The 72,089-nt window shown below is 36.5% G+C and overlaps 2 protein-coding genes, 1 non-coding gene and 1 pseudogene across 3 annotated transcripts; 1 reads left to right on the forward strand and 3 right to left on the reverse strand.

The window, feature by feature from the left end:
• Positions 1 to 12,459: 12,459 nt before the first annotated feature.
• Positions 12,460 to 15,363, reverse strand: LOC136226728 (protein SMAX1-LIKE 3-like). The gene is made up of 3 exons (XM_066015369.1): positions 14,137 to 15,363; positions 13,813 to 14,044; positions 12,460 to 13,741 (listed from the first exon to the last, which is right to left on the reverse strand). Exons 1-3 carry the CDS (start codon positions 15,294 to 15,296, stop codon positions 12,644 to 12,646), a joined length of 2,490 nt encoding a protein of 829 aa, XP_065871441.1. The 5' UTR covers positions 15,297 to 15,363; the 3' UTR covers positions 12,460 to 12,643.
• Positions 15,364 to 22,054: 6,691 nt separating this feature from the next.
• LOC136227182 (glucose and ribitol dehydrogenase-like) lies at positions 22,055 to 22,589 on the forward strand (annotated as a pseudogene).
• A 4,294-nt stretch (positions 22,590 to 26,883) lies between these two features.
• On the reverse strand, positions 26,884 to 35,774 carry LOC136226235 (exocyst complex component EXO70A1-like). The gene is made up of 12 exons (XM_066014596.1): positions 35,376 to 35,774; positions 34,994 to 35,089; positions 33,631 to 33,836; positions 32,534 to 32,773; positions 31,151 to 31,289; positions 30,868 to 31,080; positions 29,839 to 30,044; positions 28,671 to 28,868; positions 28,471 to 28,570; positions 27,545 to 27,654; positions 27,294 to 27,440; positions 26,884 to 27,214 (listed from the first exon to the last, which is right to left on the reverse strand). Exons 1-12 carry the CDS (start codon positions 35,535 to 35,537, stop codon positions 27,097 to 27,099), a joined length of 1,935 nt encoding a protein of 644 aa, XP_065870668.1. The 5' UTR covers positions 35,538 to 35,774; the 3' UTR covers positions 26,884 to 27,096.
• An 11,316-nt stretch (positions 35,775 to 47,090) lies between these two features.
• LOC136228160 (small nucleolar RNA R71) lies at positions 47,091 to 47,197 on the reverse strand. Its single transcript, XR_010688494.1, has one exon. It is a non-coding gene; the product is annotated as a small nucleolar RNA R71 (small nucleolar RNA).
• Positions 47,198 to 72,089: the final 24,892 nt, after the last annotated feature.

A 72,089-nucleotide genomic window follows, 5' to 3' on the forward strand; every position in this document is an offset into this window, starting at 1 on the left:
CTGAGTATGAGTTTTAAAATTGGAGGAGTGGATCATAAGCTGCTAGGTTTGACTAGTGCTTCTGTTAAGGTTATCAGTGAGAGTAACTTGTTAAGGATGCTAGACCATGGATGTATAGCATTTTCTGCCCATATTCAACAAACTAATTCCACCAACTCAAACCAAAATACCATTCCCCAAGAACTCTAACCACTACTCTCTGAATTTGATTTTCTATTCAACAAAATAACCTCCCTTCCACCAACCAGAACCCATGACCATAAGATTCCACTGATTGAGGGAGCTGGCCCTATTAATGTTAGACCTTATAAGCATTCTTCCATGCAAAAGGATGTAATTAAGAAGATGGTACATGAGCTTTTAGAAAATGGTACTATCCAACACAGTGTGAGTCCTTATTCTTCTCATATAGTGCTGGTTAAAAAGAAGGATAACTCATGGAGGATGTGTATTGACTACAGGGAAACTTAACAGCAAAACAGTCAAGGACAGATTTCCAATGCTTGTCATCGAGGAGCTTTTAGATGAATTACATTCAGCTTCAATATTCATAAAAATAGACTTGACCACTAGATATTATCAAATAAAAATGCACCCAAGAGATGTTCACAAAACAGCTTTCAAGACTCGTGAGGTCCAGTACGAGTTCATTGGCATGCTCTTTGGGCTTACAAATGCTCCTTCTACCTTCCAGAGCTTGATGAATGAGGTGTTCAAGCCTTTTTTGAGAAAATACATATTTTTGTTTTATGATATTCTTGTTTACGGCAGGGACATGGAACTCATGTGCAACATTTGAGGAATGTGTTCCTTAAACTACAAGAGCACCAGATGTTTGCAAAGAAAAGAAAATGTGTTTTTGGCACTCCTTCAGTTGAATACTTGGGCCATATCATCTCTAAGGATGGAGTTTTTAACATATCCTAAAAATATTGTAGCTATATCTAGTTGGCTTGTTCATGTCAATCTTAAACAGCTTAGGGGTTTCCTGGGATTAGCAAGCTATTATAGGCGATTTATCAGGCGTTATGGCATGTTGAGAAAACCTCTCACAGACTTATTGAAGAAGGACAATTTTGTATGGTCTGAGGTAGCTAATGCAGCTTTCAATACACTAAAGAATCTCTTACTACTGCCCCTGTTTAGGCTCTACCATCATATGACAAGTTATTTGTCATAGAAACAGACACATGTGATGTGGGAATTGGAGTAGTATTAATTCAAGAACAATATCACATTGCTTATCTAGCAAGGCTCTGGCTCCTAGGCATCAAGGTCTATATGTGTATGAGAAGGAATTGTTGGCTGTGGTTTTTGCTGTGAAAAATGGGAGCATTATGTGGGGCACAAGAAATTCCTCATTAAAACTGATCATAGAAGTCTAAAATTCCTTTTGGAGCAAAGGATCACCACCTCACATCAACAGAAGTACATTGCAAACTTATTTGGGTGTGCTTTTGAAATATCATACAAACAAGGTAAAGAAAATGCTGCAGCTGATGCACTCTCTAGACTTTCTGCTGCTACCCTTGCTGCCATCATAATTTCCACACCAGTAGGGAGCCTCATGCCAGAGATTGAAAGTAGTTGGGCTGAGGATCCAAGATTGCAAGTGATTATCAAAGGATTGGAGGGTAACAAGCTTCTGGACAGCCCTTATACATGGAGAAATTCTATATTGAGAAGGAAGGGAAGATTGGTTGTTGGAGATAAGTCAAAACTAAAGCTTAAATTAATTCAGTTGATGCATGACACGGCCACATGATGGAATTCAGGGGTCTAGGCTACCATCAAGAGGTTACAACTGCTATTTTACTGGAAGGGGCTTGAGAGAGATATCAGGAACTATATAAGGAGTTATGCTATCTGTCAGACTTCTAAGTAAGAAACTAGTGGATCCCCTAGGTTATTACAGCCTCTATCGATTCCTAGGGGAATTTGGTTAGATTTGAGCTTGGATTTCATCGAAGGACTTCCCAAAGTTGCAGGCAAAGAAGTTATAATGGTGGTGGTAGACCGACTGAGCAAGTATACTCATTTCACAAGCTTAGGGCATCCTTAGCCGAATGGTGGTACAATAAAAATTACCACACTTCAACTCACTTGTCTCATTATGAAATTGTTTTTGGAATGCCTCCTCCTCTTCTCATTCCATATGTGCCTAGAGATTCCTTGATTGAGTCAGTGGATCAATTCTTGAAAGATATGGAACTAGGCTTGCAGGACATAAAATACCAATTGCAGATAGCACAACACTGAATGAAACAGGAGGCAGTTTCCCATCACACGGACTGAGAGTTTCAGATTGGTGAATGGGTTTATGTCAAGTTGCAAGTGTAGCTCAACATGCAAATCAGAAGCTGCCCCCATTATTTTATGGTCCCTATGCTGTTGAAGATAAGATCGAGCATGCAGCTTATAGAATCAAATTACCTGTGGGATCTTCTGTACATCCACTCTTTCATGTTTCTCAGTTGAAGAAAAAGATTTCAAATCAGGCATTGGCTTCTACAACCTTGCCAGGAAATGAGATACAAGAGTTAGTCCCCATTGTTGTGCTAGATAGTAAAATTGTTTAGCAGGGTAATCAAGCTACAACCAAGGTTTTAATCCATTGGTCTAGTCAATCCGCTGAAGATGCCACATGGGAGTTTGCTGACAACATTCGCCAGCATTTCCTGAGATAGATTTGGAGCTGCGTCGATCCTGAACCTTGTGGTCAAGGTTTCTAAGGGGAATGGCATGTTATGTGGAACAATTAGCACCTGTCGTTTTATCATTTTGTCTTGCGTTTTGTATTTACATTTTCCCTAAAGAGTAGTTACAGCTTGTATGACACGTGGTCTGTCATGCTGTCCTCATTTCTCCTTTTGGTGTAGCGGTTATATACTCTGTACGTTGTCCTTTGGATGCTTATCAATGAAAATACCTAGAAATCTTTCTATCTTAGCTCTTCTCTTCTTTCTCTAGAATTTCTCTCATATCAGAAGAATATAAACACGAAGGATATGTGATATCAGACGAATAAACACGCCCACATGACATTTATGAAGCCCAAGCCACCGCTTGGAATCAAAGTCACGTGGAATCATCACAGAGAATCAGTCCCATGTACGACCCAGTCTCACAGTGTTGATCTAGGAGATCACCATTGACCCCGTCTAAAGTATATAATTCATTCGTATTCATTAAGCTTGTACTATAACTTTGATTTACTGATGTGTTAGTTCTCAAATCGTGCCTAAAAATTAATTTAGGTATCGAAGCGGGCTAGTGGGACTCTGACCCTTCTTTAATCATGTTCCTATCTTATTTCAGGTTTACGTGAGGACTTGCAGAATTTAACTCGTCACTAAGTGATTGATTAATTTATGATTATGTTATAATATGGTAGATGCATAGTAGTTGTTGTTGTTTATGGTTTAGGAGTTCTAATCATTGATTCCCTAATAATGTAATGGGTACAAAGCTCGATGTCCTGTATTAACATAATGTACATATATAGTGGATTACTTCTTAGCATTATAAGAAAATCATGAATATTTAGTAGTATTACTTTCTTTTACTTACTTTTTCTTTCTATATTTTTCCTTTATGCTCTCTTCTTGACTCCTTTTCTTCTTCTTTTGTCATGCTAATCACACAACATTGACTGTTACCATTTATATTTCCAGGACTAAGCCATTAATTGTTTTTTTTTTTCGAAGGTGAGCTTTACTAAAGTAGGTCTAATCACTCCTAAATAAAATTAAACTACATATCTCAATAAGAAATTACAGTAAATTGTAAGATTGCATATCAAAGTGGACTGGATTTGACCGAGTAGAGAACTAAACCCGAAATATATGTAGATATAAAAAGGAATGTATGTGGAAAGACTATATATATAACCAAAAGAATGGTAACAAAAAAAAAAAAAAAAAAAAGAAAGAATGAAAAACGGGGTGTTTTAAGCTTTGAGTTGAGTGAAGGTCCTTTTGAATGTTTTAAGAAATATACATAAGGAAGGTATATCGGTTTCTTATGCGTAGAGGAAGGTATTAATTGCACTGCACTTTGTGAAAGTGTTCCTCTTAGTTTTTGTGAAGGATTTCTCAACTTTAAAGTGTATATTGAATTACAAGCAACTCAACAACTAAGCAAAAACAAATCAAATATGCCTTATAATGTCTTAAATAAATTATGCTAAATAATCTATCCCGAGCCTATACTAATTACATGTTGGTATTTTTTAATATTAATTTTTACATACTTACATTTTAACTCCGTCTTCTATAGTGGACTAAGTATAATGAACCCGATCAATGAAAAAGGAAAATACACTACTTCATTGAAAAATGATTACCATAAAGAAAAAAAATATTCAATTATTTATCATATTTCCATTAATAATGTCTATGGACTAGAACCATAGTAAAATTTCACATCACTAAGCTCATTTGTTTCATTTGAAAGATTTTTTTTATTAGGTTCCAATAATACCGCCAACTTGTCTTTGGCCTTGTTTGGAAATTAGCTGTTAACTCTTAGCTGATTACATTAGCTGTAATTTGTTAGCTGATTTGACTAGCTGTTTGTGTAGACCTGTTTGGTAAAAATTAACTGATTGATAATAGCGGGTTGTGCAAAAAGACAAATAAGTACATTTCTTTTTTTAATACATAAAAATATATTTAAAATAATTAAAAGTATTTTCATGTATTTTTTTTAATACATATGTGTTTTACTTTGATTAGTAGATACAAGTGTTCTACAGGATAATTTTAGATTTCTACTAAACAAAAATTATGACCTATAGTGTTCTATGTATTGAAATTTAAAATTTCTATCATTACACCATATGATTAATAAGAAGAGAATCTTATGCAAGCAAACAAAAATTAATCAACTAACCTCCTTGATGAAGAGCTTCTTCAAAAAAAAAAAATTCTTCTGCAACAAACAGATTCCCAGATTTCTTCCTAAGGTCGCAAGAAGCAAAACAAAATTGAAAAAAAGCGCAGGAGAAGATGAGAGGATCGAATAAAACGTTTATTTGGCTGGAGGAGGAGTCTATCTCTTAGGGTTAAAGAAGTCCATTAATTTTAATATTGCAAAACGCTAATTGAAAAGGCTCCTAAAATGAGCTTTTTCTAAATTAGCGTTTTCATCCCAAAACTCTCTCCACCAAACACTCCAATCTGCGATTTCAGTGGTCAAACCGCTAAAGTTGGTCAAAACCGCTCTTTTTTATCCTAAAACGCTCTTTACCAAACAGGGCCTTTATCAATTAGTTTTAAATTAATCGATTTCGTTTTTCATCTTTCCTCAATTTAGGGCCCGTTTGGTTGCTACTTTTCACGCTCCTGTTTGCCTTTTCATTTTAAAAGGGAGAGTTTTAGGTGTTTGGTTAGTTATTTCCTGTTTGCCTTTTAAATCTGAAAAGCAGCATTAGGTGTTTGGTTAGTGACCTCCTGTTTGTCTTTCACACCTGAAAAGCAGCTTTTTACAAAAGCAGAGAATCTCTGCTTTTTGGAAAAGCAGCTTTTTCAAAAAGCAAACAGCAAACAGCAAACCGTAACAGCAAATGGCAACAGCAAACAGCAAACAGTAGATAAAACAAACGGGCCCTTATTCTTCCTTGTCATAATGCAATGTAATTTTTTTCTATCTTTTTCAACTTCTTTTTCTCGGATGTAAACATGTTTTTTCTTCCTTCCCTTAGCTTCCTTTTAATTATTCTCTTATTCTTTCTTCTTTTTATCAATGAAAATGCTAAGGAAAGAAATAGAAAAAAGTACGTTTCGAATGCAAACATCACCTTTGTCATTTAAATTCTGTGGTAAAATGCGTATGTTTCAACAATAATTAATTATGATGAAATTTACAATTAAAATTTTCTCTAACCTAATTAATTAACTAATTGGCTATGTGAGCAAATTTATAAATAAGTCTTCATGTGTTGATTAAAGTTCTTTCAATACCTAAAATAAGATAGAAAAGGAGATCAGAGGAGTGCTCGAGGACAAACGACCCTACTTCAATGCTAAAGTTAGCAGAGTTTGAAATTAAGTCTATATTATAGAGAATGTTTTTGTGTACATTAGTTGCACAATATCGTGTTCTATGTATAAGGTGGTAGGGGTAAATCTGGTAGTTATAGTAAGAATATATGTCCTAACTTAGCCTACGGACACATGTCAACTTCTGAGTGGTGAGCGCCTCTTGTAAAAGGACAATTTGCACTTCGCCAAAATTGTATCACATTATTCCAGACGTGGAATCAGGGACATGTATTGGTGTAATTTCAAAACTCTTCTTACATTGGTCCATATGGTTTAGCGGTTGTATATCTTTACTCAGTTTGATCCAAATGATCTCTTCATGAAATTTGTCCTTACTTCCTCTGTTGGGGACACGCGTTTAACTCTTTAGATATATTTGATATCAGATGTCCCCTCTCTCATTTTCAAAGTTATTTATCGCTTCATTCGGATGTGAGGCTAAATAATCAAAGTTGATAGGAGGTATGGTGATAACCAGAAGAGAAGTTAGTAAACAAAGTTGAGTCATGTTGATGATCGGATATGATATCATGTGCTCACGTAGCATCTGCTTTTTTTCTCTATAATCGTGAATGCATACGGAGAATTCAAAAGGGTGAAGTCAAAATGACATTAAATAAGATGAGACTGAAGAAAGCAGTAAGACCTGATGGCATCCCTATTGAGATTTGGAGATGTTTGGGAGAGAGAGGAATCGAATGGTTGACGACGTTCTTCAACAAAATTTGGAGAAATAATAAGATGTCATCCGAATGGAGGAAAAGTATCATAATCTCGTTGTATAAGAACAAAGACGATGTCCAAGATTGTGCCAACTATCGAGGAATCAAATTAATGAGTCACACTATGAAACTGTGGGAGCGAGTGATCGAACAAAGGCTAAGGAGGACGATGAAGATATTAGAAAACCAGTTTGGCTTTATACCGGGAAGATCAACTATGGAAATCATCCACCTAATGAGACAATTAATGGAGCACTGTCGAAATAAGAAGAAAGACTTGCATATGGTTTTCATTGACTTGGAGAAGGCGTATGATAAGGTACCAAGGGAAGTACTTTAGTGGGACCTAATAAGGAAAGGCATTTCGCGGAAATATGTTGACATCATAAAGGACATGTATGAGGGAGCATGCACGAGTGTACGCACTAGTGTTGGGAAGACTGAAGAGTTCCCTATTATGATTGGAGTGCATCAAGATTCTGCACTAAGCCCATTTCTTTTTGCCATCGTTATGGATGAACTAATGAGTTCACTTCAAGATGGTATATCATGGTGCATGTTGTTTGCAGATGATATTGTGTTGGTTGATGAGACGAAAGAAGGCGTGGAGAGGAAGTTGGAACTATGGAGACAAACTTTAGAATCTAGAGGCTTTAAGTTGATCCGAAGTAAGACAGAATATTTGGAGTGTAAGTTTAGCAGCGATAGGAGTAGGGAGACAGGGACAATCACACTAGATGGGAGAGTTGTTCAGGCATCGGATTGCTTTCGGTATTTAGGATCTATTATCCAAACGGATGGAGAAGTAGATGGAGATATTGCTCGTAGGATTAAATCTGGTTGGGCGAAGTGGAAGAGTGCTACGGGTTCCCTTTGTGACCCCGGCATGCCAAATAGACTGAAGGGAAAATTCTACCGTACGGCAATCAGACCAGCACTGTTATATGGTACGGAGTGTTGGGCAGCGAAACAATGTCACACTCATAAGATGTCGGCGGTGGAGATGCGTATGTTGAGTTGGATGTGTGGTCATACGAGAAAGGATTGGGTGAGTAATGAAATAATTAAGACAAAAGTATGGGTTACATCTATTGAGAATAAAATGAGGGAAAACTGACTAAGGTGGTTTGGCCATGTAAGACGAAGAGCACTTGATGCGCCGGTTAGGAGGACTAAAGAGTGGCAAAGGGATGTAGTGGTGAGGGGTAGGGGAAGACCTAAGCAAACTTGGAGGAGAGTGATCGAGAGTGATATGAGTTTATTAGGGATTGAGGAAAATATGGTAGTGGATAGGAAAAGTGGAGGGAGAGAATTTGTTTCGCTGACACGACTTGATTTCACGGTTTTATATGATGGTTCATGTTAGCCGACCCCGAATCATTTCGGGACTAAGGCTTTGTTGTTGTTGTTGTTGTATTAGGTGAGGCGTCTAAGTGCACTACCCAAAAATGGACATCACTTCACGGATCGTGTAACCTTCGCAAACGTTATTTCCAACTTCTATTTCTCATCCATATGGGTGATGTCATATGCTTGAAAATGTCCCACTTAGGAGTAGATAGGTGAAAAAAAAAATTGGGATTTTCAAGAGCGTCAATTCTAGTGGTAGCCATTGAATGTGTCGTTTCATCGCCCTAGCGTACAAACTCCATAAAAGGGACACAAGGTGAACCACTATCATTTTCCTAAGTTTTTTACTTCTTTAAATCATTCTGCAATTTCAGATTTTCTTCCATACTTCATTTCTCAATAAGTTCATTTCTCCTTCCTATTTTCTTTTTGCTATATTAAGTTTTGAGAATGAAGAATTCTCATTATTGATAAAACATAGTCATTGTTGATCAAAATTTCTCCATCGACTTTGAAATCATAGCTCCAAGAAACATCCTCAAAAGAAATAAAATCCTCCTCAGAATCCCAAATCTTTTAAAAAGGTGGCTCCTCCGATCAAAACTCCAAACCCCTAAGGAAATACCTCCCCGATCAGGCCAAAGAACCTAAGAAATAAAATCTCAAAGCCTGGGAGTTAGATTCATCACTAATTGTAGAGCAGTTGGTGGAACTAACAAATGATTTTTCCAAACTCCAAAGGATAAAAGTGCATTTTTTTAAAAGGATAAAAGTGCATCTTCCTTCTCATGGTCAGTGCATTGATTCTAGTTTTGAAGGTTTAGTAAGGGGTCTTCGTCCTACTAACGCAATAGAAGCGTGATGTTCCCGCTTCCAGGCACCATTGTCGATGTCTTATAAAAGGAGATACATCCAAAGGATCCACCTCTCAACTCGTATGAGGTAGGATCCGTCACCGTATCCTTGGACCATTATGAGAATGCCAAAGGACAAACTGAACAGACGTCATTGACACAGAGAATGGTTACATGGCAATCAATAGCTATTAATAAGCATTGAAGATATAAGTGTTCAGCTATTCTCCCATTAATGCTAAAAGATTATAAAAACCTATATAAATACCCTAACTCAAGAGGACTTAAGGTACATTAACTAAATCCTAGACACTATAGTGATCATTCTTATTATTTATGAATATTCTACTGACTTTGGCATCAGAGTGTCCCCGCCGATCCAATGGCACCTCACAGGGATAATATTCCGATCAAGGGAAATTCTACAGTAATCATATACTTTAATAATAACATTATTGTCTAATAATTATTGAGTAAAAAATCATTATAAAACTAAAAATAATTATTTTCTTTGTGGTCTTCGATTCCTAAATTTTGTACCCAGTAATAGAATTGATGAGGAAATATTATATTGGTATTTGTAGGAATAATTTCTTCATCTGATTGTCTTTCTTCAAAAATGGTTTCTAACACATGATCAGCTTGGTAAAAGGAACTAGAGACATGAAATGACGGAAATAAACACATTGTGTTTGAGATTCCAGAACTAATCCTATAGAAAATTCAGGGACCACCATATTTGCTGGTGTATTAAGCTGCCAAGGGAACCTATCAATTGTGATATGGATCTTTAGTGTATCTCGTTCCGTTGCACATTTACACTTATGCCCTATAGATTATATTCGGATGTTATCTGTATAATTTAAGAGAAAAATATGAAATTATATACAACAACAACAAAGCCTTAGTCCCGAAATGATTCGGGGTCGGCTAACAGCGACACAGATTCGCTCCCTCCACTCCGTCCTATCCACTACCATATTTTCCTCAATTCCCAGTAAACTCATATCACTCTCGATCACCCTCCTCCAAGTTTGCTTAGGTCTTCCCCTACCCCTCACCACTACATCCATTTGCCACTCTTCGGTTCTCCTAACCCGCGCATCAAGCGCTCTACGTCTCACATGGCGAAACCCAGGGCCGGCTCCAGGGGGAGGCCACCTAGGCGGCCGCCTAGGGCCTCCGATCCGAATTTTTTTAAAATTTGATAATTATTAAAAACGTTATGGTTAAAAGTTATATAGAATTAAATATATAACAAGAAATAGTGCTAGCGACATAGTGGAGATATTTACAAGGGTGAGAGTTCAATCTCCTAAATTAGCATTTTATTTGTTCACATTTTCTCTTATTTTTTCTTATTTTTTCTTATTTTTTCTTTGACAACACAAATGTATAAATTATTACTTTGTTATTATAGTTATTTTTAAATTTTTTATTTTTTTATTTTTTTATAAATTACAAGAAGAAATTCACATGAATTACAATTTGTAATTTGGTATAAAATGTTATTTAGACTCTGATTTATTTAAAATTTTAATATTTGACAACTAATTTATTATTTGGTCACATTTGGACCATAAACTATTCAAATTGATGAAATTCTACTTAATTATGATGAAGTCTGGATAAAATTGTTTCCTCATAATATGTGGTGATATTTTGACATATGAGCTTGACATGTTGTACGTTTTAAAGTTGATTTACCCAAATAATTAATGAGATTAAAACAAGAAAACAAATCTCTAAACTAAAATTTATCAAGTCTAATTATCAAAATATCATCATATGTCAATAATTCTATTAAGTTTCCATCCAAATTGGATTGAAATTTCACCAATTGGGATAGTTCAGTGGCCAAATGATAAAATTTTGGATAGATCAAACGCCAAATGACAAGATTCCTTGGATCAATTGATGTCCAAATAGTGATTTAAGTAGGGCCGTCTCCAGTATTTTGGATTTAAGCATCTAATTCATAATAGATACGCGACTCAACCAATTTTTAATCTCGAAGATAAATTCTTCTCTTTCTTTCCATAGAATCTTGCGATTAGGTTCGAGTTCAGCCATCCAAGATTAATTTCCAAAAATTAATACTTTGTCGTCTGCTTGCTTCTCGCATTACTGGTGAGAAGAAACTTGATTTTAAATATATAAAAGAAAACTCGATTTTACATATACAAAAGCAAGAAGAAGAATAATTTCTTAGCTTTATGTTATTATTATAGGACTTGAATTGTAGTTAATAATATACTGGTTTTACTATTTAATATTTATTATTTTTAAAATAGTATTAGATTTAGATATGAAAAAAAATACACAATGAGCCTAGGGCCTCCAAAATACTGGAGACGGCCCTGGCCAAACCACCTTAGTCGGTTTTCTCTCATTTTATTCTCAATAGATGTGACCCTTACTTTTGTCCTAATTAAAAATATGAAATTATATATTTTAAATATAATAAAAGAAAGACAATATACTTTGTAGATTTCAAATAAAATTTATTATATATGTTGTTTATATCGCTGACACGATTTGATTTCACGGTTTCATATTAGCCGATCCTGAATCATTTCGAGACTAAAATTTTATTGTTGTTGTTGTTTTCTTAGGAAATTGTTGTTGTTGTTTATATATATTTTTTTTGTCCTGTTTGGGAATTAGCTGTTAGCTTATTTGACTAGCTGTTTGTATAGACCTGTTTGGTAAAAATTAGCTAATTGATTATAGTGGTTTGTGCAAAAAGACGAATAAAGGTATTTCTTTTTTTAATACATAAAAATTATGACCTATAGTGTTCTATGTATTGAAATTTAAAATTTCTATCATTACACCATATGATCAATAAGAAGAAAATCTTATGCAAGCAAACAAAAATTAATCAACTAACCTCCTTGATGAAGAGCTTCTTCAAAAAAAAAAATTCTTCTGCAACAAACAGATTCTTAGATTTTTTCCTAAGGTCGCAAGAAGCAAAAAAAAAAATTGAAGAAAAGCGCAGGAGAAGATGAGAGGATCGAATGAAACGTTTATTTGGCTCGAGAAGTAGTCTATCTATTAGGGTTAAAGAAGTCCATTAATTTTAATATTACAAAATGCTAATTGAAAAAACTCTTAAAATGAACTTTTTCTAAATTAGCATTTTCATCTCAAAACTCTCTCTTAAACCTCTCTCCACCAAACACTCCAATCAGCGGTTCCAATGGTCAAACCGCTCTTTTTATCCCAAAACGCTCTCTACCAAACAGTGCCTTTCTTTTATAAAAAATATATATTTATATATACTTTCAAACTATAATATATTTTTTCCTTTATAGAGAATGTCAATTAGTTTAAAGTCACTTCCATAACATTCAACCGTGAATTTCAAATAATTAAATAATAATAATAATTTGTTTCAACTATTATATATCTTTTCTTAAAAAAAAAAAAAAAAACTACTATTATATATCTATAATAAATATATACCAACTTTTGCTACTAAATTTTCTCTATTACATTAAAACAAAAATCTGAAACATATTTTCACCTCCTCCCATGTTAGTTTAATTTCTTTCTTTCTTTCCTTCCCTCCCATTTTTTAAAAAAGAAAAAACAAAATAAACAAAAATGAAAAATTATCCCACACTAAATATCTAAAGAAATAGACCTATATATACCCCTATTACAATCATTCAAGCTTGAAAATAATTTGCTTATCCACATATTGCAGGATTCCGTCTTCACAAAAATTTGAATATTCATAATCTCCATCTTCAACTTCAACTTCAACTTCAATGGCAATGTTCAAGTCAAGTGAAACAACTTTATCTTCTTCCTCTTTGCTTTCATCAATTTCACTATTCTTCAGCCTTCTTCGAGGCGAACAAGCTCTTGAAACCGCACTCAAACTTTCACAGCTGAAAATAACAATGGCATCTCTTAGAGGAACGTTTTCGCCACCGGAAACTGATACTCTTCCGCTCTGAATTGCCTCCTTCATTGCCTTCTGAGACGATAAATCAAACTGTTCCACATCTTCAATCAAGAAAACTCTATGTGGATTCTCATTCAATGCCATACCAAGTCTTTCATAATGGCTGCAACCGAATTCTTCTCGTCCTCTCTTCTTCTTCTTCGATTCTCCGCTAGAATCAGCCCTTGTACATGATGAGAAATTGCTTGCACTAATTGAAATCAAATTCGTGTGTGACCCGAAAACCACTCTAGCTAACTCTCGTGCAATCTTTTGCTTTCCTTGAGCATCAAGGCCTAAGAAAAACATCCATGATTCTTCTCTTTCGTCTCCGTTGTTGATCGCCTTCTTGCTCAGTCTAGACCTGCACTCAAGAATAGTTGTTGCAATTTCAGGAATAATATCCTTTTGCCATGGAACTTTTTTCTCCAAGCTACTACATAGGATCTTCAAGTTTTGATCATTGAACTCCTTGAAGTTTTGCAGGCCTTGTGGATCATCCATTGCCTCGCTCGAAGAAACTGAATTAGGGCTGGAGTTTGGATTCGATAAAAGGTCTGGTTTGGAAAGATTCATGATATTGCTTTCACAGACTTCATTGTTAGATATCCAAACCTTCTTCTCCGGCTCGAAAATGTGTGGCCAGCTTAATTGATTCAAGCTGGCGTTGCACTCATGGGAAGATATTGAAATAGGGGAAGGAGGAGAAGAAGCAAATTTTATTGTTTTCTGATGATAATTTGTCTCTTTCTGAACTGAACTCCCAAAAGAGTTCCATCTCTTGAAAATAGGACTGCTTAGAGTACAATGTTCCTGCCAATACAAAATAATGAAGTTAAGGAGCTTACCAAAAGTTTAAGCTGAGGAATGAATGAAGTATGTACCTTTTCATCAATGGTTGCTCTTCTGGTCATATCCTTGTACTCCTGGAGCCACCAAGGCAAACTCGAACCAGAAGTGAACTCCTTGGTTTGAGTATTGCCCCCTATGCTTTCGGTATCTCTATCGAAATTGCCCGAAAAATCTCTGCAGCAACTACTTATTGGATTATCAACTCCTGATTCCAGCAATGGCCAATTATGTTTATAAGTAGATGCCTTGTTTCTGGACTGCGAACTGATAAGAGTAAAAAGTAAAATAAGTATTAATATGCATGAGAGAAATGATAATTAAGATCACACCTTGAAAAAGCTAGCTGAAAAGTATACCTATCAAGATTGAGACTTAGGCCAAGGCTACCAACTGGAATTGTGAGAGAATAAAGTTCCCAAATAGACTCTAAAGAAGGGTGGCCTGCCTTGCATTTCATGTATGTTTGGAATGTTGCACTTCCCATTAGCCATAACCTTCCAGTTTCGCCTATGCTGCGAATTAGTCTCTTGATCTCCATGATTATGTGCTCCCCAGAGCAGTAGTAACTCCTCCTTTGCTCTCCATAATTTGACCAAAAATCAGAAACCCATTTGAGGTCACCTAAGTATAAAACAACTCCACTACTCAAATAGCTTTTCACAATGCACCTAAGCTCCACAAGCTTCTGCTCAACCTCCTCTTTTGATTGATCTCTCAAAGAGTTGAGAGGAAAGCTTATGAATCGAACCAATCTTAACTCCCCGGGACCAACACCTCTCTCAATCTTCTCCCTTACTTCTCTAACAATACTTTCAGTAGTAGCTGAACACTCTCCTGTAATAACCATGTTTCTCTTTTTATCCACTAATGTGTTCAACACACACATAGCATCTTCATTGCTAACTTGATAATCAAATGGCTTGTTTTGGGTAAAAGGTAAAGAATGAGACATGGTAACTGGAGGAGGCTTTGTGATTTCTTTAGTTGCTGGAGAACAAACTTCCAAAGAAACAACCTGTTCCACGTTGTTCTTGACTTGAGTACTAGAAAAACCAGCTTCTCTCATAACTCGACTAACACTAGGATCATCTAGAATGGAGATAATGAACTGTTCAATCTCAATCTTCAAAGCTAAAATGGGTTGTTGTTGGTTCTCAATGGAACCTCGGCGTTGGTGAGCTTGGGCTCGCTTAAAGGCAGCAACCAAGGCATTGGACAAGGAAGGATGGGAGGAATGAGGGCCTAAAAGAGCATTAGAAGTGGAAGCAGGAAGGCGATTTAGAGCAACATTGAAGCAAAGCTCTAAAGCTTTGCATTGAAGAGGGTGGGAATGGGATTGAAGACAAGCCCTTCTAAGAAGGCCATTAGAATTAGAAGAAGAAAGCATAGCACTTGCAACATGAAGAGGAGTTACTTGACCATGCCCTCGCCTTCTAGCTAAGCTAACTGCCTGTTTTACTACGCTTAGAGCCTCAACAGTAAGAGACTGACTCACACTGCAAATTCCACTTCTCATTTTTACTGTGCAAGGAATGAATGAATGAATTTGGTTACATGGAATAACTAGCAAGACAATAAGTGAAGTTGTCAAAGGAAGAAGCTTATGTAGTATGGGGTTTGTGCTTTTCTTGTTAGTGAGGCAAAATATATTGAGTCTTTACATGTGAAAGTGGCTCCCATGTGATGCTATTATCTTTCCCAATTCTCACTTTCTCTATCTTGTCATAAAACAAATTTCAAAAGTTGGTCTCTATCAATACGGCTGGAAACTATATATTTCATATTAACAAACTCAAATAATTTTACAGCCATATCAACAAACTCAAATAATTTTCTTTTTCTTAACTAACAATGTAAAATCATATGTTTTTTTTCTTTAAAAAGAAAAAAAAAGCATTTCCCTACTTAAAAAACAGTTAAGTAGATAAGTTTTTGTTTTAAAAATAGAAATAAAAAGTGAGTGAGTATCTATAAGGTGGGAAGTATAAAATATGTATACTTTAACTTTTTTATTAGTAATTTATGGAAAGCAATAAATAAATAAGCTTTGAGAATGGTGAATAATGGAATAAACACTTTGTCTTGTTTTGATGGAATATAGGTTAGTGAAAGACAAGAAATAAGCTCAAAAAGAAATGAAAGAAGAAGAGAAAAAGAGAAAGGGAAAAGGTAAAGAGAAAAAGAGAAAAAGAATGGAGGACTGGCTGTCTGTTTGAAGGAGAATTGGGAACTGTTTTTATTGCTTTCTTTTCTACTTTGCTCGCTTCTCGAAGAGGAGAATAATAATATGCTTTTGATCATTCATGATTGAGTGTTTTTTATTTTAAAAGATATTGCATGAAATCTATGTAAAAATTTAACATTTTATCTTTCTCTCTGTTCTAGTCTAGTCTAGATCTCTTAAACATTCCAATCCTTCCATCTCTCTAAAGTTGGCTTTGAGACCTTTATTTCAAATCAACCTCTTTTTTATTTTGTTGCCATTGCAAATTAACAACTTCTTTCCATGCCCCTTCATGGAACCAAATCCAATCAAGAATAATGGAAATTAATATCCAATCCTAAGGATCTAACTTAAACCTAGTTTAGTAACTCAAACATATCTAACCAATAACCACTTTGCTGCAAATCTATATTATTACGTTTAACGGTATTAAAACGTATCTACATACATTGGAAATATAGGTTACTAATATATCTTAGTTACTATCTCTCTATTCTTACCTCTATCATCATTTTTTAAGTCTACTCCTTGCTTAAGTCATTTATCTCAAAGTCACACTCTAAGAACCGAGTCCGTGAGTATAACATCTATTCTGACACGGTATATGGACAATAGTGGAGCTATAGCCTAGGGCACGAGGGGGCCGGAGCATGATGTATGATGTCATCCCATGGAAGCCTGACCCCTATTATCGGCTTATTTTGATGAAGTTGTGGTACTATTTCAATATTTAAAATTATTGATTTGGTTTAAGATGTATGTTTTGTTGGATATTAGTCTTTAACATTGATGTTGTGGGAATTCCACATGAAAAGAATAAGAATGAAAATTATGTAGTTTATATTGTTTGGGACCATTTGTTAGTTTCAGTAACTGCTAATTTTTGGATAAGATTAAACAGTTTTTTAATTGGTTTGGCAACCAACTTTTTGGTTATAAATATCATTAATCTTTCATATTTCTTTAAATACTATGTTTTAATTATTCAAATACATTCATACGGAAATTAATGGAATTGTTATCATTAATTTCATGTTAGGAAAATCTTAGAGGAAACTTAGTCAAAAACCCAATAACAATTGATAGTGGAGGCTAATATTTCCTTAAGGACAGTGATTAATCACGTCCCTATATTTTCTGTTTGTCATCCCAGATTTCTAAAAATCTTAAGGAAATATTATAGAGAATACACTGAAGAATGTCGGTGATGCTGGTAAACTTATCGGTTTGATGGGACAAATTTCACTCATTGGAAGGAGACTAGGAAGTTTTTTCTATTGACTCTGAAAAAAATTACATTATATGCAGTCTATTTCGAAATCGAGTGACAAAGATACTGATACACTCGTGGTTGAACATAAGAAGCGAGAAGATGATGAGGCTCTATACAGGGGATATTTTCTAAACCATCTCTCTAATCATCTTTATGATTTGTACATTCCTGTCCAAAAGGCAAAGGATATATGGATCTCTCTGAAGACAAAGTATAATTCAGAAAAGCAAGGGGCAGATAAGTTTATCATTATGAATTTTTTTTGAATTTAATATGAATGATTCTGCATCTGTACTTGATCAAGTCCATGAATTTCGTATTTTGGCCTCTAAATTTAAGGATCTTACTATAGACATTTCAGAGAAATTACTTGTGGGAGAAATCATAGTCAAACTACCTCCAAGTTGGAATAACTATAGGAAGAAACTGTTACACACTTCTGAGGATTTTAATTTGGAACAAATTTATAAGCATTTACGAATTGAAGAAGAAACTCAAATTCGTGATAAAAAAAACATGACGTTGCTTCTAGTTCCAAATTTAACTATGTCAGTAATAATCAGAAGGGGGCAAAAAGAGAAAAGGAAATTATCATAATAACCCCAACAATAACAAAAGGTTTAAGAAGAATTTGTCTAAGATTGTTTGCCATAATTGTGGTGACAAAGGACACATCAAAAGATTTTGTAAGAACCCCAAGAAGAATGATAACAAAAACTAGAATAAGAATGAGAGTAAGGACAAATGTTGTTGAACATGTTGACAATAATGAAATTATTGTCATGGTTTCTGAGTTGCAGATTGATATGATCCAAGAATTGCATATGGCATCTCTTACCATAAGTGATTATTGGTGGTATAATTCTATACAACTACTCATGTTTGCAACAACAAAGAACTCTTCAAGACTTACATTAATTCTTCTCTAGACCATGAAGTTCTTTTGGGTGATCATCATTCTTCCAAGGTTCAAAGAACCAGGACTGTTGAAATTCAGTTTACTTCTGGAAAGAAAGTTATTCTCACCAATGTTGTTCCTCAAATTAGGAAGAATTTAGTTTCTGGTTTTATGTTATGTAAGAATGGGTTAAAGGCTGTAATAGAAGCTGATAAAGTAATTTTGTCTAAGGTTGGAGCGTTTGTTGGGAAATGTTATGTTTGTGATGGAATGTTCAAATTGTCTATCAATAAAGTTGAAAATCCTGCTTATTTTCTTGTGCATGCAATTGAATGTACTACTTTTCATTTTTGCCATAATCGTTTAGCACTGATCAATTATAGAACCATGAAATATATGTCTAAAAATGGAATGATATCTTATGGTAATGATCATGAAGATAAATATGGAGTTCTTCAATGGCAGACAAAAGGAAAGAGGATTCTCAAGGTATAGGAAGGTGAAATTACACAAGCAAAAGATAAAATTTACATAAGCGAATGGGTATTATTTATAGATACAGACTGACCTCAAAACCTAATTTACAGTGTCTTCGAACTTGAATAGGAAGTCTGGATGTCAAAATCTATTTCGTGGGGCCGAAAATCGGCTTTTTAGCTGATTTCTGACTGCCAGATCGGCGATGACCAACTCAGCGGGCTGGTTAGCCCAGATCGCCGAAATTGCTCCGAGGGTTCTCGAATCGTGACTTTTCACCGTTTTTACCCATGTCTGACCTGCACACAATCATTATTAAACTCTAAAAATCATCAGTCCAATGGCCAAATTGATCCACCAGTCTTCGGATTTGAGTAAAAACTCCTTTTGGTATGACTTTTAATTGATCAATTAGCCAAAATAAATAAGGTAAAGTTCAAGTATGTGCTATTTTGACGTTATTTTGTCCAAAATAAAAACCTAAAAACTATAAAAAAAAAACTCGCTAAAGCAGGTGCGAAAACTAAATAACTCAATAATTAGATAAAAGTGCAAGAAATGCTTGCTTATTGAATTTGAAGTAAAACGACCCTAAAAACTGTACCCAAAGATAGAGTTTTTTACCCCTATCACCTAGTACTTGGCCGAACATATTGATTCCCAATCTAAGGCATAACTCGTGCTGCCTTCCATCGAGATAGGAGAGTTGTTGCCTTGTTGTATGTTATTCCGGTCGAAGCACTACACTAATTCCACACCTCATCATTTCTATCGAGCCAGATTTCCCAGCAAACCATCGGTGCCAATTCTAGCTCATGTTAGGGATGCCGACTTTTCAAATACACCCAGCAATCAGCGACAAAAGAGCACCACAATCTGATATCTCCGACTAGTGAGAAGTTTCAAACTTGGCGGATAGTCCGACATGCAATCAACACGTGAAAAGTCGACTCCTCCTAGGCTGGACACTGAGGACACTGAGCATCGATCGAAACAAAGCATTGTATCAACGTTGCACGAGTAGGCAGACAAATCGCAAGTGTTGTCTATATGAAATTTTGCACTTTCGGCGGTACCTGCAATTTCCACAACACCTTCCAATCAGTGTTAGTTATTGGACCCGTGACAATAGCAGCCTCCTCTCCCAATTGACGATATATGCTCTTCATCGAAAATCTGTCATTCGAGGCCCAACACCAACCCTACGAGTCCCCAACCTCACGAACACTGAGCTGCACTTTAGTAATTAAATTGACATATCTATCTATAAAGAGGCCTCTAATAAGATCCACGTCCCACTATGGCTTCCCAGGCCCCATAATTCCTTTATATAAACACAACCAAAGCCTTAAAGTCTATCACTTTCACCAAAGAGATTCACATTCGGCAGCCATGGATCCTCCCAAATACTAATATAAGCCCCACTCCCTATTACACAACAAGCCCTAAAGACCACTAGTGGTTTAGCATCCAGGACATTACGCCAGATGAAGCTCGGGTTATGATTTAATTCGGCCTCCAAAAAGGAAGTGGAAGGATAATAGTGGGGCTTGTAGACTCGTGTTGTCAAAGACTCAGGATTAGAGAGTAAAGGCCATCCCTTCTTAGCTAATAGGGCCAGGTTAAACTGATGCATATGACGAAAACCCATAACTCCCGCCACCTTTGGAACACACAACTTATCCCAGGATTTCCAATGAATTCATGTACCACTCGGGCCTATCCACCCCCACAAGAATGAGTTCATCATTTTCTCCAAGTCCAAACATAGTAGATTAGGGAGCAAAAATAGACTCATGGCATATGAAGGAATTTCTTGAATCATAGATTTAATTAGGACCTCATTACCTACTCAAGAGAGGAATTTAGCCTTCCATATGTTCAATCGCGCACGAATTTGATCCCCAATGTAGCGGAACACCTTAGATTTATTTCTACCCACCAAAAAAGGAAGACTCAGATACTTTCCCGGGATAGCCTGCATCGAAATATTAAACAGAGAACTCAATCCATTGCAAGTTTCCTGACTACAGTTCCTACTGAAAGAGATGGATGATTTAGAGTAATTTACATGTTGGCCTGAAGCCTTATCATATTGTATTAGACAGTGTCTTATCGCATTGCTCTCCTCCATTGTTGCCTTAAAGAACAAGTTATTGTCATATGCAAACAAAAGATGAGAGATAGATGGAGCTGAACAGGCAATTCGACAACCATGAATCAGACTTTGATCTTCTAGATTAGTTAGCGATGCAGACAGGCCTTCTGCACAAATCAAAAAAAATATATGGAGAGATCGGATCGCCATGTCTTATTCCTCAGCTAGGACAAATAAGTCCAATAGAGTGACCCACACTGACCACATGATAGGATGCTTTGGTAACACACTGCATAATTAATCCAATCCATCTTCCATATCGAGCTTTTGCATCATCGCCCTCAAAAAATCACACTCCACCATGTTGTATGCCTTAGACATATCTAAATGGGGAAAAACCATAACCAATACGACCTTGAGATTTACGGTTCAGAAAATTATTTACCTCAAATACAATCATAACATTGTCAGTGAACAGTCAACCCGGGATAAAAGCACTATGAGTTGGGGAAAGAATAATGTGTAAGACTTGCTTCAACCGATTCGCATTGGTTTTAGATAGGATCTTATAGATAACATTTCACAGGGCTATCAATCGGAGGTCAAAGAAGTGCTCAGGCTTCGCCTTTTTGGGATAAGGACAAGATTAGTGCCATGAATATCATTAGGAAACATACCAGAATTGAGACAGTGTAAACAGGACGTAACCACATTAGGTCCCACGAGATCCCAGTAATGTTGATAGAAGCACGGGTTAAACACCGTAGGGCCCGAACTCTTGTCTGAGTGCATAGAGAAGACTGTATTTTTTACCTCTTCAGCAGTATAAGGCTGCAGTAAATCATTATTAATGTTATTGATAATATAGTCAGGTTCACAGCCGGATGTGGAAAAAATGTCATTGAAGTAGCTCGAGATTAAAGAAGGCAAACTTGAAGACCAGTCAACCCAAGAATCTATGTCATCTTTCAATCGAAGAATAGCATCACTAGTAGAAAAAGGGCCATTTGCATCGGCCGCAGCACGATGCAAAAGCCATCGACGCAAATGCAATTGCATCGGTCGCTGGTGTGCAGGAAAGGGGGCAGTGGTTAATTAGCATGAAAGAACCAATAACATTAGGATTCCTCTCAAGCTGAAACTCCAGTTAAGACGTCATATTTATCTCAACCACTGACTTGATTTGGCATTGAATAATTAAGATTTAGGAGAATCCAAATCTGAGTAGACAATTCTTCCACCAAAATTCTAAAATAAACATTTAACATATTACCACAATAAATTGACTTGCCAAAGAACGTGTAATGCACCCACTTCCCCAACCCACAAACCCTGACTATAAACCCTCTCACAAGCTCCATGGGAAGGTAGCTTTAGTGACAGGAGGTGACTCAGGCATAGGAAGAGCTGTATGTCCATTTTGCACTAGAAGGTGCTACTGTGGCCTTCACTTATGTAAAAGGAGTAGAAGACAAAGACAAGGACGATACACTACACATGATACAAAGTGCCAAATCAACAACTGCAAAAGAGCCAATTACCATCCCATCTGATCTCGGATTTGACGAGAATTGCAAGAAAGTTATAGACCATGTTGTTCAATAATTTGGAAAGATTGATATTTTGGTTAATAATGCAGCTGAACAACATCTTTCTAACATTGAAGACATCATTGTAGCTAGACTTGAAAGAGTGTTCAGAACCAATATATTTTCTCACTTCTACTTGACTATGCATGCTTTGAAGCACATGAAAGAAGGGAGTAGCATCATTAACTCCACATCTGTTAATGCATATAGTGGTGTGCAGGAAAGGGGGCAGTGGTTAATTAGAAATTAACATTTAACTGGCATAGCAAGTAGCATGTTAAATTTAGTTAAAAGATTCAAAGGGATGAGATATACACACACACAGAAGCTAAGCATGTTGCACCACATTTCAAAAGTATACTAACAGAGAGACATTTGTTTCTCTTTTACATACCTTTGGGTATATCCCACGAGTATTTTTTGGACATTCCTTGCTCAAATGTCCATGTCCATTACAGATAAAGCAGCTGGCATATTTAGTTCCTCCTGCATTTCCACACAAACCATTCTTATTATTAGTGAAGCAACAAACTAGAGACATATGAGGCCAACTCAGTGATCAGGAAAATAACCAAAAAGTCATAAAATGATAAAACTCATAACCACCGGTTTTATAACTATATGACAAGGACACAAGGTGCAATAACTTGGAATCCTCAGCTTAATAAATTGCTGAGTGAGAAGTCTTAGCAGCAATTCAGAGACCAATTATTAGCAGTATAACCCATGTTTCAGACACCCCCTACATCTTCTATAGTAACATGAAAGAATTAAGCATAACAAAACTATTATTAAGGTCAAAGTTATGCCTAGCTTACAAACCGAAAGTTAATTTAGGAACACTATACAGACTAGAATAGATATGCACCTAGGACTATTATATAACAGACGTTACAAATAAGGGCAATAACAAGCCAATGAGAATTATCAATACTAGTAATATTGAAGTCTGACCACCAATATGAATTGAGGCCCTTAGTCAATGAATCACGACGAAGAACCGGCCCCTAGTTTGCAGGAAGCCAAGGACTTGTCTAGATAAAAAAAAAGGGCGGCCCGGTCGCACTACGCGTCCCCGCTGAGCGAGGGTCCGGGGAGGGGTCCCACCACAAGGACTTGTCTAGATAATTATCTAAAATATGATAAATGAATATCAGTATTACCTTTTTATAGATTTCATCACTTAGGATGCAACAACAAGATTGTATCATCAAATTAGGAAACAACAGAAATCATGTAGACTAGGTATCAATTAGTAGCAACTCAAATCAAGATCCAATTGAGGGCATAATTTTTGATACGATAATAAGATTTTCGAAGACAGTTGACACAATTATCATTTTTCTTATATTTGTTTCATATTATTAGATAACGTAACACGATAACTCGAATTGAGAGTCACCTCTAGTTCCAATCAAGTCTAATCAAACAGAAATACTTAATTAAGCAAAGAATCAAGGTATCTCATTTTTCTATCCCATTTTCTCCTAGAAAACCTTGTTTCAAAAGCTGAATTCTCTTCAATTTGGAGCACATGCCTGATCTACATAACAATCTCATATCATAACAAAACCAGCATACCAACTAACACATGTATAGAACCCTTAAACTAACCCAGCTCCACAATCACATATTGCGTATTTAAAGAAGATAAATTCAAACAGGAGTTAACAAAACAAGACCCAAATCACAAATTCATGACATCTCTTCCAAAATATCCAAATCAAAACAAGACCCAAATCAAAACAAACTATATGAACTTCAAAAATACCCAAATTAAAACAAATTAAAACAAGACCCATATCAAAATGTGCTGGTATTTCAACCCAAACTTGTGAAATTATTCAAATCAAAATACCTATGCAACATAATTTAAAAGTAGAACACAAGTGGATAAACAATACCTATATATGGAAGGGAAATTTACCAAAAATATCATAAGGAGCAAGGTGGAAATCGAGAATGGTGAGGAACACGCCACCGGAGAATGAGAAAGCGACTAGAGAATGGTGGAAATCCGGCTTCGAGGATGAGGAACACGCCTTCTCTATTGCAGTACGACCAGTTTTGAGAAAGCGTCGTTCAGGCCAGGCTAGGTTTTCTGTAGCATTAAGGCGAGCTTCTGATTTTGAAGAAAAAACGAAATACAAATTTCCAGGAGCACAAACGAAGTGAAGGAAAGGGACTTAAGTTAGACTTCAGTAAAGTGACATGTTTTCCTCTCTGCTTGTTTAAATGTGAGAGATGAAAGTTGAAGGAAAGCTGCTTCAAGAGATTGAAGGAAGGTGCTTCAATGGATGATCGTAAATGGGTCAGCGATTCTTGCTTGGAGCAGAAGAAGACGACTGATCAGTACCCCCAAATTCTTTTAAGTGGAAAAAGTAACTTTACATTTGCATCGGCTCCTAATAAACTGATGCAAATGATAAGTGTATCCTCCGATGCAAATACATGGATAATTTTTTGCATCGGCCCCTAAGAAAGGACCGATGCAAATAACTTATGTATTTGCATCGGCCTCTTTTAAGAGGCCGATGCAAAAGGATAAATGGGCTTTTGCATCGGCCCTTAAGAAGGGGCCGATGCAAATGACAAATGTATTTGCGTCGGCCCCTTCTAAGGGGCCGATGCAAATGTTGTACCTAGATACAATTGCATCGGTCCCTATTAAAGGGCCGATGCAAATGTGTTATTTGCATCGCGTGTTAAAAACGGCCGATGCAAATGCAGCGATGCAAATGAGCATTTTTCTACTAGTGCATTCTTCTTCCTCCTACTATTTGTTGCAGAATGAAAATATTTAGAATTGAGGTCCCCCGCCTGAAGCCACATCTTCTTGTTGTGTTGCTTCCAATACACTTCCTGCTGCAAAAGAATGGCATCTAACTTGCCTCGGGCCTCTGCAAATAATGCTTGTGAACTCGGATCCCTACTAGCTTTGAGTCGTTGTACCTCTATCCGACAATCAACTAGTTGCTGCCTAAAAATATCACACACCTAACGTCCCCAGACAACCAACGTGTCCCTGCAGCTTGCCTGCCGCTGCAGCAAGTCAGCTCCCAACCTCTCCTCCCATGTCATTTTAACAGTAGCAGCGCAGTCCGATTCCCCAGTTCAGGAATTCTTGAAACGGAACTGACAATGATGAATTGGTGTTATCGCATCCAGAGAAAGAAATAATGTTGAATGGTCACTGTAGGAAGCAACTTCATTAATTATCTAAGCCGGGGGGAATAAATACATCCATGATGCAGTAGCCAGCGATTGATCCAATTTTCCTTTGATGCATGAGAGCGAGCCTCTGCTTTTCTCCCACGTTAACGGATACCCAACTAGCTGGACTTCAGATAAACTACTGGACAAAATAGCATCTTGAAATCCCTTAATGAGAGAAATATGGTATCGGTTGCCACCCCGCTTTTCAGACTAAGACATGATTTTGGAAACAAAATTATTAGTTAAAATTATTATCTACATTTAATTTTGGAAACAAAATTTCCATTTTCATTTATAAAATCTGATTTATCTACTATTAAGATTGAAAACTTTTTTTTCTTTAATGTATCTGAGTTCGTAGGAAAGTTACAAACTTTTCTCAGTTATTCAAATGGAGCTTCATTTATGAAATTTCAGTTTGTTCTTATCTTTGGAATTAGATTTTTCAATCTAATTGATATTGAAACTAAGGTATGGGGGATTTACTCATGAAGCTTGTCGTTGTTCCTCTTTGCTCACTTCTAATTGATATTGAACTGGAGAATTTATCACCATTATTTTTTATTTTTTATTATCATATAATGAAATCCAATTGTAATCAGTGTACAAGCCATGATATTAAAAATGAAAAAATAAATTACAAAGATAGACCAGGCAGTTTAAAGAATGGCCCAATTTTTCGCTCTTTTTCTTTATGGATTCAGCACAATAACGAAATTTCAGTTCTTCAATTCTTCTTTTTTTTCCTTTATTTCATTGAAAAAAAAAAAAAATTCTCTGAATTCTATTAAAAAAATTATTGTGACATATAGATACAGCAGCTATAGTGGTGAGAGAAGATGGAGAAGTACAAAAGAAAACGATGGAGTGATAAAATTGAGAAATTAATTAGATTTTCATTTTGGACCATTTGTTTCACTTTGTTACTAATAAATAACATTTGCCCCCTCATACTCTCATACGGAACATTTAACCGCAATTGTTATAAAATAAAATTTTCATATAGACATAATATATTGATAATAAGGATTTTTTTTTCCTTATTTATCCACATTAAAATATAACTAAAACAATTGATATATGTACATGTCAAAAAATTGTCTCATATGACACAAATTAAATCGGTTAACTTTTCATCCAAAATGAGTTAAATATCATATATGGAAATACAGAGGGGCAAACATTAACAAATAATAAACAGGGGCAAAAAAAAAAAAAAAAAAAGCCTTTATGCCTTTAATAAATGCAACGAAGGTTTGATATGGAAATGAATAAAAGCTCTTTTATTATAAATACTGAGTGAGTGTAGATGGAGTGGAATCCTAAAAAAGACAACACAGGAATCCTTCATCTAGGGGGAAGTTACCTTATTAACCTTGTCAAAGAAATAATTTGTGGACAAATGATACATCATTTACTAACACATTTCTTACTTGTTCTAATTGTATTCACAACCTTTAGTTACAAAAGGCATCATAGGTCAAAGAAAGAAGCATGCAAAAAACTTCAACTTACCCTATTCTTTCAGAAAGATCCATCGTCTACCGTCTTGGTTCATTCAAGGTTTTGCCTTCAAAAAATTCACCCAACATCCTCTCCAGGTCTTCAGCTGTGTACTTTATGTATTTCTGGGGGTTCTTCCCACTCTCAACTAGAGGCCTGTCATTCAACCACATCAATTACTACATACTTTTTAGGATCCATATCTATGTAAGCTACAGACCATGAAAAAACATACCCAAAACGTTTTACGAAAGATCTGTATGCAGGTAACAACACTTCAGCAACTGCAAGCCTAAGAGACTCCCGTAACTCTGTGTCAGGAACAGTCCACTGTGATTGCTTTTGGTGGAGCTCCTCAAATTGCATATTAAATATCTTAAACCTAACAACATACATGAATTATCCATCGCCATTAAAGAGATATTCAATAATATATATATTAACAAAGAACAAGAAAAAATCTAAAGAAGAAACCAAATCGTTGACCTGTCTTTCACCAATCCTCTAGAAGCTCCACTTCCACTTCCACCCTCACCAGGGACTGAGCTACCACCCCCAGATGAGGTTAAGCCTTGCGCAGAAAGGCATTGAAGAATCTGAAAGCAGAACATTTGATAAGAATATTACAATTACAAATCTGTATCTCTAATCATTGAAATTTATTAGGAAAGGTGCAATGACAAGAAGAGAACTTTCAGCATTTAAACTCACATCTCCCTAATAGGTTAACATATACTCTACTCCAAAGACATGCAAAACGAGTAAATATATGAAATTAAAGTGAAAGAACAAAAAAATAAAATGTAAAAGGGATTTAGAAGATATCCAACTATTTTTCCTTCTAATGAATTTTAGTTAGATTTTTCTAATCATCCATGCTAATTTAATATCATAGACATGCTCAATTCATACTTGACATGCATTGGGTGAATAAACTACTTAGAAGGAATTAACTATTTTAAAGTAAAAAATAAATAGATAAATATGAAAAGAAAATCGGGTGAATAAAACTACAAGTATAGATTGTAAAACAGAGAATGAAGCTGTTAAATGTATCCGACAGAATTTCTTTTGTAATGAATCTCGGTTCACTAGTTAATATCATAGATATGCTATCTCTCATATGCTTGGCATGCATTATCATGCTATCTACAAATTTGTACTCATGTTACATTCATTTTTTAAAGTATTTTAAAGTATTTAGCATGTCTAATCAATCAGATTTAAGAACGTAGTGTGCTTTTCATATATCCCTTAGATATAAACACCTCCATTGCATGTATAATCACCTCAATTGACAGAATATAATACCCAAAAAAAAAAAAAAAGACATCATGAAAAGATACAAATTAAAATTATGTTTGTTATCTAGTACTTTAAGCCAATTGAGCACTTAGGTGATATATAGAAACCTTTGACCAAGCATTTCTTTTGTATTGATTTGCGTGCTGCTGAACAATCCTTCTGTGTCTCTGAACCCAGTCATCCCCTAACAAGTCCTTGGCTTCAGATCTGCAAACAAACAATGAGGCCATAATACAATGCATCCATACAGAAAAAAAAAAAAAAAGGTAAAAATTCGAAGGATCCTGACATGAAAAATATGGCATACCTGCGCACAGATCGGACCATGTAGTGAATATTGTTCATAAGAAATAAGTGAGTCAAAGCTTGATCTTTATACTGCTTAGATTTCCCATCAAGATTGTTCTGAAGAGCCTGCATTATTCGCATGGTTACAGAAGCTAACTGCGAACTTTCAGCACCACTTTCAAATTCTTGGAAGAGTTGTTTCAAGGTTGATTGGTAACTGCAGAAGTCATTTCAGGTCAATACGTGAATATATTAACACAGAAATCCACATACATCTAATGTTTAATCAACCAAATATGGCAATTTGAGAAAAGTTGCAAAAATATTTTTTGCTAGATTCAAATCCATAAGATGGGTGAAAGATAGGTTAAATAGTCAATATAATAACAAAAACAAGTAATAATCAGGCAGTAGCTTCCTACTGCTTGAAATTTAACCTAACAAAATTGCAACAGAAAAAAACAAATTCAGGCTAAATCCATGCTTCAAAAATTTATCTATCATCAATTATTTGCAGTACTTCCGTTGCATGCCTTGGGAAGAGTAGTGGAAAGAAAATGCGATTACTCTTTTTATCTTTGTCTCTATTATCTACATATTGATGAATATTTCTCACAACTTTAAATCAATAAAAATATCAATAACAATTTTTCCATCAGCTCAACTTGATTGTAGAGAACCATAACAGAACTAAAATTCCAATATTTGGGAACCTTCCAAAACGAGTACTTTACCTTCAGCAGGTGCCAGCATTTGAAAAAAAAAAAAAAAAGCGAACATTCTAATCTTATTTAATTATAGTTTTTGGCACCCATAGTACGTGCTGAGGCCAGATAGTGAACAAACTAAACATGTCCCTCTGATACCATCAGAAGTACTAAGCTCGTTGACTTTTTTTCTTTGCATTACCTTTATATACAACATATTTAGAATAGGTTTTTTTTATTTATATGTGAACTGGTGGATTAGTCTTAAATCTGTATTCTGTGGGTGATTATTGTTGATGAACAAGGGGCTTGGAGAAATGGATCATCTAGCTGAAGCTAAATACAATAGATACAATCTTTTATCTTTGCAGTCATTCCAAAAAAAGGCTTTTTAAGTTCCCCACATAGCTGCAGGAGAGAGAGACATCAGATGTATTAATGGACAACTAGCAGAGTGAAAGCATCCTAAGCTGAACTTACTCGAAGAGAAATTTTACGTAGTTAATCACATAGCTAGTCAAAGGATGGACAGTTCCATCCGTAACAGCTGTTTTTGTGGCATCTTTTTCAACTGCTTCTTCAAAATCACCAAATGTTTCTTGAGCTGTTTGTGCAAGCCGTTTTGTCAAACCAAATGTTGATTCCCTAATGTCAGTGCAAGCTTTACCTCTGAAAACCACCTCAGTCTACAAAATGAATACAGATTTTTGGTTAATAATTGTCTTGCAGTTAATTTCTGAGACAGCCCTATACCCAACACACTTATCACCTTACAGGTAACTTTCACTTAGAATGTATTTTAGAGAGCATCTTATGCAAAGCATTGCAGAAACTCACACGTCTTATGGATCTTAGTTTGCATTCACAACATTATTTGAAGTCTATTAGCATATATGAAATAAATTGATGTCAGACAAAATAAGTTTGGGCATCCGATTCACCTAGCCCCTATTCAATCTCGGACACAGAAAATCAAAATGACCCTAAAACTAGGGTACCAGTACAGGTATGATGAAACTTGTGTCCCATAAAGATATCTGTTTGAACAGGAAACATTTCAAAGTTTGTGTTGAAAGGATAAGATGCATCATGTGGTGTTTTTGCTTTAGACTCATGAATTTAATCCAAATTATGAACCTGAAATAATACAAACAAAGCAACCTCAAGATGACAAAGAAATTTTTCTCCAATACAAGAACTAATCATAACCCTAGATGAAAATGCTAAAAAGTGCGAGTTTAAATGCAGAAGTGATTGGCACCAAATGCAGGTCACATATCAAAACCATTTCTTACAAAATCAACTTGGAAACTGTATAAGCTTTAACAAGATCTAACCCCTCACATACTTCATAAACATTCTTCATTTCAACAAAGAAAGATCATTCAACCATCTCAAACAAAGTCAAATTTAAAAAAGTTCATCAGGTTCGACTTAGAAATTTCCCCTCTTATTTTGCCAACTGAGTCGCACAACTTTGCCCTTTCAAATTTGAATCATTAACCATACCTCAGAGTGAAGTTCCCGCATTATCTCATACATGTCTAAGAGTACAAATAACTTTTCTGGTGATCTCTTGCTCTTTGCAATTGCATCCCCAAAACTAAGCAGCATTGAGACACTACTGGTAGCACATCCAGCAAAACACTGATCGCGTAGAGAATCAAACCCATCAAATATTTGATCACAAACTCTCCTTTCTCCAGCAAAAAGGACTTTCACCTGCACAAAAACAATTAGAATGCAGGAAACACAATATATAACCAACTGTTCACATTTGTTAAGAACCTACAGCTATGCGCATAAAATGAATCCAATTCCCAATCTTCGCCTCTAAAACCTCCCATTGCATCTTTTGTACATCTTCTTTGCTCAGTTTTTCAACTCCTAACTTGTGAAGACTCTCTTCCAAAACTGGAGACCGGGTATCCCTGAACAAAAAATAATGAAGACATGACCATATGCAATTTGCACATTTTCAAGCACTGATGTTTGGTAGACAAAGGGAGAGATGGTGAGAGGAAATTTCACCAAGTAATCACGGTTTATCTAATGCATAATAAAAATAAAAATAAATGAATAAAAAATTTATTTTTAGGCACAAGGATTCATGAGACACCCCAAACAAGCAGAAATTAGGGGAGGACATAGTTCAATTCAGTTTAAGTTGCAATCTCTGAAAACAAAAGGACACTGAGTTAAACAGAACCAAATCCAGACATTAAAAAATTTAAGTTGGGTATTTTTCTGTGTTGGTTCTTAGATTAATTACAGATTCAAGACATTGGTCAACTTTTACTTGTAGGGCAATGCAGGAGCACAAAAGTAAAATCCTCCAAGACTTGGTGTGCAAAAGACAGACAATTAAGTTGGACAGATTGGTTTTTCCAGTTGCAAACAAAAAAACTAGATCAATAACACCAGAAATACATCTAATATAAATTACAAGAAATATAGAAGTTAATGCATCTGCAAAATATAGGAATATGCATTGTTTAGGTATCAATAAATTACAAGCCAAACCTAGATTTTTCTTGAAAAGTGTTATATCTTCAATGTTACAGCATAACAGTGTATTCCAGAAAGTGGAAAGACTGGGGAATGAAAAGGCAAGGGATGGGGAATTATCAACCTTTTGAGAGGCATGCTAAATGGTCTTAAAATTATACACTTCATCTCTGTGCCCCCACAAAATTTTCTATCAACTTTGGGGAGAAAGGATGGAGAAAAGAGAATATTGAAATGCAATTTCCAGATCAGATTATACTTTCATTAATTGAATAAAGCATAGAAAATCATTTCCAACTTTAACCCATTTGTTCCCCTGATCTACTCTCTGGATAAGAGGTGTTTCCCTTCTCGTATCTTTTCCTTTGCTATCATCTTTTCCCAAGACTTGAAGAAGGGAATTTTTTTTTCCCATCCTTTTCTTCCCTTTCCTATCTCCAAATTACTGTTTTTCCAAACATAACATGGTTATCAGCAACTCCATATGTTGATGCAGGAAGAAATTGTGATAGCAAACATCAAAATTTCCAGTACAGCAACGAAAAGCTGCTGCTTCTTTTCAACAATAAATAAGGGGGAGGATGAGATAGTAAACTTGTACATCTTTAATGCATATAAGCAAAACGTAGAATTTTAAGCCAAAGACCAAATAGATGAAGCCCTTTACCCATAAATTTTAAGTAACTGCTGCTGGTGTCCAGCTTGAACCATTTGTTGGGCTAAGTCGTGCAGCAAGGGTAGGATCCTTGGAGGTATGAGGGTAAGATGTTTGAAACTCCCAGCTTCAGAATTATCATTTTGCTGCTCAGAATGATGCTTGGCGTTATGCTGGTTTCCAGGTGATCCTGGGGATGGTTGCATTGATTCAGGGAGGCATTCAAAGAGGCGATCAGGCTCCACAGGCTTGCTAAAATTTTATAAATAAAAAACTGAATAAATCATTAATAGGATTAGAAGGCTTAATGAATTCTATGAACAGATAACGGAAAACCAAATATCATGCCCATAAAACATCAGAGAATCTTCCAGATCTTATCACGAAACAATGGAGATACTACCATCAATGATGCATCGCGTCATACATAAATGAATGAGCATAAATGTGTAATAGAGACGAATATATGAATGCCTAAATCAAAATTTAACTTCATCTTGATCATTGTTTTACTACCTAAATGTCATAAATAAGTAAATGTTGTGAATTATATGATCAATATAGGTAAAAGGTGGAACATATATGCACATTGTATATCCAAAACATCTTACCTAAAAAGAATCATAATGATTACACAATTTCATTAGCCCCAAGAGGAAGCTCAGGCTACATGGCCAACCAAAGCCTGCTTCCTTTTCGCTAATGAAGTTTGTTTTTCTTGGTGACTGTCAAGGAACCAATTGAACTAAAAGCTTAAGTTGGTAGTTAAGGCCCAATTCATATTAATATCTGACACGCCCCCGCACGCAAATGTGCACTGGGCTTGAAGCGTGTTCAGCACAGGCCCAGGATTAGAACACTCTGATCACTTGGTCTAAGAGGCACTGGTACCATGTCATGGAACCAATTGAATAAAAGCTTAAGCTAATAGTTAAGGCCCAATTCATATTAATATCCGACAGTGACAACATGAGGTAAAAATAGAATTATTAACTATTAAGCGTCAGACTACAAATACATGCTCCAATTGATTAAAGTGGCAGAAGAAATATAACTCTTCGAAGTATCTGACATGTGACACTAAAAGCATCATTAAGCACAATAGATACCTGTAAGACGCCAAAAGCTGCCTGAATTCCTCTTCCAGCTTTGAAATAGCTTTAGCAAGTAAATTATTAGCATTATTAAGCACTGCCTCACTGCTCTTAAAGCCTTTACTGCTGCTGAAAAAACTAATGTTGCTTCTTAGTTGATCAATGGCGGCAAGGTAACTTTCCAAGTCCTCATGCGGACCCCTGAGGATTTTAGCCTCTGCCTACAGTGATTATAACAGTCAACAAAGGAAATGTGCATTCTAACAACAAAAGGAACCCTAACGTGAACTGTTTCATAGGAACAAAATAAGAAAACTTCATAAACTCCAACATAGAAAAATATACTAAATATTCCTTGTCAAAAACAGAGTGTTCCAATAGAATAAGGCTGTGCATTGAAACGGGAACTATAGCTCTTGGCATGATGAACGTTTTATATGAAGATGACAAGGGTGAGAAATCTAGGAAAAGCAATTTCAGAAAATATTTCCATCTAGCGTCCAATAAAAGAATCCATAACATTAAAGTTACAACTTAAATTAGCAGCCAAACCCACATATTTTAGTCTAGTTCTAGTCTAGATAAATGAAGAAGAGCACAACAAGATCCTGGAGGTTGCAAAGTAACAAAATAATGACCATGTTGATCAAGAAAAAGTCACTGCCAAGAAGATTTTCAGAAAAGTCAAAGTTAAGAATGGGAAAGTATGAAATTTATACATGTTCCAATCTTTATATTTTAGCTGGTCCAACATCGAAAATCAAAGGCGAAAACCTCTGGTAAAACCAATTATATTTCTTCAACAAGTAAAGCAGGAAGTGATCAAGTTCACGCTACTTCCACAATAATACTCAAGGTATAGATTTCTTGCTGGTTAAGAACTTAAGATGAAATTTCTCTAACTAGAGAAAAACAGAGAAATAAAATGATGCAATATAAAATTATGTCTGACCAAATATTTTTAATCATCTGACTTTTATAGTAAATTTAGTACTCGTTTATGACACCTATAGAAAGACATTATTGGAATTTCATCTGGATATAATTATGCCCCTAGTCTTTTTCATAAATGTAATACTCGAACCTGCACCTATCAACTTGGTTCAAAGCCTAATACATTTATCAATATACAGAAAAATGAAGATAGCAACAAGGGAATGCTCATTACAGTAGAAGAATGAGCCCTAGTCCACCTTGGTCTCAAGGAACAATGACCAAATTAAGTTGCACTGAAAAAGGTCACTAAAGAATCAAAGCTTAATTGACGTTTGAGTAAAATCCTTTTCTATAAAAACAATAAAAATGAAAGAGAAAGTATAATAATAAATTATTTGAAACTACAGAAGCATGCAAGATTCAAATGCTAAATAAAACAAACCTGCCGAGAGACATCAAACTGCGCCAGTATAACCTCAGCAGACTTCAAAGTTTTATCAATATTCTCATGAGCTTTTCTTATAGCATTCGTTCTTATCTACAAAGAAAGATTAAAAGAAAAACCAGTAAGATAAATGATCCAAATGGTTCATAAAATCTACTAATCAAATGACATGATCTGATTGTCTGTTTAAAAATCAATGCATCGTGGGTTGGGTAAAGTAAGATTTCTTCAATTTTACTCAACTTTCCTGGAGACCAAACAAAATAGAACTATGCCACAACTACTGGATCTAGTCCTACATATTTCTAGTTCAAGTATCAGAAACCAGATTCCGAAAGTATCGCTAGAGTTGCTGCAAAGGGGAGGGGAAGAAGGGTACCTGGGTAGGACGCATAGCGGTCTCGAGAGCGGAAAGGCGGCTGTCAAAGGAGCCAAGAATAGTGACCACATTATCAGTAATCGTTTGGCTATTCTGAAGAGATGCTCTCATCTTTGCAGCTCTATCAATCAGAGAATCCGTACTCATCAAGGCCACCACCATCTTTCTTCTTCTGATTCTGATTTTTTTTTTTTTTTCTTATTGTATTCTATAAGAAAAGAGAAATCCGAATAGGGAATTTTGGGTAACAAGAAGAAAATTGAAGCTTTTAGGTAAGAGAGAAGAATGGGAGCAGTGCCAATTCAACTTCAAGAGCAGTTAACAGAAATTTCTTTTTCCTTTCTTTGACAGACTGTATCCAAAGTCTCTCATATCCCAAACAAAACTCGCTCAATGTTCTGAGAACAATAAGAAAACCACGTTAATTTTGATAGTATATCATTAATTACTTTTACCATTCTAAAATTTGCAACACCATTTACCGTTACTAAATTATTTAATACCGCCTTCTATTGGACATTTACACCCTTTTCATTATTTGTATCCAAAAACTCAAAATCTTCTCTCTCTCCCTTTCTCTCCCGAGCAAAAAATTGAAATTTTATGAAAATGGACCCGAGCATTTCGGAAGTGGACGATTTCGAACACGATGTAATATTACGATCCTACAAACTAAAAAAATGACCGAAATCTGTAATTTATTTTTTTTTCATTGGTTTTTGCCTGAACGGGTAGCGCATGTTGCCTGTCCTACGGGCCGAACGGATGAACCACCTGTTTCGCCCTTGGGACGGGCAGCGTGCGTGTAACCCCCTCACTAGGATCACATGATATCTCACGCATCATTAGTTATAGACATGCTTTCAAGTCTCAATCATATAAACTTCAATCTCATATAAACTTTACATATTATACATAAGAGAAAGCATTTACAATTTACAATACACGTTTAAGTCATTATCCTACATAGCGGATTTACAAAATCTAGCTCACACTAAACACAATGGATTTCCAAATCCTTTTACAGACATATACTTCAAGTAGTTAGGAACATTTTTCTATAGAGAAACTTTCTCAAATTCGGACTCTAAGGTCCTCAAAATGCTACATCAACATGGCTGCCTCACATGACATTCAATTTCGAGGCAGTCATGATCCATCTAGGTTTTCTTCCTCTATATATGGAATTAAAGTCCCATATTTTACAGAGGGTCTCATAACATATATAGGAACATAGTTTATTCTTTATGTATCTTCAAATTCGAACAATATGAAGATGAAAAACATGCTCCAATATGACTGAAAGCAGTACCCTATATTTCTGTTTAGGGCACTTGATACATATCTTTCATTTGAACAGCCTATAACTACTTTAAACAACACCAAAACTCAACAAACTCAATCACAAGTCATCCACAACAAATCCTATGATGACATATGAATTCATTCATTCATTCATTTAAGTCCTAACTCAATTAACCAATCATTACATCTTAACGACACATTAATCGCCTACTAATCGCACGGTAATCGCATTATGCATACAAAACTTCTAGTGACAATGAGATGAATCTAAAATGTATGTATTCAATTATGAAAACATATATGAATGTGGGAAGACTCATATGTTAGGGTTTTAGGGATGTTACAGTGCACCACCCGTTCCACCCATAGAACGGGCAGCGTGTGTCGCCCGTTCCACCCGTGGGACGGGCAACACGAGCCACCCGTTCCAGCCTAGGGTGAAACGGATGGCATGCCTGTTCCCCTTTAAAAAGGGCCGAAACACCATAAAACGTAAATTTTTTCATTTTTTTCGACTTTTTTAACAACTGTTATGCATTTTGGGTATATTCAGGAACTGTTAGAAGATTGGTATACCGACGGCATTGATTACAGACCCCATTTCATAACGGACACCGTTTTCCCTTCGTGTCAAGATGTTGTTGAATGGGCAAAAAAGGTTGCTATTCAGAATGGGTTGAGCTAATAATATCTTCGCACAAACATGGGGGGGAAAGCAGAAGCTGTTGAGATGTTCACGGGGTGAACGATATAGAGGAGTTGTGAAAAATCCTGAAGAGACTTTAATAAGAAAAAGTAAAACAAAAGCGTGTCGTTGTAAATTTCAGATTAAAACCTATCAACATGCAGACCATTCTGGTTGGGGGATACAAACTAAGTCTGGGTCAATTGGTATGCACAACCATACATTGCGTGTTTATGCAGAGGGAAGTCGGCAGATGAGCGGACTCAGTACCGCATCTAAAATAATTGTGCGTGATATGAGTTTGGCTTAAGCAAAGCCGTTTGCTATATTAGCAGCAGTTAAAGAAAAGCATCCAGCTGACAACCCAACAATTAAACATGTCTACAATTACAAGGATAAGTTGAGGAAAGATGGGTTCGAAGGTAGGGACTTGGCTAGTCAATTCTACCATATTGCTGTCGAGAACAGGTATGTTAATTATACCCTTGTTGATCCTGATTCTGGCGTGATAACGCATGTGTTTATGGCACATCCAGACTCAATGGATATATTCAGGACCTATTATTGGTATATTGGCATTGATTCAACGTACAAAACTAACAGTACAAAATGCCATTTGTTGAAATTATTGGGATGACGCCATGCAATAACAACTTTAAGATCGTGTATTCCATAATTAAAGATAAAACTGAAGGGAGATATCGTTGGGTCCTGCATAGGCTGAGGATTTTGATGGGGTTTGATCTTAACCCAACTGTTATTGTTAGTGATAGGGAGTTGGGGTTGTTGAAGCCGATCCAAGAGGTTTTCCACATTCAGCACACTTGTTATGCACTTGGCATATAAATAAGGATGTAGAAGATCGGGTCTACAGACTTATGGGAGATAAGGTACATGCCGCTAAATTCAAGAATGGAAGATGGAGAACAATAATACAATCTTTAACCCATTGCTGAATATGAGATAAATCTGAGCAAGATGAGGGATGTGATGTCTAGGTACCAAAATTTTATTTCTTACATTGAGGAGACATGGTTGGTTCATAAGGAGAAATTCTTTGTTGCTTGGACGAAGGATTTCCTACATTTTGGCAACACAACTTCTTGTAGAGTGGAGAGAGAACATGCGAGTCTAAAGCAATGGCTAATTACGGCCACTGGCTCCCTCGATACGGTATGGTAGAAGGTTCACAAGCAAATAGAATCTCAAGCAACTAATATCAGGTATTATCATTTGCAACTTGTTTTGCATTTATAAATAAATTTTATAACTGATAGTGTGTTTATCTTCTTATCAGGTACATGCTTGAGTAGTCAAGGCTTTGTAAAGGAGTCATGTACTCCGGATTCCCACTTAACTACATGGTCTTTAATGTCTCACACCACTGTATGCAGTTGCTGAATGATGAGTTAGAGTGCATGAGAGGTTTGATTTATGAAGTGAACGTGCGTTGCGGTTGTGTATTAATAACCTCTCATCAGATCCCATGTGCATGCGAGCTCAAACAAGCTTATGATCTTAACAACCCGATCAGTATTGAGAGTGTTCATGTGTTCTGGAATACACTTTTCATTAATTATGGTCACACTGATGAAAATGTAGGGTGTAATGATCGGACGGAGGATCAGAGATACTTTCAATACGGAATATTTCATTACTGATCCATGATCAACTGCACCCGGATCAAGCATACTATACTGAACCAGATGTAAAAATTCACGTGCAAGGATGACTTAAGAGGAGTAAATCAACAAAACGTATACCGAGTGCGTGGGAGTACAATGACACTAGTCATGGACGTGCTTATTCTTCTAGTTCTTCTCGGAGTCGTGGTAGAAGTGGTAGAAGAAGCTCTTCATCATCGGTCCATAATGTTGCCTCAACAGGTAATGTTTATTTGATAAACCCAATTTGAGTTCTGTAAATGTGTTGCAATATCTAGTTCATTTACAACCAAAATAAGTCCTGCGAGCTTTACAATATCTTAGTTCACTCACTGCAGATGGAAATACATTTGACGTTTGTGATTTTGTACATTCTGATAAAATAGTCGGCATAATTAAGCCCTACGTCGAATCATATTTCGACGTCATTGGTGATGGCAATTGTGGGTTCCGTGTCATTGCAGCCTATATTTTTGGTAGCGAAGAATCGTGGCATGTAGTTAGGCGTAGCATTTGAAATGAAATAATTACTAATCGTTTCCTGTATGAAAATGTATATGTTAACGGGGTTGATTCATCAATTAGTAGGATTAGTTGGGACGGTGCAGGTTGTACCCGGGACTATTGGATGCTCGTTTGGGAAGACTTGTATCCGATAGCTACATTGTATAATGTTGTTGTCATGTTTTTCAGTTTTGGGGGTGGGCAAACATTGATGTTTCGTGGTACTGTCTTACCATTGTATGCCGCCTCCACTGCTACAAGACGAGAACGAGAGATATGTATAGCTCATTTAGGGACTAACTACCCACACTATATCCGTTTAAATTTAGCTACTGATTTTTCGGTACCCCCTATACTGTTATGGTGGTTTGAGTTTTATGATCGAAGCATTGAATGATGGGAGCACTTCTATGATGTTCGGAGAGCACAGTGGAACAGATTGGTAAACATTAGGGGCACTTAGTTGTATTGTTATTGTGTATTTTGTAGACTTTATGTATTGTTATTGAGTTCTGTAATGCTCTGGAATGATACAGTTACTATTACATTTCAATTATGTTCAGTTATGTTACAGGTTGATAGTGTTTGAGTTCTGTAATATTCTGGAATGATACAGTTACATTTCAGTTATGTTCAGTTATGTTACAGGTTGATAGTGTTTGAGTTCTATAATGTTATGGAATGATACAGTTACTGTTACGTTTCAGTTATGTTCAGTTATATTATAGGTTGATAGTGTTTGAGTTCTGTAATATTCTAGAATGATTCCGTTACGTTTTAGTTATGTTACAAGTTGGTAGTGTTTGAGTTTTGTAATGTTCTGGAATGATTCAGTTACTATTACGTTTCAGTTATGTTTAGTTATGTTATAGGTTGATAGTGTTTGAGTTCTGTAATGTTCTGGAATGATTCAGTTATGTTTTAGTTATGTTCATTTATGTTATAGGTTGATACTGTTTGAGTTATGTAATGCTCTGGAATGATTTAGTTACTATTACGTTTCAGTTATGTTCAGTTATGTTACAGGTTGATAGTGTTTGAGTTCTATAATATTCTGGAATGATACAGTTACATTTCAGTTATGTTCAGTTATATTACAAGTTGATAGTGTTTGAGTTTTGTAATGTTCTAGAATGATTCAGTTATGTTCAGTTATGTTACAGGTTGATACTGTTTGAGTTCTGTAATGTTCTAGAATGATTCAGTTACCGTTATGTTTTAGTTATGTTACAGGTTGACAGTGTTTGAGTTCTATAATGTTCTAGAATGATTCAGTTACGTTTCAATTATGTTCAGTTATGTTACAGGTTGATATTGTTTGAGTTCTGTAATGTTCTGGAATGATACTGTTTGATTTTCATAAATAAGTCATGATAAGAAGTCAAAAGTGTAAAATATAATCCGTACAAATATAATAAAAAAACTAAAATACAGTCACAAATCACTTGGCCAAATGTCAAGCACCCATAATCTGCTCCAATGACTGTCTCCACTCACCCGCATCCTCCTCATCATGCCCTTTCAACACATCCAACACACCTTCACCCTAGTTAGATAAACGGTTAACCCACTGACAAAAGAAAAAACAAAGACTTAATAAATATCATTTATATTTCAGTAAATATCATTTCATATTTGTAAATCAGTATATTAAAACCAAAATCACTTACAATCTCATTGTTCGATCAAGTATAAACAGTCGATGCGGGTACCATCTCACTGTTCGATCAAATCCCAATAATCCTGCACCATCACAGCTGGCACCTCTACCTGATACCTTAAGCTAGACTAGGGACGTACGACCTTGGAAGGCCTCAAGATCAGTCTAGGGATGGTCTACACGTAACCCAGCTAGGGAAGGCATCTCCCTGGTATATACGGCTCGATCACATCCCGGTATCGTATCCATCCGGCGTATGTCATCCTCGGGGTACCCGTAATGGCATCAGGACCATACGACATCCACATCACCTACAGATGTATACAACTAAATTACATACAAGTAAATCAAAATATTTTAATTGCACCTTATTTATAAATAAATGGAAATTGTACCTTGTCCGCTGTCAATCTATCAATCCGGGCTCAATATGATCTCAGCCAATCATCAGTCTTCTCTAGTGCGATGGATGGCCATATGGAAGCCCTAGGAAGATCGGGGTCCACTATAACTCCCTCCCGATGAGGCCTGAAGCACGGGAAGTACTCGTAAATCCACGCCTAAAGCAGTGTCAAACAACCCGTGATCTGCCTGCAGTCTCCTCTACTAGCAATACCTAAATGACGGTATAGATATGCTAGTGCAGTCGAGCCTCATGAGAATCTCATAGCTCCAACTGCCGAGTCATGCACCTCCAGCAGGCAGGAAGGTCGGATGTGGTCACCACTCTTATCTACGAACAAGGTGGAACCGAGCATCAGCCACGCCCAAGCTGTACCCTGGGCATCGGGAATCCAATCTCCTCGACATAACTCCATAACGGAAACCGCCCGTATACCGTCGGAAAAGTAGTGACCGACCATCAACTCTACCCGAGTCAGCCCAAACAAGTCCATCACGCATGACTGCAGCTCATCCGGACCCAGCTCAACAGTCATATGGCCCCATCTACGGGGATACGTAAAATCTGCCACACGTCATGCAACAGAATGCTTATCTCACCGAACGGCATGTGAAATGATGACGTGTCTAGCTGCCACCGCTCTACAAAAGCCGTAATCAGAGGCGCATCGATGTGGCCGTACATGATAGCTAGAAGATAGGCCAACCTAGATGAATCAATATGTGACTGTATCTCCTCAGAAGCACCACTATGCCATAACCTCATCCTCCCGTAATAAACTGATCTGGTATGGCACCTCAGGATGCCCCTATCCTGCCCGCTCCAGATAGCACATGCAATATGTCCCAGAAAGCTTGGGATCATAGCTGCATCAACTGGACCCCCGGGGACCGGGGCCTTCACGATCCAGTTGTCCTCTACAACACTCCTGGAGCGTTCGCTACTACCTGAAATTATAGTACACGAATTACAGAATATTCTTCTATTTTCTACTAATCACGAGTAAATCATATAATAATAATTAAATTTAGCTAATATAAGAATAAATATATAATGTAATATTAAATTTCTTGCCAGAAAATGACCCAGTTGCAGCAGAAAAACATCTGTCTCGACCCCTCGTCACTACGCCAGGGGGTACTGGGACAGTATCAGCACTTAAAGGAGGCATAGAGTCATCTGCGTCCATCTCTTCATCATCAGCCTCCTCTTAACGTCCAACACGCGCATCGTGTGCCCTCTAGGCGTCCCCCACCAATCTCTTCTTGGTCTGAATCCTCCGAGTAGAGGCAGTAACAGCACGTGTGGATATATACCGGTGTCCAAACCACCGTCAGCAACGTCATCCTATAAATTAATAAACAAACCAATTAACTACATTTTTTATTTTTAATATTCAATTGTACATTTTTGAATTTTTTTACTATTTCGGGTCCGCCAACGAGCGTCCTAATATAATTTTTTTCGAAAAAATATTAAAAATACCCGATTTTGGCCTGAGCGGGTGACTCACACCACCCGGCCCAGGTAAAAATGGGTGCACCCCCGTGGTTCCACCTTAGGTGGAACGGGTGGCAATCCTATTCCACCTAAAGGGGAAATGGGTGTGCCGCCCGTTCCACCTAAGGTGGGAACGGGTGGCCCTATTCCGGCCCTGGGGGAAAACGCATAGTTCATGCCCATGAAGCCTTTTTCCATCCCGTGTTTTGGTGCCATTATGTTTTTAAAAAAGCTTAAGAGGATTTGAGAGGTTTTGGTATTTTTGGGTTGAAATTATGAGAATGGCAAAAATGTCAAAAGGGACGGTGATAAGTAATTTAGGAACGGTAAATAGCAGTTCACTTTGCAAAATAGTAGTAATTAGAACAACTCCAATGGGAACACGAATAGGGGTGTGCATCAGTTCAGTTTAAATCGTATATCGAACCGAACCGATTAAATTTAGTTTTTCGGTTTGGTTTTTTATAGTTCAGCGTTGGTTTTATTTTTAGGTGTATCTCGGTATTCGATTCGGTTTGGTTTGATAAAAAAATGTAAAAAAACTGAACCACACTGAATTACACATATTCTACATTATTTTATATATATATATACAAATATATTTGATTTTACAAGGTTAATTTTTTATTATTGTTATTGAGATAATAAGCTAATATAAGTATATTTTAAAAGTATTTCAAATATTTTGTGTTGTTGGGGTAAATTTAATGATGAAATATAGTGATTTTTATTTATTGTTTTTATTTTTTAACTAAATTCAGTTTCTTCATTTTAAAACTGAACCGAACCAAATATTTTGGTTCGATTATATTTCGGTTTTACATGCTATTTGGTTCGGTGTCGGTGTGAATTATTTTGGTAATTTCGGTATTCGGTTTTTTCGGTTCGGTTTTGAACCAATGCACACCCCTAAACATGAACACTTCGCACGAAAAGTTTTTGGCTATCTACTCCTTTCTATTTGATGTTAGCTATTGCCCTAAATTGTGTTTGCTACTTTCTAGTAGACCTGTTCATGAGTTTGGGTACCCGTTCGGACCATTCAGGCCCGTGTCCCTTGAACCGAGTTTGGACATGGAAATTTATCTTTAGACCCAGTCCGGTCCAAACCCGTTAAAACCCATCTCTTTTTTGGACGAGCTTGGGGTTTATAAAAATATAGGCTAGCCCAATCCGGCTGCATATTAATATTAATTAATATATGTGTCTATATATATATATATATATATAATTATTAATATTTATTTTTAAGTATAAATTTAATTTTTTACTATTAAAAAGCATACATATATATTTAGGTGGGTTTCTATGGGCTGGTTAGGATTTGATATTTTAGCCCGAGCCCATCCCGCTTAAATTAACAGCGGGCTGGGCTAGGCTTGGATTGAGCATTTCTAGACAAACGTCCACTAGACCCGGTCCATGAATAAGTCTACTTTCTAATAGTGGTAGCTAATTAATGATTAGGGTTTGATAAATTTTTATACGAGTTGTGATAGCGTAACACCTCTTTTCTTTACATAAATAAGCAAGTATTATAAAATTCCATATCCTACGATAATTTTATAACACTTTAAATTAGAACTATTTAAATTCCTAACTGGCATAATTAATGCAATGATCCACATAGTGGTTCTCCTGACAAATGCACAACTAAACATTTAATGACATTAACTTGAAAAGAGAACTGGTGGAGGTGGGGAGAACTTGGCATACCCACTAGGATAGCTATATATATATATATATATATATATATATATATATATATATATATATATATATATATATATATCAACCGGATGAATAATTATTAGGTGACTGTTAAGCCCAAAATATACCTAAAATATCATCAATAATTACATCAATATTGCTACGAATTTATGCTATTTATATCTGTTTAGAATACTTTTACTCTCGAATATGTTTCTTTCATGCAAGGTACATAAATATTTGGTAAAATCCAAATAGGAGTAAAAAGAGCTCAAAAATAGAAGAAAAGCCCTACAAAAGGAGTCGAAGACTACGAAAATTAATAACGCCAAGTCGAGGATACGAACGAGAGCGAAGAAGTGAAAAATGCTCCGTGCCGCGACCGCGGCCCCCAAATTCACGGTCGCGACACGCGTCCCTCAGCCTCTCCTTCCCTTCGTCCGAAGACCAAATTGTTGCTCCCCCATTCTCGGTAGAGAATTTAATATTCTCGGTACGAGCAGGAGATTTTAGAAGCCTAGTTATACACTTTTGTTTTCGACGAAACGGAATTGTTCGGGTGGATAAAGACGTCCTTTCGCAGCGGACACGATCCTTCACAACGGACACGATCCTTCACAACGGACACGACACTTCAATCAAGACTCTTCAACATCTATAAATAAAGAGTTGATGGAGAGTTGAATATAATGATATATAATGTTATATGTGTAGAAGAAAGAGATTAGTGTAGAATTTATGCAGAAATTCCGAATCAAGTGATTCAGAAGTTAGATTTCGATTCTGTTCAAAAGCAATATGATGTACACACATTGTTTACAAAATAATAACAAATTCAGTAGCGTTTAGACATTGTTCCAGTTTAGTTTACATTTTGGTAGTGGACCGACCCAGTCTCTATTACGAAGATTCAGCGAGAAGATTGAGTAGAGGATTCGCCCCTGAGCCTGACAAACTCTAACGAAACCCAAGGAAAGGATTGACAACCCGTTCACTTGCACGTCGTCGAAGAATTCAATGCTCCATGTTCTCTGTAAACTTTTATCAATTTATATTTCATCTAATAAAGTCCGTTCTATTCGATAGATCTTTATGCAGCACTTATGGTAACCAATCCACTAAAGTGACTGCTGGTGTTTTCATTAAAACGTATTTAATTCAAAATCTTTACAAGGAAACTTTGTTGAACACTTAGGTAAATTATTATCTCGGTAGAGTTTTAATTTGATTAAGGGCAATTATCCCGGATAAGGGTTTTGTCGCGTTCAAAGCCAATTAATTAGAGGTTCCGTCATTTATTTCATCTTTATAATTCGTACAAAGTTTAAAGTTGTTTTCTTTGCTTAATGCAAACAAATATACTTGTTTACTTTTTTAAAGTACTAAAACTTCCTGTTTTGCAAATTCATTTTTAATCAGATACTTTCTAACATCTTCACATTCTAATCTAATTCTCATTCTAGCAATTTCAAAACCAAAAACCGATTAAACGATTTTTTCCCATATTATAAACCTAAAAGTAAATTTAACCGATTATAAATAAGTTTTGTTAAAAAACGTTCCCTGTGGGATCGATATCTTTTATTACTACAAGCGTATACCGTGCACTTGCGGAAATCGCTCAACAAGTTTTTGGCGCCGTTGCCGGGGAACGCCAAAATTTTTGACAAAATTTTAAATTTTTCGTGTTTTATTACGAATCTAGGTTTATTCATACTTATTCAAACTTTTACATTTTATTTATTTTCAATTACTAACATATTTATTTTTCAAGTTCATGCGCAGTTCTCGAAGTTCGGGCACGTCACCAGATCCTATTGACCCAGAAATTAAAAGAACTCTTAAAAAGAACAAGAAAGAAAAGAAAAAGAAAAACAAAACCCCAATAAAAACTAAAATTACCGAGCCAGAAGTTATGGCCACACTTATGGATTACGCTAGGCCAGGAGTGGCCGGTGTAACAAACAGTATAGTTAGACCCCAAATTAATGCAAACCAATTTGAAATTAAGCCTGCGTTGCTTAATATGTTGCAAAATAATGTAACGTTTTACGGGTTACCTAACGAAAATCCTAATACCCATTTGACAAATTTCTTAGAAATTTGTGACACTTTTAAAATACCAAATGTGACTGCAGAAGCAATCAATCTTCGCCTCTTTCCTTTTACTTTGAAGGATCGAGCCAAAGAGTGGTTAACTTCTATGCCAGCCGCAACATTTGAGACTTGGGAGCAATTAGCCCAAGCATTTTTATCAAAATTTTTCCCTTTAGCAAAAACCGCAAGAGTCATTAAAGAGTTAACGTCTTTTTCTCAAAATGATAATGAAACTCTTTATGAGGCTTGGGAACGTTTTAAAGAACTTCAACGTTTATGCCCACACCACCAATTGCCCGCCGAACTTTTAATGCAAACATTTTATAATGGACTAAATCCTACAACTAGAGGTTCATTGGACGCTATGTCTGGAGGGTTATTCATGAAGAAAACATCTGCCCAAGCAAGAGAACTTTTGGAGGAAATGGCAATCAATAGCTGTATGTGGCCCGCGGAACGTGGACACGTACCATCAGCGAAACCATCATCCTCAACAACATCATCAGTTAAAGGTATAGTGAATCTTGATCCAGTAGCGATGTTGCAAGCCCAATTTTCTGCCTTATCGCACAAAATTGATAGGTTTATGGCACTGTGTGATTCTAATGGTAAGCCAATCCAAACAGATGTGGATTACGAAGGTATGAGTGAAATTGAACAGGTAAATTTTGTCCAAGGGCAAAACCAAAATAATAACCCTTATTCCAATACATATAATCCTGGATGGAGAAATCATCCTAACTTTAACTGGAGAGACAATAATAATGTTAATGCTAATCAAAATCGTACTACTAATTATCAAAATCAATCAAGAGATTCGATTAGCACTTTATCTTCTAAAATCGATAAATTCATTGATGCTATGAGCGGAAAAATAAGTAATCACGACGATGGTTTTAAACGGATCGAGAATAAATTCGATCAACTTATTAAAAACCAATCATCTAGCATCCATAATTTGGAGATTCAAATTGGACAACTCGCTAAATCAATTCCATCCCGCAAAGAGGGAAGTCTTCCAAGCCATACGGAAGAAAATCCGAAAGAGCATGTTAAGGCTATCACTCTTCGTTCAGAAAAAATTACTCAGGCCCGGAAATGCCCGGAAATTCGACTTTACCTGGAACTGATTTATCAAAGCCCAAAGAAGATACATTAAAACAAAAAGATGCACCAATTAACTCTAGTACAAAAACTTTTGTACCCAAACCACCTTTTCCACACAAAGTCCGCAACATGGACTATGACAAACAACTTTTAACATTTTTAGACAAACTTAAAAATTTGCATATTAATTTAACGTTTATGGATGCAATTACGCAAATTCCCAATTATGGTAAATTCCTCAAAGATTTAATTTCGAAGAAAATCAGTTGGGAAGGAATTTCATCCATTTCGCTAACTGAAGATTGCAGTTCGATTGTGTCAAGCAATTTGCCCACTAAACTCAAGGATCCCGGATGTTTTACCATTCCGTGTAAATTGGGAGATATTGAATTTCCCAGTTGTCTCTGTGATATAGGAGCAAGTATTAACTTGATGCCACTATCTATTTTTAATAAGTTAGGCTTAGAAGAAGACATAAAACGTACCAATATGGTTTTACAATTAGCAGATCAAACCACTAAAAGACCATACGGTATAATTGAGGATGTTTTAGTTAAAGTTGATAAATTTATTTTTCCTACCGATTTCGTTATTTTAGATTTTGCTTATGATGTAAATTGTCCGCTAATCTTTGGTAGACCGTTCATGAACACGGGACGTGCTCTAGTTGATGTGTCGGAAGGGAAAGTAGTTTTACGAATAGGAGATGATAAGATTGAGTTTGATATGAATCAAGCGATGAAATATCCTATGGAGGATTTCGCTTGTATAAAACTTGATTTAATTGAAGAATTTGTAAATGACATTGTTCAAAAAGAAGAAATAATAGAACCTATAATGAGTGAGGAACTAGAAGATAAAGACCCAGAACCTTTGATTCGAGAAGATGGACCAGTTCCGCCTTCAATTGTAGTTAACACAAGTCCAAGAAGAGAAATTGAAAGAAGTTGTTAGAAATAGGATAGGAAGTATGGGTTGGAAAATTTCAGACTTAAAAGGTATTAATCCAAGTATTGTAATGCATAGAATTCATTTAGAAGAAGATAAGCCACCTAAAGCGGATAGGCAAAGACGCCTAAATCCGAATATGAAAGAAGTAGTAAAAAATGAAATTACTAAACTTCTGGACAATGGAATTATCTACCCTATCTCGGATAGTGAATGGGTTAGTCCAATCCATTGTGTACCTAAAAAGGGAGGCATAACAGTTGTAAGGAATGAAGAAGGTGAATTAATACCTACGCGAACCACCACTGGTTGGAGGGTTTGTATAGATTATAGAAATTTAAATAAAGCAACTAGGAAAGATCATTTTCCTCTTCCTTTCATTGATCAAATGATCGAAAGGATAGCTGGTCATGCTTTTTACTGTTTTCTTGATGGTTACTCCGGATTCTTTCAAATATACATTTACCTGGATAACCAAGATAAAACAACCTTCACATGTCCTTACGGAACATTTGCATATAGAAGAATGCCTTTTGGTCTATGTAATGCACCTGCAACATTTCAACGTTGTATGACTGCGATTTTTAATAATTTCATTGAAGATATCATGGAAGTTTTTATGGACGATTTTTCAGTTTATGGAGATTCTTTTGATTCGTGCCTAGAAAATTTGGATAAAGTTTTGTCTAGGTGTGAAGAAACAAATTTGGTATTAAACTGGGAAAAATGTCATTTCATGGTTGACGAAGGAATTGTTTTAGGTCACAAAATATCTGAAAAAGGATTAGAAGTAGATAGAGCAAAAACCTCAGTAATAGAGAAATTACCCCCTCCAACTACTGTCAAGGGAGTAAGATCATTCTTAGGACATGCTGGTTTTTACAGAAGATTTATTAAAAAAATTTCTATAATTTCCAAACCACTTACTAATTTACTCATGAAAGATTCAACCTTTGATTTTAATGAAGAATGCGTTAAAGCGTTCGAAACATTGAAAACAGCTTTAGTCAGTGCACCTGTTATTGCTAAACCCGATTGGGATCTACCATTTGAAATTATGTGTGATGCAAGTGATTTAGCTGTCGGATGTGTTTTAGGTCAAAGGAAAGATAAGAAACTTCATGTCATTTATTATGCAAGTCACACACTGTCTGGTGCACAATTAAACTACACCACAACAGAAAAAGAAATGTTAGCCGTAGTTTTTGCATGTGACAAGTTTAGGTCATATTTATTAGGTTCAAAAGTTATTATTTATACTGATCATGCTGCATTAAGATATCTATTTGCTAAAAAGGATGCAAAACCACGTCTAATTAGATGGGTTTTATTGTTGCAAGAATTTGATATAGAAATAAAAGACAAAAAGGGAGTTGAAAACCTTGTCGCCGATCATCTATCGAGACTTGAAGATGAAAACGGTCCTATAGGTGAAACTACTGGTATACGAGATGATTTCCCTGATGAACACCTCTATCAAATAAAAAGTGCCATGTCACCATGGTATGCAGATATTGCTAATTATCTTGCAGCCAATATTGTTCCGGAAGGATTAATTTCCAACAAAAGAAGAAATTTTTCTTCGATATTAAACAATATTTTTGGGAAGATCCCTTTTTGTTCAAGACTTGTGGTGACGGGATAATTAGGAGATGCGTTGGTGAAAATGAATACGAATCCATAATGTCGGAATGCCATTCTAGCTCTTATGGAGGACATAATGGAGTTAACAAGATAGCTGCTAGAATATTTGAAAGCGGTTTCTTTTGGCCTACGATGTTTAAGGACGTCCGTTCATTTATTACTCGTTGTGATAAGTGCCAAAGAACAGGAAATCTAGGAAGGAAAGATGAGATGCCCCTCACAACCATATTAGAAGTTGAAGTCTTCGATATGTGGGGAATAGATTTCATGGGACCTTTTCCCCCTTCCAATGGTAAAACTTACATATTAGTTGCCGTCGATTATGTTTCAAAGTGGGTTGAAGCAATTGCAACCCCGACGAACGATTCTAAAGTTGTCGTTAATTTTCTTGATGATATATTCTGTAGATTTGGTTGTCCAAGAGTTATCGTTAGTGATGGCGGTACTCATTTTATAAACAAGAGTTTTGAAACGCTTATGAAAAAATATGGAGCACGCCACCGCGTATCAACGTCGTACCATCCTCAGTCAAATGGTCAGGCGGAGATATCAAACAGAGAACTCAAATGGATTCTCGAGAAAACAGTTTCATCTTCTAGAAAATATTGGTCTTCTAAACTCAATAATGCGCTATGGGCATACCGTACTGCATTTAAAACGCCAATAGGAATGACTCCGTACCGTTTAGTGTATGGGAAGGCATGTCATTTGCCAGTCGAATTAGAACATAAAGCCTATTGGGCTATTAGAGAACTAAACTTTGATTTACGACAAGCAGTTAAGAAACGTTTGCTCAATTTGAATGAGTTAGATGAATTACGTCATCTATCTTACGAAAATGCATAGATTTATAAAGAAAAAGTGAAAAAATGGCACGATGCCAAAATTAAAGTTAAACACTTTAATGTTGGGGATAAAGTGCTGTTATTTAATTCACGACTTCATTTATTTCCAGGAAAACTTAAGTCCAGATGGTTAGGACCATATTTGGTCATCAAAACATTCGATTATGGTTCTTTAGAACTGGAAGGTCCTACCGGAGTTCGATTCAAAGTTAATGGTAATCGATGTAAAATCTATTACGAAAATATTTTCCAACTAGGAATTGAGTTCGTAACAAGATTATCTGACGTATAAATTACTCAGTTTCTCTTACACAGTTTCTTTTGTTTTATTGTTTTTATATTTTTGTTCATTTTTTTTATTTTTATTTTTAGTTTAATTTTTTTTTTTTTTAAAATGCCATTTTTATGATTAGATGACTTTATGTTATGATTTAAAGACATAAAATATTTTTATTTCGTGATTTTAGATTTAATTTGTAGGAAATTAAGATGAATTTGAAGTTTCAGGCAATTCTCTGCCGAGAATTTAGAATTCCCTGCCGAGAATTCTCTTTTTTAGAACAGTCAAAATAGGTTAGGATTTCTCTGTTCATACCGAGAATTTTAAATTCTCTACCGTGAATCGGGAGGTAGTTTAGACGCCTGATTTCCGCAAGGAAATCAGCGTGTCGCGACCGCGGCTTTGCCATTCGCGGTCGCGACACGCGTGTTTCCTGCACTATCAGGTCTGAAACACTCTAACCCTTTCGACGAACCTCTTGGCAAATGAAACATTAAGTTTTTTCATTCTCGAAAGGTGCAATTTATACCTTTTCATAATTGAAACGATACCTCTTTTTATCTTAAACTCTTATAAATTAATCCTAGAGGATTCAAGTTCTGTTACAATTCTTTTCATCTTTGTCAGAACTCTGATTTTTTTCGCAAACACCGTTCTTTGCTAAAGTAACACAAACTTTGCACCATGCCTACCAAGAACAAACCATCTAGGCACAATACTGCCTCAATCAACAAACGCCCAGACTTATCCAAGCGATATGGGGTGCCTTTTCCTATCTTCAGTCACGATGAAGGTAGGCGTTATTGGAATCACTGTTACAAATTCTTCACCGGAATGTTGTATATGGATGAATTTCTTAACAGCCAATTAGGCATTTCTGATGACATGAGCCGCTATATGGAGCGCCTAGGGTGGACAAAATTCGCCCAAATGCGATTTTCAATAATAGGCGACTGGATACTCGAATTCTTCTGTACCGTGCGTTTTACTAATAAACGACGAGTACGTCTCAGTTTTCATCGAGAAGGCGAAATCTTCACTTTCGGCTATCCTGAGTTGCATGTTTGGTTTGGTTTTCCCCCGAGGGATACAATCAAACGTCATCCTGGACGAGACATGACATCCTCGGACATTTGGAGAATGCTCACTGGATTCTGGCGATTCAATTCAAAACTCGCCTATAATCACGCTTTTCGCTCCAACTCCATGCTGTATTTACACAAATTTCTGTGTCACAGTTTATTCGGGCGCACATTCAGTAGTGTGGTCCGTGACACAGATTTGTATGTTCTTGGAGATATATTCCAGGGAAATGCAGTGGATTCTTCCAAAATTCTGATGGAAGGTCTTGTCGCCGCCTCTCGATCCAAAGATAAGAAGATTGGGTTCGGCAATATAATCTGTGGAATAATTCTCGGTTCAAAGGGTACCATTGATGTTCCCTGGAGTGATGATGAATTCTTCCCGACAATTGACTATGAATTTCTCGAGCACGAAGGACTTGTGAAACGTGTCTTTCGAGCAGGGCCTCAATTTCTGTCTGCACCGGAACGTGAAACTTTCGTGCAGTTTCAAATTGATCGTATTAAGGCTAGAAATATCCCGTTAGATAGAGATGAATATGTAGAATAGTTTATGTTTTTCATTTTTTTTTTGTATATATTTTGTTTTGTATTAATTATTAGTTTGTTTTCATTACTTGTACATATGTTAAAATAATAAAGATCTTATTTAGTTCAATTCTTAATTTTATTAGACTTATCCATTTGATCCATTATCTATACTTAGCATATTTCATATGGGTAATTTCTAATTTTTCTTACTCAAATTAAGATAAAAAGGATTCACTTGAACTAATATGGTTTTCTATTTTTCCACACGTATATCTACATTTTATTTATAACTCACTTTCTTTTTAATGCATTAGGTTTTCATTTAATCAATTCAATTCATGTATTAAATATGTATTACCATGCACTTATTATGCATTTAATATGGTTCTCTTAACTTATATGCATAAATGAACATTTAAGTTTCATTAATTCTTCATAATCAATTTATTATACTTTAATTCAATTTATTAAGTTTCAACCTTTGGGTTTCCTTGGAATTAATGATATTTATTTAAGTTTTAAGTGCAGGAACACTAAATATTAAGTTCAGGAACCATTTCCTCAACAAAATTGCACAAACCATGTCAAAAGGCACCAAAATAGGCCACTTTTACCAATTCTCTACCGAGAATTCATTAATTCTCGGTATGAGCAGCAACTTTGGCAAAATTTCAGGGCGAAAATTGCCTGAAATTCTCGTGCCGCGGCCACGGCTTTGCCATTCGCGGTCGCGACACGCGTATAATTTGCCCTTTTCAATCCGATTTTGACACCAAATTTTGCCTATTCCTATTCCTATTCTACCTATTCACCTACCTCTACAACCCTATATAAACCTACCTCTTACTCAAACCTCACATCACCTCTATTTTTACCCAATCCCTTACTCTAAACTCTTCCCCAAAAATCTACTTTTACTCTTCCCAATTTATTCACTCCAATCTCTATCCTCTTTTCTCTTTCAATCACTTCCAATTCACAAACCCCAAACTCATCTTCAAGCTTTACTTTTTCTCTCAATTCCTTTTTCTTCTTCTTCTTCTTCTCAAACCCTAAAAACACTAAACACCATCACCATGGTTAGGACTAAGCGTGTTGGTAACAAGCCCGCTGTTACGGAAGCTAACCGCCTTCAGGTTCAATGTGGAGCTTATTTTGAGATCTATTCGGAGGAAGAAGCCGCTCGTTTCAAACATTTTTCACAAGCCGACCGCCAATTTGTTGATATGCACTTCTTAGACTTCCATTCGGTAAGAACATTGAATTTCTCTACTCGAATCGATGCCTTTATTGAAGCTTTGGGTTGGCAAGAATTCGTTAATATGCGTTTCCCGCGTATTAATGAATATGTAGTGGAATTTTTGGTCACTTTGACCATGAATAAGAAGCAAACTTCAATTTCTTTTAGGAATAATGGTATCCCTTACACCATTGATTATGAAGCAATGGGAAATATGTTTGGTTTCCCTACTTCTGATTTTTATGATAAGCCTAAAGATTTTGATAATGATGCGGTTTGGCAAACTCTTTCGGACCAAGATTATTTTAATTCTAAAAACACTTCAAGCAAGTTGATTAAGGACAATTGTGTGTTCTTCTTTCATAAGTATTTGAGTTTCTCCTTGTTTGGTCGTGTTGAGAGTTCCAAGGTTCAGGTTCAGGATTTATATGTTTTGGATAGCTTGTTTAAAGGCTTGCGGATTGATAGCATTGGTATGTTGTTTGATAATTTGTTCCGTGCTTCGAGGGCTACTACCATTCAGATCCCTCTTTGTAATTTTATCACCGCTATTGTGTTGGGAGCACGGGGTGAATTGGCCGATTATGACATGTCCACCTACCGTGGGTATGTTCCACTTTTGGACATCTCGGCTCTTGAGCGAGCTCATTTATTGCTTCCACAAGGACCTCCCATCTTTATTTCGTATGCCTCCCGTATTGCTCACCTTCGTGGCACTATGGGTGGTGGCGCTTCAAGTTCTCAATTTGTAGGTACCGAAGGCGGCGGTGAGGCGGAAGGCGAGGAGGATGAACCACCGGCTCAAGCACAACCCCAAGCACCTCAAGCGGAGGATGATCCGGTAGATTTGCGGAGAATTTTGGACCAAATCAATTCCAACAATCGTCAAATGAATTTAAGAATTGATGATTTGGTTGAAAACAATATGGTGATGAATGACAACCTCAACCTTTTGAGGCGTGAACATCGATTGACTCGGCATCGGATGCTTTCCTTTTTCCGACACCGCAATGTGGAGACGTCACCTACACCTCCCGCTTCCCCACCTCAAGCTTAGGTTGTTTTCTTTAATTTTATTATCTTGTTATCATTTGGTACAATTTTCATTTTCATATGTTTGGTACAATTTTCAATTTTTAATTTTATGTTGAATGTTTCATTTGCACCATTCCTATCTTTATTTCGTATGCTTAATTTTTGTGCTTATTATTCTTGATATCTCGCTTTTGCACCAATGAGGACATGGTCCAATTTAAGTGTGGGAGGAAATGTACATCATTTTCATTTTTCTAGCACAAATAATAAATGCAACGAATCATTTATAACAAATGCAACGTATTTTGCAACATAAACTTGTTTAAAACGCTATTTTTATTAACTTTACATTTTCATATATTTTTAAAATTAATCATAAGTTAATATGATTATTTTTAGGTTATCATTATCGTTAGAAATAATATTTCTATACGGGTAATATTTTTCAAAAATTTTCACAAATCTCCAATACGATTTTTAAGTATGAAAATTGTCTCGAGTGAATGTATTTAAGTAATAAATTCTTTATTCAATCTCTATTTTTATATCATGAAATCATGATACAATAAATCTTATTTTAAATTTTCAATTAGGTTTATAGGCATTAAATTAAACTAACAATTTTAGCTCGGTTTGATTTCGTCTTACATTAACACCAATTGAAGTTTTTAAGGAAACTTTAGCCATAATACATGTTGAATTTTAAGTCAATATAGGATGAATGTGCTATCTTTCTTTTTCCCAAGTTACAATTTTATAATTCATATTAATCAATCAATTAGTTGAATTCTTAACTTTTGGCCACGATTGAGACCAACCTTATCACAATCGAGGTATGAAAGGGAAGAAAATTAAGTACCGTTTACTTTTGGCCACGGTTGCGACCACCCTTATCACAATCGAGGTATGGAAGGAACGTTAAAAAATAATAATAATAAGCGTGTATAAGTTTAAAGTAACGATTGCGTCCACCCATGGCATGGTCGGTACCTCTTAAGCAAACACAAAGCAATAAAATACGTATAAAGTTACGATCAAGACCACCCTTATCTCGGGCGTAACTAAGTAAATAATTAACCCAAGTACTTATTTAAATTTAATATATCTCATATATTAGTTTAGGTTTGGGAAAGGAAATTTTGTGCTTTGAAGTGCCTTGAGACGAAAGACTCAATAACATGCGTGCTTATTTCGTCCCAAATGCTTCGATTCAAAATTGGAAATACAAGACGAATGATATATCGTATTTATACTAAGTTAGTTTGATATTTTGCGTATAAATTTGCCATGCGAAGTTAGTCTTTTCGGCTTAACTAATTTAAAAGGTAATGCCAAGATATATGTTTTATTTTCATAAAGAGATTAGTTAGAGAATAAATTCAGTGAAATTTTGCTCGGGACTAGCAAAAGATTAAGTGTGGAGATTTGTTAAGCCCAAAATATACCTAAAATATCATCAATAATTACATCAATATTGCTACGAATTTATGCTATTTATATCTGTTTAGAATACTTTTACTCTCGAATATGTTTCTTTCATGCAAGGTACATAAATATTTGGTAAAATCCAAATAGGAGTAAAAAGAGATCAAAAATAGAAGAAAAGCCCTACAAAAGGAGTCGAAGACGACGAAAATTAATAACGCCAAGTCGAGGACACGAACGAGAGCGAAGAAGTGAAAAATGCTCCGTGCTGCGACCGCGGCCCCCAAATTCACGGCCGCGACACGCGTCCCTCAGCCTCTCCTTCCTTTCGTCCGAAGACCAAATTGTTGCTCCCCCATTCTCGATAGAGAATTTAATATTCTCGGTACGAGCAGGGGATTTTAGAAGCCTAGTTATACACTTTCGTTTTTGACGAAACGCAATCGTTCGGGTGGATAAAGACGTCCTTTCGCAGCGGACACGATCCTTCACAACGGACACGACACTTCAATCAAGACTCTTCAACATCTATAAATAAAGAGTTGATGGAGAGTTGAATATAATGATATATAATGTTATATGTGAAGAAGAAAGAGATTAGTGTAGAATTTATGCAGAAATTCCGAATCAAGTGATTCAGAAGTTAGATTTCGATTCTAAAGCAATATGATGTACACACATTGTTTACAAAATAATAACAAATTCAGTAGCGTTTAGACATTGTTCCAGTTTAGTTTACATTTTGGTAGTGGACCGACCCAGTCTCTATTACGAAGATTCAGCGAGAAGATTGAGTAGAGGATTCGCCCCTGAGCCTGACAAACTCTAACGAAACCCAAGGAAAGGATTGACAACCCGTTCACTTGCACGCCGTCGAAGAATTCAATGCTCCATGTTCTCTGTAAACTTGTATCAATTTATATTTCATCTAATAAAGTCCGTTCTATTCGATAGATCTTTATGCAGCACTTATGGTAACCAATCCACTAAAGTGACTGCTGGTGTTTTCATTAAAACGTATTTAATTCAAAATCTTTACAAGGAAACTTTGTTGAACACTTAGGCAAATTATTATCTCGGTAGAGTTTTGATTTGATTAAGGGCAATTATCTCGGATAAGGGTTTTGTCGCGTTCAAAGCCAATTAATTAGAGGTTCCGTCATTTATTTCATCTTTATAATTCGTACAAAGTTTAAAGTTGTTTTCTTTGCTTAATGCAAACTGTCACGACCCAACCCAGGCCATGACCGGTGCATAAATTAAATTAACTTTAATCTATGCTAGCCTTAATTCTGAACTAATAGAAATTCCAAAATTTACTAACAGAATATCAAACTCGTCTCAATTACATGAATAAACCTTAAAAGAATCAAATGTGCAAGTCTAAACCTCAATAATCAAAATTCTCCAAAGATAATATAAAGCTAATTTATTAGGCAATCTCCTTCAACATCAATCCAATAGTTACCTCACGAACAGGGACCTTAATCTGAAAAAGAAAGATTCAACGTGGTATGAGATTTTCGTCTATACGAGCGAAAACCTCAGTGAGTAGTAGCTACAGCACACAACAGAAAGGGAACAGGCAGGCAAGCTGATACTTTTAAATCATGACAAATATAGTTCAAAATATAGTATTTCAAAATCAGTTAAACCAAAGGGTCAAAATAATATAATCGATTCAAATACTGGTAATCAATTGTCAAATATAATACTAAAGCCTTTCAAAATATCAAAAATTAGAATAATCCGAAAATAGGGCAAAAGCTTCAAAACACATGGTACAGTGTAACAGAGTGGTGATACTGCACACCACTAGGGCCAGATAAATGGTAAGCGCTACCAATAACAGATACAGATAACAGATAATTGCCTTCACCGATCTTATGCATGACTCTAATGCTGACACAACTGACGGCAAACTGACAACTGACAACCTGAGTCAAAGACAAATGCAAAGTCCTAATGTTATGAAGATCGGTGAGAGGCCAGATAACAGATATAGATATACTGAGCACTTGTACCAGTTTGAAAACATGTAATATACATATATAAATCAGAAAATCATAACTGATTGAACAAATTATCAGATTTCAAAAATAAAAGTAATAACTGCGATAAATCGCGTATCAGAAGGTACAGATCATATCAAATCAAATTTTAATAATTTCAGAGTAACTGATAATAAAACAAATCGAATATAAAGGCCTGTTCCCGGAAGATACGCTCTAATACTAAGGATATTTAGTAAACACCAGGTTCAAAATATACGTTTTTATGAAAGAAAATATACAGTCAAATGCTAATTTTTGATAAACCGTTTTTTAGTCTGATATTTCAATCAAATAGCGTCATGTACTATAATTACCACTCACCTGGAATTTAAACCGAAGGAATATTTGGTCTAAGATCACGACTGCCTGTCAGTTAAGCGTGGGAAATTCTGAAGTTCCTAGATCAAGAATGATGGGAACAAATTAAATTACTCTAAACTGATTTGAATTAAAGGTAATGGATCTAAGGAATGAAGGTTGAGTTTCAAATATGGGTTGCTAATTAAAAGAAGACAAGGTAAAAAAAATATAAAACTAACCATAATTAATTCATGAAATGAGTAATGGATTAAAACATGAGAATTAATTAATTCTATAGCAATTGATGGCATCACCTCATTAATTGTATATTAAAATATGGGTATAATAAAGTCCTTCACTTGGTTCAGGATATAAAATTTCGCAAAACCCAATAAAAATGCAAAGGACAAAACCTCATTTTATATATATATATATATATATATATATATATATATATATATATATATATATATATATATAATGCTTGAAGAGGTTGAAATTAATCATTATAAAACTTAGCCTAGAAAAGAATATTAAATTAAGAAAAAGCACTTCACCATTGCTGTGTAAGGTTCTGCGGATGGCAATTGAAAAGAGTAATTGAAAAGACAGCCTTCAAATCAATAGAGTCCTGATTACATCTAGTTAAAAAGACTGAGTAGATAAAATGTAGATGTTAACCTAGAGACCTGAGAGCTTTTCTCAAAAATATTCACAAGGGGAACTACGCAGACGAAGGAAAGAACAAAAAAAGAGGCGGCGACTCTTTGAACCCAAAAAGATAAGCAGACTTTTCTTTCCCTTTTTTTTTCTTTTAGGGTTTATTACGGAAAAGTGGGTAGTTTTAGGAAAACTACTTTAAAATAAGATAAATACTAATAAAACTGGGTACTTTTTATGAAATAATAGAGATAGAAAATAAATTATAAAATTCAGGGTCATTATATTCTTCCCCCCTAAAAGAAATTCGGTCCCCGAATTTAAATTACAAGGACACTAACCTGTCGTATCGAATAAGTGAGGGTATCTAACTCGCATCTCAGATTCGGTCTCCCAAGTGGCTTCACTACTAGAGTGGTTTTGCCAAAGAACTTTAACTAAAGGAATTTCTTTAGAACGCAGCTTTCGAACTTGACTGTCTAATATCCTTATGGGTTGCTCCTCATAGGACAGGTCATCTCTAACTTGCATAGTTTGAGGTTGCAAGACATGGGAAGTATCAGGAATATATTTCCTAAGCATCGATATATGGAATACCGGGTGAACCTTAGAGAAATCAGGTGGAAGAGCTAAACGATATGCAACTGCTCCAATCCTTTCAAGAATCTCAAACGGGCCTACATAACGCGGACTCAATTTTCCTTTCTTGCCAAAACATATGATTCCTTTCATCGGAGAGACCTTCAGAAACACATGATCACTGATCTGAAATTCTACATTCTTGCGCCTCGGATCAACATAACTCTTTTGCCTACTCTGAGCTGTTAAGAGTCTATCGCGAATAACACGAACTTTATCTGAAGTCAACTGTATCAACTCAGGTCTAGTGAGTCTCCTTTCTCCAACCTCATCCCAACAAATCGGCGACCGACACTTATGACCATACAAAGCTTCATAAGGTGCCATCTCAATGCTAGCTTGATAGATGTTGTTATAAGCAAATTCTATCAAAGGTAAATGATGATCCCAATTTTGGCCAAAGTCAAAAATGCAAGCTCGAAGCATATCCTCTAAAGTTTGAATAGTCCTCTCTGACTGCCCGTCCGTTTGAGGATGAAACGCTGTGCTAAACTGAAGTCTTGTACCTAGTGCTTTTTGAAATTTCTTCCAGAATCGAGAAGTGAATTGAGCACCACGATCCGACACAATTGAGACTGGGACTCCATGAAGTCTAACAATCTCATCAATGTATAACTGAGCAAGCTTAGAAAAATCATAAGTTATCTTCACATGAAGAAAATGAGCAGACTTAGTTAAACGGTCGACTATCACCCAAATGGAATCATACCCTCCCCTAGTACGAGGCAATCCTACCACAAAGTCCATAGCAATGTTCTCCCACTTCCACTCAGGAATAGGCAATGGTTGGAGCAACCCAGACGGTCTCTGATGTTCTGCCTTGACTTGCTGACAAGTAAGGCATTTAGCAACAAAGTCTGCAACATCTCTCTTTATTCCGCTCCACCAGTATAACTCCCTTAAATCTCTATACATCTTAGTGGAACCAGGATGAACTGTATAAGCTGAGCAATGTGCTTCCTCCAAAATTTCTCTTTTTAAATCGTCAACATCAGGAACACACAGTCTAGTCCCGTAACGAAGAACTCCATCATCACCAATCATGAAGTCTTGAACCTTACCCTGACAAACATCATCCTTAACTTTACACAATTGAGGATCTTCTTGTTGGGCTGCCTTGATTCTATCTAATAGAATAGGTCTAACACGAAAATGAGCTACCAAAGCTTCAGATGTTGCCTCAATTTCTACTCCTTGGTCAATCAATTCATGAATATCACCAATCAAAGGTCTCCTAACTACGGAAAGATGAGCTAAGCTTCCTAGAGATTTCCTACTTAAAGCATCTGCTACAACGTTTGCTTTCCCTGGATGGTACTGAATTGTGCAATCATAATCCTTGAGAAACTCCACCCATCTTCTCTGCCTCAAATTCAAATCACGCTGATCAAAGATGTACTTGAGACTTTTATGGTCAGTGAAAATCTCACATGTCTCCCCATACAAGTAATGTCTCCATATCTTCAGCGCAAAGATCACTGCTGCCATTTCCAAATCATGAGTTGGATAATTCTTTTCGTGCTGCTTTAATTGGCGAGAAGCATATGCAATCACATGACCATGTTGCATCAATACACAACCCAGACCAACCCTTGAAGCATCACAAAACACTGTGTAGCCCCCCGATCCAGATGGAAGAGCTAACACTGGTGCTGAAGTCAAACGAACTTTCAATTCTTCAAAGCTCTTCTCACACGCTTCTGACCACTGAAACTTCACATTCTTCTGGGTTAACTTGGTTAAAGGAGAAGGTATTCGAGAAAAGTCTTGCACAAAACGTCGATAGTAACCCGCTAACCCAAGAAAACATTGAATCTCCGATACTGAACTAGGCCTTGGCCAATGAAAAACAACATCAACCTTCTTCTGATCAACACTCACCCCATCGTTGGATACTACGTGCCCTAAGAATGCGACACTATCTAACCAGAATTCACATTTTGAGAACTTGGCATACAATTGGTTCTCTCTTAGGGTCTGAAGGACAAGTCTCAAATGTTGCTCATGTTCTTCTTTACTTTTAGAATACACCAGAATATCATCTATGAACACTATCACAAAATGATCAAGGAAGGGCTTAAACACCCTATTCATTAGATCCATAAAAGCTGCAGGAGCATTTGTGAGGCCAAAAGGCATCACTAGAAATTCATAGTGACCATACCTAGTCCTGAAAGCTGTCTTAGGTATGTCCACATTTTTAACCCTCTCAGATCAACCTTAGAAAAGTACTTTGCACCCTGGAGCTGATCAAATAGATCATCAATTCGAGGGAGAGGGTATTTGTTACGTATTGTGACCTTGTTCAACTGTCGATAATCAATGCACAATCTCATTGATCCATCCTTCTTCTTCATAAACAACACAGGAGCACCCCAAGGAGAGACACTAGGGCGGATGAACCCCTTGTCAAGCAAGTCTTGCAGTTGTTCCTTCAACTCCTTTAGTTCAGCAGGAGCCATTCGGTAAGGAGGCATAGATATGGGTCTTGTTTCGGGTGCTAAGTCAACACAGAAATCAATTACTCTTTCAGGTGGAAAACCTGTCAAGTCTTCAGGAAAAACATCAGCAAACTCATTCACCACATCAACATTCTCCAACTCGACACCCTTTGCTTGAGTATCCTTAACATAAGCTACAAACCCTTCACAGTTCTTATGCAACAATCTTCTTGCAGCAATAGCAAAAATAAGACTATGATGAGCCATGCTACGATCTCCTTGAAATTGAAATTCTATCTCCCCAGGAATTTTGAAAGTTACTAACTTGCTATAACAGTTTAAAGAGGCATGATATGAGGCTAACCAATCCATTCCCAAAAGCACATCAAAATCTAACATTTCAAGTAATACAAGATCAGCTAAGAGTTCCCTTTCCCCTACTTTTACTAAGCAATTCTTAAAAGCTAGGTTTATGTCAAGGACATCTCCTATAGGTGTTGCCACAGATAAAGGACAATCTAACATAGTGGGTGGTACACCAAATTTCATAAAAAAACAAGGAGAAACAAAGGAATGTGTAGCACCAGGATCAATCAAAACTCTAGCATCAAATGAACATACAGAAATGGTACCTGTCACCACTGCATTAGATGCCTGAGCATCCTGTTGTGTCAGAGCAAAGGCTCTAGACTGACCTCGACCTGCTGTTGCATGATTAGGAGCTGAATTGGGACCTCGACCACCCTGACCTCGACCTCCTGAACTCTGGCCTCTACCACCATACTGAGAAGATGGTTGGGTACCGATAAAAGGAGTAGAAACTGTATCCTGCCCCACAGCTGGTGTTGTGTTACTGCTTGGGCAATCCTTTCTTTTATGTCCCACCTGACCACAACCAAAACAAGCCCCTGTTGCTCGATGGCATGGAGAGTTACCATGGAATTTACCGCAAAGCTGACAAGTAGGGAATGTTGATCTAGAGGAATTTTGACTATTCTGAGTACCAGTAGACTGAGCTCTCTGACCATATCTTTGATTATTCTTGGAGTATTTCCCTCCTTGACCAGGTGAGGAATGGGACCCATGAGATACTGAATAGTTACTTCCCCTACTATGTTGACCACTCTGGTTGTCATATCGAGCACGTTTGTTCTGATCACGAGCCCTACGCTGATCATCAAACATCTCCATCTGCCTGGATCGATCCACCACCTCCTCAAAGCTAGACAATCGTAGAGGAGCAATTCGATCTAACATTCTGTCCCGAAGTCCCCTTTCAAACCTCATTGCCTTCCTCTCCTCAGTTGGAATAAGATGCTCACCAAAATGAGCAAGTCGAGTGAATTTCATTTCATATTCACTCACAGTCATACCACCCTGTTTCAGCACTTCAAACTCTAAAGCTTTAGCTTCCTTAACACTAGGAGGAAGGAACCTCTCTAAGAAAGAATCACGGAACTGTGGCCAAAGGAAAGCGTTATCAAGTCCATTCCCTCTCTTGGAAAGATACCAACTACGTGCCACTCCTTGTAACTGATTCCCTGCTAACAGTACCATCCTAACACTGGTGCATCCCAAGACCTCATAACATCTGTCCATAGCATCCAGAAAATCCATAGGATCTGTTACAGAATCCTCACCCGAAAACTTTGGAGGTTGTAACCTCAAAAAGTCACTAAGATCCTGTAATTGAGCTCTATCATTAGGTATAGCAGATCCTGTAGTTCTTGGTTGTCTGTTTTCCCCTACCACATTTGTTAGTCTTTCAACTGCTTGAAAGACCCCTTGCAATCCAGCAGCCAAATCAGTGTTAGATATTTGAGCAGGCTGAGAGGCTGAAGCTGTATGAGTGGGCTGAGATGACCCTCCAGCTGGTTGGAATATTGGTTCAGATGCTGGAGCTGATCCTCCAGTAGGGTGTGAAGCTCCCCCATCAAGTTGGGATGAATTCTCAACGGTCACCCTACTCCTAGTACTAACATTAACCGTATTCTTGCCTCTTTTTCTTCCTTTAGGAGGCATGGTTACCTATCCATGCAACAGAGTTAGACACTTTAGCAAATGAGATATTGAAAATGAGTAAATAAGAAGACCCAGATAGATATGCAAGATAAGGGATACGAACAGAACACGTGAATCCTACACAGTAAGTCTATAAGAACCTAAACCTAGTCTCTGATACCACCTTTGTCACGACCCAACCCAGGCCATGACCGGCGCATAAATTAAATTAACTTTAATCTATGCTAGCCTTAATTCCGAACTAATAGAAATTCCAAAATTTACTAACAGAATATCAAACTCGTCTCAATTACATGAATAAACCTTAAAAGAATAAAATGTGCAAGTCTAAACCTCAATAATCAAAATTCTCCAAAGATAATATAAAACTAATTTATTAGGCAATCTCCTTCAACATCAATCCAATAGTTACCTCACGAACAGGGACCTTAATCTGAAAAAGAAAGATTCAACGTGGTATGAGATTTTCGTCTATACGAGCGAAAACCTCAGTGAGTAGTAGCTACAGCACACAACAGAAAGGGAACAGGCAGGCAAGCTGATACTTTTAAATCATGACAAATATAGTTCAAAATATAGTATTTCAAAATCAGTTAAACCAAAGGGTCAAAATAATATAATCGATTCAAATACTGGTAATCAATTGTCAAATATAATACTAAAGCCTTTCAAAATATCAAAAATTAGAATAATCCGAAAATAGGGCAAAAGCTTCAAAACACATGGTACAGTGTAACAGAGTGGTGATATTGCACACCATTAGGGCCAGATAAATGGTAAGCGCTACCAATAACAGATACAGATAACAGATAATTGCCTTCACCGATCTTATGCATGACTCTAATGCTGACACAACTGACGGCAAACTGACAACTGACAACCTGACTCAAAGACAAATGCAAAGTCCTAATGTTATGAAGATCGGTGAGAGGCCAGATAACAGATATAGATATACTGAGCACTTGTACCAGTTTGAAAACATGTAATATACATATATAAATCAGAAAATCATAACTGATTGAACAAATTATCAGATTTCAAAAATAAAAGTAATAACTGCGATAAATCGCGTATCAGAAGGTACAGATCATATCAAATCAAATTTTAATAATTTCAGAGTAACTGATAATAAAACAAATCGAATATAAAGGCCTGTTCCCGGAAGATACGCTCTAATACTAAGGATATTTAGTAAACACCAGGTTCAAAATATACGTTTTTATGAAAGAAAATATACAGTCAAATGCTAATTTTTGATAAACCGTTTTTCAGTCTGATATTTCAATCAAATAGCGTCATGTACTATAATTACCACTCACCTGGAATTTAAACCGAAGGAATATTTGGTCTAAGATCACGACTGCCTGTCAGTTAAGCGTCCGTGGGAAATTCTGAAGTTCCTAGATCAAGAATGATGGGAACAAATTAAATTACTCTAAACTGATTTGAATTAAAGGTAATGGATCTAAGGAATGAAGGTTGAGTTTCAAATATGGGTTGCTAATTAAAAGAAGACAAGGTAAAAAAAATATAAAACTAACCATAATTAATTCATGAAATGAGTAATGAATTAAAACATGAGAATTAATTAATTCCATAGCAATTGATGGCATCACCTCATTAATTGTATATTAAAATATGGGTATAATAAAGTCCTTCACTTGGTTCAGGATATAAAATTTCGCAAAACCCAATAAAAATGCAAAGGACAAAACCTCATTTTATATATATATATATATATATATATATATATATATATATATATATAATGCTTGAAGAGGTTGAAATTAATCATTATAAAACTTAGCCTAGAAAAGAATATTAAATTAAGAAAAAGCACTTCACCATTGCTGTGTAAGGTTCTGCGGATGGCAATTGAAAAGAGTAATTGAAAAGACAGCCTTCAAATCAATAGAGTCCTAATTACATCTAGTTAAAAAGACTGAGTAGATAAAATGTAGATGCTAACCTGGAGACCTGAGAGCTTTTCTCAAAAATATTCACAAGGGGAACTACGCAGACGAAGGAAAGAACAAAAAAAGAGGCGGCGACTCTTTGAACCCAAAAAGATAAGCAGACTTTTCTTTCCCTTTTTTTTCTTTTAGGGTTTATTACGGAAAAGTGGGTAGTTTTAGGAAAACTACTTTAAAATAAGATAAATACTAATAAAACTGGGTACTTTTTATGAAATAATAGAGATAGAAAATAAATTATAAAATTCAGGGTCATTATACAAACAAATATACTTGTTTACTTTTTAAAAGTACTAAAACGTTCCTGTTTTGCAAATTCATTTTTAATCAGATACTTTCTAACATTTTCACATTCTAATCTAATTCTCATTCTAGCAATTTCAAAACCAAAAACCGATTAAACGATTTTTTCCCATATTATAAACCTAAAAGTAAATTTAACCGATTATAAATAAGTTTTGTTAAAAAACGTTCCCTGTGGGATCAATATCTTTTATTACTAAAAGCGTATACCGTGCACTTGCGAAAATCGCTCAACAGTGACCAAACATTAAAACACGATTTTTAATGTTCACTTATTACTTTGTTCAAATGCCATGCTTGCGAAGGAGTTAAACTATCACTATCTCAATCACAATCTTATTATATGTCATAATAAACAGCACAAGATACCACTCCTCACCATGTATCTCGGCACCACCCCAAACAGGCACTAGTCTCAAGGACAAGTGTCTAGCAAATAAATCTCGATATCGTTAAAAAAATCCTTTTATTATCATTTTTTTCTTCGAATATAATAAGTAGGATTTTAATATTCACATTTCTTTGATATTTTTGGTATATAAATTTTGGAGACGAAATTTCTTTTTAGAAGAGAAGAACTATAACGTCCGCAAAATAATTCATGTAGATATTAATTACATACGTGCATCATAATATCTCATTTATTTTAGTATAAAAATAATAATAATTTAATTCTAGGAGATAAAAATAATATGTTATTTATTTTAAGAAAATGTAATTCCATATATATTAAAAATGTATTCAAGGTGTATTTATTTTTTTGTTACAAGGAAGGCATAGCCCAAAAAGAAAAAGATTAACTAAAGACACCTATTCTACTGGTTGCCCGTCCTAGACGGTCATCCTCAAGAATAGCCTGGAGGCCTACAGGAGGCACATCAAACTCATGATAGCCTAAAAGGTTCTTCCCTGCAAAATCTGTCATCCAGTCTGCAGCCTGGTTTCCTTCCCGAAGCACGTGTGCTATTTGAATGCTCCAGCTTCTATTTCTGATTAAGTTGCACTTGTGCACGATCCAGGCATGGGGTTGCTGACCCCTTGTATCCTCCTCCAAAGCTTTTATCACATCCAACGAATCTACCTCCATGATGATTCGTCTATACCCTTTTGACCAAACTATTGATAATCCTTAGTAGACTCCCCACAATTCCGCTAGGACAGCAGAACATCTCCCCAAATTTGCACTGAAACCTCCTTTCCATTCCCCTCTATAATCACGTATTAGCCCACCCGCATAAGCCAATCCTGTATTGCCCTTGCTCGCACCGTCCGAGTTTACCTTCACCCAAGGTTCCTCCGGAGGATGCCATTTAAACCATTGCTCAACCCATTGCTCGGATCCTGTAACTTGAATTTTTTCCAAAGCTCTGGTAAACTCGAGGGCCTTAGCGCAAATATACTCAACTCTGTTTCCCCTGAACAGCTCCCCGCCAAACATATAGCTGTTTCTCCAGCGCCATATCCACCATATTGCGAAGGAAAAAATCGTGCACCAACTGATTCCTCTAACCATCATCATCTCCTGCAGGTTTTGTTTCAGCCACTCCTCTTGCTCTAGACTAAAGAAACAGGCGGTTACTCTATTCGGAATTAATTCAAGCCAGACTCCTCGGGCCTCCGCACAGTCCCTAAGGGCGTGAATTGTCGTTTCATAGCTCCCGCATTCCAGACACTCCCCTGTATCAGCAGCTAGACGTCTATGGCGGAGAGAATTGGTCATAATGCTGTTATGCATAACCAACCAGATAAAAGCTTTAATTCGTTCCATCGTCACTAGTTTCCAAATCGACATCCAGGGTTTGTCCCAGAATCCTTCTCCATTATCCTCCTAAATACAAGCGTAGTCTAATCTCACTGTGTAAATTCTGGATTTCGACTTCCTCCAGCACCAGTTATCCTCAACATCATCTTCTCTTACCACGGTTTGAGACATAAGCTGTAGTCTGGCCCCCTGCATTATAAACGGATCAATAAGCTGCCATTTCCAATCATCAGTATCCCATAGGTCAGACACCATAAGTTTTCTGGTTTTCTGAGGTATCGGCATGCCAACGTTGCCTGTAAAGCACCCATCCCCGCACCACCAGTCCTCCCAGAACCTTGTTGTCTTTCCGTTGAACACTACTCTTCCAATTCCTTTCCTAATTACCTCATTCCCAGCTACGATTCCCCTCCATACTGATGAAACAGAAGCCCGCGCTGGAATCACATGACGTGAGATACCATTTCGACAGTATTTGCTTCGCATCACTTTAACCCAAGGACGATCCGTTTCCACCATAACTTTCCAAGTTAATTTTTCTATCATGGCTGTATTGAAATCTCGAGTGCGTCTTATACCAATACCCCCTTCCTGCTTGGGCTGAAAAATCTTCCTCTAATTAATCAGATGCGTTTTCCTGTTCTCCCTGGACGATCCTGATAGGGGTCAAAAACCCCTATCTTTGGGTACGGTTTTAGGACGGTTTTTTGTGTTATTTCGTGAATAAGCGATCAATTCTCGCATTTATATGCTTTTGTGCGAGTTAGTTAGAAATTGGAAATGTTTTATTAACTTTTCGTTGTTTGGGCTCGTTTTCTGATCATTTTAGGCAAATATGGCCAAAATGGCATGTATGTTATAATTTCGTTATCTTTTATAGCTAATTGATCCGCCAAAAGTCGCACCAAACGGAGCGTTTGCTCAAAATGAGCGATTGGCGGGTCAATCTAGCCTTGAGACTAATGCTATTTGGAGTTTTCGTGCATGCGCAGGGATAAGTTTGGGCGAAAGTTACATCATGGGACATCGAGCAACCGCGCAGAGGCGTGCAGGGCAAAACCACCCGTCGGACTGGGCTTTTTAGGCCAGCTCACCGAGCTGGCTATGCCAGCTCACCGAGCAGGCCCCCAAGGGCCTACTCGGGCGAGCTGGCCTTTGTAGGCCTACTCGGGCGAGCTGGCCTTTGTAGGCCAGCTCGGGTGAATTGGTCGTGCCAGCTCGCCGAGCAGCGCGCCCTGCTCGACGAGCTGACCTGCGGGAATTGGTCAAAATCCCAATTTTGACCCCACAACTCCACGACCGGTCCCACGACTTCCTACCTGCATAAGGACACAAAATAGGTCAAAAAGAGGGCCCGAGCTACATCTATAAATAGAACTTTTCCATTGCAAATTAGATATCTTTCATCTTTGTAATTTTCTTAGCTTTCACCTTGAGAAATCCTCTCCACCTCCTCCATATCCTTCAAACCTCCATTGAAGACACCTCCGAAGCTCCGCTCACCGAGGATTGCTCAAGCTCCATCCTTAAGTCCTAGGAAGACGCCTGCATTGGTAGACAGGTTCCCTGAAAGGGATTTTTCTTCTTTTATATTCTGTCTAGCCTCTGATCCATGCTATGAATCCTAGGCTCATTGTATCTTCGTGACAATACTTTTCATCTTTGATATATATTATAGTTTTGTTTATTCACTTGTTTTATTGCTTTAATCTTTGTCTTACGCTTTGTCTGATTGGTTTAACTCATTCGTTAATCCCAAAATTAAGTTGGCACATATTGCGAGCTGAATCTGACCTAGTCAGTGCCTATAGGATTGACGACCCTATAGAAGATTAAGCCCAAATTACTGAGCCTTAGAGCTAGTTTCGGCCTTACAAGGGAATCACGAACTAGGGACCTCAGGAGGATAGGTAGGGTTAATCGCCTCGGACACAAGTGACTTAGATTAGGTTTTAATTCCGTTGTCTAAACAATATATTTTCATTATCATCGTATCCCTTCATGTTCCTTCGGATAATTACATTGGTAAAAGATCACCTAGGAGTAGTTTAACTTAATTAGGGGTAGAGTAACTTAATTAGGCGTAGAATAACTTAGTTAGAATTAGATAACTTAGCTAGGAGTAGTATAATTCATCCTAGGAGTAGATTAACTTAAGCAAAACCAAAACTCAAAACCCCCAAAGTCTAGATAACATCTGAAACCAAGTAGCTTGATACTTGCAGAAATAAATCCTGTGGACGATACCTGGACTTATCCAGAATTTTATTACTTGGTAACGACGGGGTACACTTATCCCTTAGATCGGCCTCAGCGGCGGGAACCGAACTCATAAACCGCTGAGGCCCCGTTGCCGGGGATTTATTTCTTCTGGAATATCGAACCAAAGGTCGATTTGTTAGTTTAGGCATTCATTTGTGAATATCTTTGTTTATATCGTTCATACTTATACTTGTTTGTATTCATACTTGCATATACAAATACTTGTTGATATATTATTACTTCATTTCTGTAATATTACACTTTTGTACTTATAAAATCGTTCTTCCAGCAATTATGGACAACAGAACTCCAAAACCGTCCATGACTAATCTCAACAAAAAAATGGATTTCCTTGTGGCCTCACTCAGCCGTGATAGCCAAATAAGGACACCGTTTTGTGCAAGATGTGGCCAGAATCACCCCGGTGAGGTATGCCATGTCAACTACTATGTACCTAGAGGTGAGAATGTAAGTTATTTGGGTAATCGTCAAAGGTATAATTCTGAACCCCCAACTTACAACTTTTATGATCAGGAGCACACACGATATCCGTCCGGGCCATACATGGCACCCACGGATACCCTTCCATATCCCCCTTCTGATTCTGATTTTTATGACAGGCAAACAGAGCGT

The sequence above is a fragment of the Euphorbia lathyris genome, chromosome 4, assembly GCF_963576675.1.
Source record: "Euphorbia lathyris chromosome 4, ddEupLath1.1, whole genome shotgun sequence".
Taxonomy (NCBI): domain Eukaryota; kingdom Viridiplantae; phylum Streptophyta; class Magnoliopsida; order Malpighiales; family Euphorbiaceae; genus Euphorbia; species Euphorbia lathyris.

Excerpts from the sequence above, each read along its gene's own strand:
- LOC136226728 (XM_066015369.1), bottom strand. The coding sequence starts at position 15,296 with ATGAGAAGTGGAATTTGCAGTGTGAGTCAGTCTCTTACTGTTGAGGCT. Across the intron at positions 14,045-14,136 it reads CTAAGTCTCAATCTTGATAG|TTCGCAGTCCAGAAACAAGG; the intron begins GTATACTTTTCA and ends TACTCTTATCAG. Across the intron at positions 13,742-13,812 it reads GAGCAACCATTGATGAAAAG|GAACATTGTACTCTAAGCAG; the intron begins GTACATACTTCA and ends TTGTATTGGCAG.
- LOC136226235 (XM_066014596.1), bottom strand. The coding sequence starts at position 35,537 with ATGGTGGTGGCCTTGATGAGTACGGATTCTCTGATTGATAGAGCTGCA. Across the intron at positions 27,441-27,544 it reads AGAGGATTGGTGAAAGACAG|GTTTAAGATATTTAATATGC; the intron begins GTCAACGATTTG and ends GTATGTTGTTAG. Across the intron at positions 27,215-27,293 it reads TCTTTCGTAAAACGTTTTGG|GCCTCTAGTTGAGAGTGGGA; the intron begins GTATGTTTTTTC and ends GTTGAATGACAG.